The sequence below is a fragment of the Crassostrea angulata genome, chromosome 10, assembly GCF_025612915.1.
Source record: "Crassostrea angulata isolate pt1a10 chromosome 10, ASM2561291v2, whole genome shotgun sequence".
NCBI lineage: Eukaryota > Metazoa > Mollusca > Bivalvia > Ostreida > Ostreidae > Magallana > Magallana angulata.
The window spans coordinates 5180345-5239692 of record NC_069120.1 but is presented as its reverse complement, the minus strand read 5'-3'; the positions used below and the strand labels follow the sequence as shown (position 1 = coordinate 5239692).

The 59348-nt window shown below is 34.8% G+C and overlaps 6 protein-coding genes across 11 annotated transcripts in view; 4 read left to right on the top strand and 2 right to left on the bottom strand.

Annotated features, from left to right (window-relative positions):
• The first annotated feature begins 360 nt into the window (after nt 1–360).
• LOC128168286 (nuclear factor NF-kappa-B p105 subunit-like) lies at nt 361–17011 on the top strand. 2 transcript variants are annotated; one of them, XR_008241320.1, is made up of 22 exons: nt 361–501; nt 2067–2157; nt 2500–2633; nt 4031–4179; nt 4291–4424; nt 4557–4715; nt 4967–5071; nt 5328–5422; nt 5519–5657; nt 6031–6156; nt 10425–10478; nt 10647–11363; nt 11495–11636; nt 12401–12518; nt 12850–13072; nt 13246–13415; nt 13546–13776; nt 14342–14543; nt 14870–15045; nt 15126–15225; nt 15438–15624; nt 15674–17011. XR_008241320.1 is itself a non-coding variant. In XM_052834487.1 (21 exons), the coding sequence occupies exons 2-21, from the start codon at nt 2070–2072 to the stop codon at nt 15512–15514; spliced, it is 3339 nt and encodes a 1112-aa protein (XP_052690447.1). In that variant the 5' UTR covers nt 361–501; nt 2067–2069; the 3' UTR covers nt 15515–17011. The 2 variants fall into 2 exon arrangements, 1 of the variants encoding a protein (XP_052690447.1); XM_052834487.1 differs by having other exon boundaries at nt 15438–17011.
• A 690-nt stretch (nt 17012–17701) lies between these two features.
• LOC128168290 (uncharacterized) lies at nt 17702–19306 on the bottom strand. The gene is made up of 2 exons (XM_052834496.1): nt 18733–19306; nt 17702–18589 (listed from the first exon to the last, which is right to left on the bottom strand). Exons 1-2 carry the CDS (start codon nt 19166–19168, stop codon nt 18201–18203), a joined length of 825 nt encoding a protein of 274 aa, XP_052690456.1. The 5' UTR covers nt 19169–19306; the 3' UTR covers nt 17702–18200.
• Nucleotides 19307–19366: 60 nt separating this feature from the next.
• On the top strand, nt 19367–31365 carry LOC128168289 (dynactin subunit 4-like). Its single transcript, XM_052834495.1, has 14 exons — nt 19367–19537; nt 27331–27401; nt 27500–27678; nt 27890–27933; nt 28370–28471; nt 28768–28838; nt 28941–29053; nt 29146–29255; nt 29502–29575; nt 29966–30020; nt 30259–30360; nt 30449–30549; nt 30672–30750; nt 30951–31365. Exons 1-14 carry the CDS (start codon nt 19409–19411, stop codon nt 31077–31079), a joined length of 1359 nt encoding a protein of 452 aa, XP_052690455.1. The 5' UTR covers nt 19367–19408; the 3' UTR covers nt 31080–31365.
• A 577-nt stretch (nt 31366–31942) lies between these two features.
• On the top strand, nt 31943–43117 carry LOC128168287 (girdin-like). 5 transcript variants are annotated; one of them, XM_052834490.1, is made up of 18 exons: nt 31943–32095; nt 35826–36007; nt 36754–36884; nt 37088–37570; nt 37719–37886; nt 38064–38104; nt 38238–38370; nt 38541–38588; nt 38675–38860; nt 38952–39098; nt 39183–39272; nt 39361–39507; nt 39611–39694; nt 39791–39950; nt 40096–40248; nt 40436–40479; nt 40621–40726; nt 41569–43117. In XM_052834490.1, exons 2-17 carry the CDS (start codon nt 35887–35889, stop codon nt 40723–40725), a joined length of 2241 nt encoding a protein of 746 aa, XP_052690450.1. In that variant the 5' UTR covers nt 31943–32095; nt 35826–35886; the 3' UTR covers nt 40726; nt 41569–43117. The 5 variants fall into 5 exon arrangements, with proteins under 5 accessions (XP_052690450.1, XP_052690453.1, XP_052690451.1 ...); XM_052834493.1 differs by lacking the exon at nt 31943–32095 and adding an exon at nt 32927–33005; XM_052834491.1 differs by lacking the exon at nt 31943–32095 and adding an exon at nt 34841–34915.
• An 11349-nt stretch (nt 43118–54466) lies between these two features.
• LOC128167574 (uncharacterized) lies at nt 54467–57173 on the bottom strand. The gene has a single exon (XM_052833370.1). It carries the CDS (start codon nt 56137–56139, stop codon nt 55243–55245), a length of 897 nt encoding a protein of 298 aa, XP_052689330.1. The 5' UTR covers nt 56140–57173; the 3' UTR covers nt 54467–55242.
• Nucleotides 57174–58170: 997 nt separating this feature from the next.
• The window catches only part of LOC128167576 (uncharacterized), a 2333-nt gene continuing 1155 nt past the window's right edge, over nt 58171–59348 (top strand). Inside the window, exons 1-2 of the mRNA XM_052833372.1 lie at nt 58171–58608; nt 59059–59109. Coding sequence (XP_052689332.1) covers nt 58462–58608; nt 59059–59109 — 198 coding nt within the window. The 5' untranslated portion in view covers nt 58171–58461. The remainder of the gene's footprint in view (nt 58609–59058; nt 59110–59348) is intronic.

Below are 59348 nucleotides of genomic sequence, written 5' to 3'. Positions count from 1 at the left end.
CTAACAAAACCAGTAGTGTACCCTGTAGGACTAGTTAACATTATGGAGGATATTTAAGAGTCAGACCAAGTACCAAGACCAAGTGTAATTGCACGTCAATTTCACTTAATCTCCTGTTTTAATATTAGGCCTAACCAAAAACCATAGAATAACTTTGAGCCTATCAAGTATCTGCCTTAAAAATGGAGTGTGCAACTTTCCAGAGTTAATTTTTGTACCCTGCATTATAAAACTATAATCCTCTGCATATGATGGTTCACATCGTAGATAAATAACATTCACGTAAACGCACATTCGGATCACGCTCTTGCATTTAAAAACAAGCGCGCAGGTGATCTTGTCATTTACCACGTGACCAAAACATCCAATAGAAAAGAAAGGGAAATTCCCTAATGTTGGGTTTTCCATATGCTTTTAAAAGATAACTGCTACGAAGGGAAACAAGGAAAACCCAAGGCTGATAAATGACATGTCCTGAAGTTTGTAAATCTTAAGTTTAAGGTGAGTTCCTGTTGAAATATCGTACCTTGGCGCTGACCACGTCGAAAATATACAACATTCACTCCATGCAGCAGATTTCTATTTTTAGAACAGTTTATGAAAGATCTTAAAGATCGTGAATATAGAACGTAAATATGTAAAAACATGGTTGTCGCCATGTTTCCCAAGCTTTGTTTTTTGTCAGCTAGTTAAAATCAAGGTAGACAATTCGTTATGGTTTGACATTTTCCGAAAATGGATGTGACTGCATGCATTTTTTAGTCATGGCTGCATGGTCACCTTACATTAGCGAGAACTCTGTAATGTATATTTGTTATCAATTCTATTTATTCTTCCAATACCGTTCTGAACTAAATAGAACTAAGTAATGTTTGATAATATTTATTGTCTATTATGTTTACCATAGCTCTATGAGAAATATGATTATCTGTAACCAGAATAAGTTCGAGATTTAACTTTTAAGGGACTGTACTTGGATCATTAATTATATTTGTCAACACTGTCATTGTTCATACAACTGTATGCGTTCCTAAGAGTAAGAGGTATAATCATACCGGATGTAAGTAAAGAGTTTAAAAGAATGTACGTAGTACACAACAGACAGCACGTGTTCTTATTTTGTTAGTATCGTATATTTAAAGTACTTGGCTTAATTGGTATAACGTTACCATACATAAAAATAATTGACCCCCACCACCCACCATAAAATAAGGGCCCTAAATGTTGAAGGTTTTTAATAGCTTAAAAAAAATAAAAAACGGATTTGGTGAAAGGTAACTTCTAACAAATTCATATTGTGACATGCTTCAATCTTCACTTATATTTGTATTTATTGACAGCATTAAACCATTATTAAGGTGTCCCAAAGCTAAAATATTACCTGGAAATGGCATTGACAGAATGGTATTAATTCTTTGACAGAGAGAATTTTTAAATTCCTTACATAAATTAAGAGCGATTACATAAATTAAAAGCGATATCCAACACTATATTTGATGCAACGATGTCAAAATGGATTTTTATGCATTACATGTACTACAGATTTAATGTGTTAAAACTTTTTGGTTCAAAAGGCTACATAAACTGAATTTATAATTATAGATACGAAAGTGGTTGAAATGTGTGATAAAATGATTCTCACATGATTAGTGATTGCATGTTTATGATTTTAATCCAGCTGTTACATTTTCTATTCATGAGCTACAAAGTTTGGCAATATAAAAAAAACCTCATTGGATGAAAATTATATATACCATCGCAAATCTTAAGAGATCCAATACATGCTAGTATTGCTTTTTAGATTTGTTCTCTATCAATGAAAGTATTAGTTAAAGTTAACCCCCTATTAAGATAAAAAATAATCTTTCTGAATTTCATAGTGATTTCTTGTTGATAAAGCACCCAATTTAATTGCAAATTATGTCAAAGTTGGTACATTAATAATGGGTTTTGATTATGAATGGATTTCTTGCCTTCCAAAAACTTTTAGGGGTCCTATGAATAAGAAACAGTGTTGACTCTAACAATGATTGTAAAGTAAAACTGATATGATGACATTTTTACAGACAATGGAGCATGACGATTCTTCGGATTCTGTTGATATTTCAATGATGAAGAATGGGATAGCGCCCGACTACCCTCCTCCACACTCTGATGGTATTACTATTGTCTGTTTGTCTATTGGTGTCTCTGGTACTGGTGGTACTTTGTACAAAGTGTACATAAAATGGTTGCATCACAAGAAGTGAAAGCTTATCTATTATCCCTAGTTATAGTGACAGACTATGGTATATCAGCTGTATAAAACAGTCAGTCTTAAAAAGAAATAGCAGTCTGCTTTTATTATGGAAAAAAGACTTTACAATTCTGCTGATGATATTGAGTTATAGATGATTTGCTTTTAGAAAGTTTCATTTCAAAATAATGTCTTTTGAGTTATAGATGAATTGATTAAAAAAGGTTTCATTTGAAAATAATGTCTATGCATCTGTTGTTTAGGTCCCTATATAGACATAGTTGAGCAGCCTCAGGCGCGGGGATTCCGTTTTCGATACGAGTGTGAGGGGCCCTCCCATGGGGGCCTCCAGGGAGAGAAGAGCGAGAAGTATAGGAAAACTTTTCCTTCCATCAAAGTGAGTCCTCAGCTTTTTCCAGTAAAGGACCTAATCCTACTGCTTTATTTAACATGCAAATGTGACCAATTGGTTTTTCAATGCATATTTTGTGACATCATAAAATTGAATGTAGTACTGTTAAAAATTGTATGTGAAGAATCATTTGGTATCATATACACAGACAACTGTATTAGTATTTGATGGCATTTTTTGCTACCATGTCCTTCGATACATGTGCATTTCTGAGATGTTGGTCTTTTCCTCAAAGAGGGTATGTTTCAATGTCAGTCATAATATGAGGGTTGTCCCAAAATAGCATAGACATGACATATAACTTAAAATCTGTTCACTGCAATTTCATTAGACTTCTTCATTTTCTTCAATGACCCATTGGCAAACAATACTGAAAAAATCAAATCTGTACTTTATCTAATTCTTAAGAAAATGAATAATTAGTAACAGCAGGATTTGTCAGGCGGCGCAAAGTACGACGTCAGAAATTTCCAGTGTTTACATTGTTGCCAAGACCCTCCACATCCTTAATGTTTACGATAACATTAACGTTTTATTTCGGAAAATGTCTTGGAAGAGATATTTTCTTTGAACATGTACCATGAGTGCACATTCAACATTCAACATACATTTCGATTTTTTAAAAATATAAGTCTTAACGATCTGACGACTCCAAAATTGCCCTGTATGACTTGTTGTCTAACGTCCGACTTACCGTAATGTGTCGTTCAACATTTTGACGTCCATTGATATAGGTCGGTGTTTCTTTTTTCCACCTATTCTCATCATACTCGTCTCAGTATTTTTAATGTTGTTAAACTACTTATACAAAAAACGCATTTCAAATCAATTTTGTTAATTTCATTTACTAGAAAACCGGTTTAGGATTTGTTTCAAGGTCTTTGCAAAATTTTATTAGATACTGCTGCGCCGCCTTAAACGCTGACATCATGATTTTATTACAAAATAACTCTTCAACTTGTCTCAAAACGCGCTATACAATATTTAAAAGTTTTGTTTTAGCCAAAGCATATTTTGAGCAAATAAAATGATTATTATTAAATATAAATGCATGTTTTATTTTATATTTTTCATTCAAAAAGTACTTTTCCTAGCAATTTTCATTTCATTATGTTCAATTTAACTTTTTGTTTTTGACATTGCGCCGCATATCGAATTTCTGATCTAACATGCTTTTATTTCACTAACCTAATATCAAACAATATATGACTTTAAAACATTATTTGAATACAAATTACTTGAACCCTTTATGGCACAAATTTCATCTTTCTGTGTCTTTGATTAATTGAATAACGCCACTTGTCTACGCTATTTTGGGACAACCCTCGTACATGTAATTATCTTTCATGTATATTAGTTTCTTTTTTTTTGATGTTGAACAGATTAGGAATTACAATGGAGCTGCTCGTATTGTGGTTACTCTGGTAACCAATGAAGCTATTCCAAAACCTCATGCCCACAAGTTGGTGGGGAAAAATTGTAATGATGGCTCCTGTGTGGTTGAACTGAAGCCAAACCAAAACGTAATAACGTAAGTCCCACCCACAGAGCACCACACACCAGTGTCTCAGTCATCTGTACATAATAATAGGGTTAGAATTTATAGGGTATAAGAATTTATCACTCATCTAAATAATTGCAGGTTTCCAAACCTGTGTATTCAGCATGTGACCCGAAGGAAAGCCAGTGAGGTCATTGAGTACCGGATTCTGGATTCCATGAAACTGGATAAACAGGTCAAACTCGGGAATCTCAATGTTCAGACTGACCTATCGGGTATGAAACTAGGCCAAAGGATAATTTAAAATCTGAAACACCATATACAAATAGGGCTCTGTTGGGCTGAAGATCCTCATTTTCTTCTGGTATTCTCATATTAATTCAAGTATTGTTATTTGTTGTTGCTAGATGATGAAAAATCCCAAGCCAGCAAGCAGTCTAAGCAGTTAGCCAAGGACATGCAGCTGAATGTGGTCAGGCTATGTTTCCAGGCCTACCTCAGGGACGACAGTGGAAAGATCTTCCACCTCCTGCCTCCTATTCTGTCTACAGCAATCTATGACAGCAGTAAGTCAAACTATTAATGAAACTTATCGTATTAAACTGGTTCTGCTAATGAAGTTTATGGTTAATCATCTACATGAAGTTCTTGGTGTTAGGATGTTTCTGGGAAAAATGTACCTCGCACTTACTAAAGCAGAAATTATCTTTGATTTAAACATGATGAAATGTAATTCTAAGAAATGATTACAATTTATGCATAAAGATACATGTTTATTTGTGTGGATTAATATGTCTTCAATCTCTGATTTTGTTAGAGGCACCAGGAGCCAATGCTTTAAAGATCTGTCGCATGGACAAATATGGGGGCTGTTGCACAGGGAACGAAGAGGTCTTCTTGTTATGTGAAAAAGTGCAAAAAGGTGAGACTTATAAAGAAACATTGCTGATAGATGATCAGGTACCAATAAGCAATAATTAATGGATAGAATATTTGAATATCATACTGCTTTATTGTACAGATATTGCTTACATCATATATAGCCTATCTGAATTCAAAACTAGTGAAGTATAATGTTTGTCAATTTCAATCACTTTAAACAAAATAATATTGTTAAAATATAATCCTTTGTTGTGTCAAATTGTGGTTTCTGAAGAGGCATATTGATACTTTTGCAGACGACATACAAGTTCGATTTGTGGAGCAGGATGATGATGGTAAAACAATATGGGAAGCCTTTGGAAACTTTGGTCCATTTGATGTACATAGACAAGTAAGTAACCTACAGAGTCTGTGGCATTGGGGATTTGTAGTTGATTTGTATTCACCCGTGACTGTGTTTGATTGTGTATCCCCCTTAATTTTTCAGTATGCCATTGTGTTTAAGACTCCAGCGTACAGGAACCCAAACATTGACCGGCCCGTGTCTGTCATTATAATGTTGCAGAGAAAGTCAGATACGGAGACAAGTGAACCAAAGTCCTTCACTTACTTCCCACAATCCTTTGGTGAGTGCAATTGGAACTCAAAATCTGCAAAATATTTAACACAATCTTTCGACAGTCAGACATGTCCTTGTTTGCTTAATTCCTACAAGTCCTGATCTCAATATTTTTATGATAAATAGGAGAATATTTATTTAAAGTCAGGGTTATATGACAGTCCTTGTACATTTTGAATTAACTTCCACAATCCTTTCGCATTTTATAAGTTCTTTTTTCATCAGATATCCTAAAAAAATTGGTAAGGATCCATTTTTTACCCAAAATCCTTTGAGAAATCCTTGTTCCTTTGCAACTCATTGTCCTTTTGTGATTCCATTTTCTTTTATTTCACAAAAGCTAACCCGTGTCTGATATTTCTATGTGTTGTATTTTATAGACAAGGATGAAATTGCCAAAAAGAGGAAGAAGACACTTCCGAGCTACCCTGGCAGCAATGGATTTGGGGGCGGGGGCGGTGGGGGAGAGGACGGGCGACCCTCTATAAACAACTTCCACAATGGAGGTAAGTGGTGCATGAAAACCTGCAGGAAAAACTCAACATGGATTCCTTATGGTCAAAGTGTTCTTCAACTACTTAAGATTGTGATGATTCTGGAGTATATTTATGGTTATTTAGTTGTGTTTGTCAGGGAAAAACTTCAAACAAAGATACATGTATTTAAATTACGTCAACTGACAAAAATGCTAAAATGTCAGGGAAAAACTTCAAACAAAGATATTTAAATTAAGTCAACTGACAAAAAATGCTAAAAAACAATCAAAGCCTTCTCTGTAATTTAAAGAAGTATAAAAAGTTCTTCAAATGCCAGTATAATGCGATGGGACACATTGTAAAATATGAATACCCGGTACATGGTGTGTGATTATAAGCATGGGTTGGAAGACATGCATTTGCATGCTTACCTGGTAAGTAGAAGGGTAAATATTTATATGGCAGAGTAGTTTGTTTTGTTTTTAATGTGTCACAGGTACATGTCATTTTATTTCGCCCCTCCTTTTTCCTGTTTTGATATAACATGTTTGAGGTTTAGTTTTTACTTGAATTTTGCATTACCAATAATAACTTTTATCATATTTATGCTTGCATGGTTGGAATTCTGCATTTCCGTGGTTATGACTTTTGTATTTTGAATTCTTATAGTGCAGATTAAACTGTTCATAAGATTGTGTAGAGTTATGGGCCCTTAGGCTGGAATATTTTCAGATTGCTTTTGTACCCTCTTGAATATTATTTAAAATGATAAAATCATAAGTTATAAACATACTTTTGGTTAAAAGTAAATCATATTATGGATGTTTAATTATTTTTGGTTGTTTTGACATGATTTATCATTACACCACTGGTTCCTACTTCCTAACAGCTTTGGCTTGAATTAAGGACTATTTTTCAAATCCCATTCTGATGCAGATGTGACACATTTATTTTCCTGCCCAAGAATTTGTTTTTACTTGTTTTGGTTGCACTTTCTTATTTTGATTTTCAACTTTTACGATATTTTTTTTCAACCAACACTTTTCAGTGAAAACCATTTTCAGTTTAACATGCGAGGGTTGTTTTTAGTACATTTATTTGCAAGTTTCCTCATACATTTTTGTTTTAAAAGAAAGGAAGTTAATTTGGGATAAAATCATATGCAACCAATATTTTTTCAACACAACTTTGCTCACAGTTGACAACTTAATACAAAGCCCCTTGTTCATGTTAATGAAAACAAACTAAAATCAAGGAGGCACCATGCAGTAAGTATTCAATCTTAGGTTGTGACGGATAGGCAGGGTTGTCTCTAAAAATTGATGTAGAAGGGAGAAATAAAAAAGTAGAAGGGGGTCTGGAGGTCTAGCTTATAGCTAGATTGTGTTTGAAATGAGAAAATAGACAGGTAATTACGTCACTTTAGGCGGGGGAATTCCCTGCCTCCTGGGTCTTAGAGACAACTCTGGATAGGTGAAAATTCTTTCAAAAAAAAGTAAACTTCAGTGAATAGTTTATGATGATTACAATATTATGCACAGTTTTGTTGGATAGAACAATATGATTTATTTATTTATTAAATGCTTTACTTATTGATAAATTAGAAAATGACGGTCTGTACTGTAAATTGGGTACTAATAATTATAATACCTTGATTCTTTACTTGTCAAATGTGGTCTGACATGGATTTCACTCATACCTGGATTATAAGATGAGTCAGTCCATCCTGAAAAAAAATATTTGTTTGGAATTGCTGCCTGAGGGCTTCCAGACCCAGGAGGAAGGGAGGGAATTTTTTCAAACTTGAAGTTCAACTAATTAAAAATTGGTAAAAAATAAAAATCTCCATATAAAAAAGTTCTTTATTTTTTTTTTTATAATAAAATTTTATCAATGAGGGGTATTTCAATGAGGCAGGAGGCAATTCCAAACCAACCAAATTTTTATTTTGGCCTCATATTCTATTAATTATCCATTATCTGACCAAGTTGTCACATCAGCAGTTTTCTAAATTTACTACACTACAGGTACATGTTGTACCAGCAGTTGCTAAGTATAATATTTGTAATTGAAGTAAATTTCCTGGTTATAACAATTTGTTTTTCATTGCATTTCCCAGTACATTTTCTAAGTTAATGAGTGTTATTAATTGCAGTGATATACATGTGGTATTTCCTTTAATGTCAGACATGTTTTTACAGACATATACATACACATACATACACACACACACACACATATATATATATATATATATATATATATATATATATATATATATATATATATCTATCTATCTATCTATCTATCTATCTATCTATCTATCTATCTATCTATCTATCTATCTATCTATCTATATATATATCCATGTCATTCTCATTCACAGACTGTTCTTTTATCAAAAGCATTAAAAGAATTTAATTTAGTAAAATCTTTGATCTCCTATTTTTTTCTGTTGTCAAATTATTTGCAGCAATTAATTCATTCCTGTCTCTTAGTTAAGGACACTCTGATGATTAATTTTTGTCAAAGTTGGGGGGGGGGTCTGAACAAGGATGTATATTGACTCTTAAGGAATGGTTATTCCAACATAAAAATAGCACTTGCCTTACTCACGCACAAAATAAATCATGTTAAACTTAAAAAAACCCATGATTTTACTATAGGAAGATACATCTCCCTAAGTGAAAGAGGCAGGCATCTCTCACAGACATCTGTAGTCATTTTCCAAGTTATAAATGTATTGATTTATCCCAGACAGACATTTTCCAAAGAGCAATGTCTGTCACATCATTCACATCATCATTCTGAAGTAAAATCCACTGCTATTCTATCTTTGCACAGATGTACATTATAAAAGGAATATACAGGTAGCAATAAGTAGATAAAAAGGTTCAAGTTGACTTGGTCTAAGAGTGTAATTTTAGAGTTTGCACCTAGTCAGTGATAGCATGATATCAATTTGGTAAAACATGTAAATCACTTATAGTGTATAATTCTAAACTATGATCAGCTAATACGTATTTGATTAAACTTTGGTACTAATTAACCAATAAATTTTAAAAGACTCCCTGATATAAATAAGGCAACATTCATGTGAAAGATACCATAGTACAGCAAGACAGTTCCAGGTAGTTTTGTAAATTACATATGTATCTGGAAGTTCTTTGATGAAATTTATGTCCACTGTGTCTTGTGTGAGGAAGGTATTTTTGATAAAGGGTTGACCAAGTTCAAGTTTGTTTACGCACTCAAAGCCATGTCAAATATGGCACCAGAAGACAATAAAACATCTTTAATACATTTCAAAAATTCTGGTCAAGAGTATTGACAGTTCTTAGACCTTATAAACACAGATGAATAGAATAAAAGACGATCTGGTTTAATATCTTTTAGTTTACATGCTGTAGATTCAATGAGGATTTGGGGCATACTTTGCATTAATTTAATTCATTGCTTGTCATGAATATTAAATATTTCGCAATTGACTTAATAAAAAAGAAACAGATTATTTTCCCAAATTAGAATATGGAATTTCTTTTTTTTCATCTTCACACACCTTCCCAGAGTTTGTCGTCCAGAACATTGAATTGACTTCAATTTTTTAAATAAATATATTTGATATGATTTGCATATGTCTGAATTAATATTGATTAAAAATTTTCTTAGAATTATTTGCATAACAGCTGATTACCTTTATCTACTCTTCACAAGATACCCCCCCCCCCACCTTCTTTCAATAAAAAAATATCTTTAAGATCCACCACACCCCACCCACCCCCACACTTAAAAAAAAAAATTTAGATTGATTAAAAATTATTGAAAATTTATTCATCAGTTCAGAATATGAAATGAATTAGCGGTAATTACCAGGTAGAATGTAAATCAACAATGCTCTGCTTCTGTTTGTCATAAACCGTCACATTGTGGCAATTGTTTTCTAACTAACCCTCTGATAAATCATTCTTAAGATCTCCGTCATTCAAACAAGGAAGTCACATTTACAAACAGAAGAATAAATCGCTTATAAATTATTCAAGCAAATCAAAGATATTTTTTGTCACGATGAAGAATGAGGTTTTAGACATTGCTGGGGTTTTGAATGGGTTTTCACCTAGGGTTGATCAGTTGAACCTATTTATTGTTTACTTAAACTTTTTTTGAGGTGTGTTTCGTTATGAACATGCGAGGAATGAAAAAAATATGATTTCAATTTTATAGATAATCTGTACCTTTGTGAAAACACAAATTGATTTTAACTTCCTGAAATCTGATAGTGGTCTTGCATTTCTTTCTAGGCTTATCATTTGGACCACCCCAAGGAAACATACCTGTAATGGTTAATGATTCAGGTAAGTTAGGGGACATTTAAAACCTTTTACCTGTACAGTGTACAAACTAACCGGGTATATATTATCAGTACCCTCATTTAATCAAGGAAGTAATTTCTTCATTATAAGAATATATGCTACATACATGTATGTTAGGTTGACGACTTCATCTAACCTTTTCCATTGCAGAGCAATCTTTGTCAAATGACAGTCTCCACAATCCTTCACCGCCACCAAAGATTTCCAACGCTACAAAGAGACGGATAAACAAAGCAAAGCGCCAGGGTATAAAACCCTCGGAAGTAGAAGTCGACGGGAACAGAGTCCAGGGCTTGCCTACCTTCATCAGTGAGCCCTCGTCACTCCAAGTCGCCGGACCTCCAGAGATTCATGTGACCTCTGCAGCAAACTTCCAGCCCAACCACAACATCAACCTGCACCAGTTTAATCACGTCAACCCTCAGAATTTTGCATCACATATATACGTCCCTCGGGGCGGGGGAGGCCTGACCACTGCCAGAGATGCCATGAACGACTCGACATCATCTTCCTCAGGAATGGATGAAGTGGATGCCACTGTCTGTGACAAGAACTTTCGAACACAGAGAGACAATGGGTCATTTGTTCTTCGCAAGGATCTCATGATGCCCCAGGACACCAGTCCTGACTCAGGAAGGGAGACACCCAATGACATTGAGAGTGATGGACAGCCTCTAGTGACCGTACAGAGTATTATGGAGGCCTGTGTGACGGAAACTGCAGATGTTACTGAAAAAACAGCAGAATTAAAGCTGGAAGCCATCTGCAGCAGTGAGGAACAGGTTCTTGCCCAAAGTGTGGACACTGCATCTGTTGACTCTGGAGAAAGCATTGAGTCAGCGGTGTCGGAGAGATGTGACCAAAGTGGTTAGTATTTCTGCTCGGATATTTCATTGTCCAATACACCCTATAACTTGATGTACACGTGTGACAATATAGTTTAAAACATTGACTAAGATTCTCTAACTTCATGCTGTTTTTCAAATTTTTCTTCACAGTCCAGACAGACAAGGATGAGGTGGTGCGGACAACCGAGAGGACGGTGCAGGCCTTGCAGACATACGCCACGACGGGAGACATCCGACAGCTCCTCCTTGTACAACGCTACCTTACCTCAGTGCCAGACCAGAATGGCGACATGTAAGTCATCTTGCATCTCAGAATTACTACCTCTTCCCTTAGCAAGACCCCATGGTCATCTTACCTGTACAAAGCATGACCCAATAGTCATTTTACCTGTGCAAAGTATAGACAAATATCTCTGTTCTTGACCAGATGATTACATGTAGTCATTTACCTCAGACAGTTACCCCTCAATACCCAACAAGAATGGCATTATGTGAGGAGCCTTTCACATCAAAACTATGTCTTGCTTAGGTAGTAGATCAGTTGGCAACATTCCAGTCTTTCAACATTTTCTAACAGTCAAAATCATAAACTTTTTCTTTACTACCCCACCGGAATGATAACATATGGGTCATTTTTGTTCAATATTTCTTAATCCTGACCATATAGATGTAGGCTGAGTGTTATGAATAGTACTGAGTTTAATTACCTGTATCATTGTCCAATATTTAACACTTATGGTGTGTAATAGAAAGTTATAAATTGATGGCTTACTTTTGGTATGTAATTGTAACTGAGTGACCCAACATTTGACACTAAATGTTGGGTCATAACCCAGTATTAAATAGTTGGTGAGATGTTCCTCTCTTTGATTGTCAATCGGTACTAGTAAATAGACACTCTTTTGTTTGCAAATATTTGTGTAGTCATCTGTTCATTTTAACTTTTTTCATTGCTTGGCTCAAATACATAATGTCAGAAAGTCTGTCAATCAAAAAACTGTTGTACCATACAAAACTGAAAGTAATGAAGCCTACAATTTTATATTGATTTTTTAGACCTCTGCATACAGCTATCATTAATGGTAATACGGAGGTTGTAAACAATTTGCTGGATGTGATGCAAACCATGCCAAACCTCTGGCTCAAAATCAATGCCTACAACAACTTATTACAGGTAAAGTCAAATTTACAGCATCTATTTCATTCACAACATTCAAAATATTAACCAAATTAATATACATTAGGACATCAGGTAAAATTACAAAAACTTTACATGTTAATTTGTATCATCTTGTGACATTAAATACCAGTACATCATACAGCATTAAGAATAGTAGTGTTATCATTTATAGCTGATTAAAGTAGTGATATCATTTTCAGAAAGTTATAATTAAAGAAGTGATATCATTTTCAGAAAGCTATAATTAAATTATCATAATGATTTTCAGATCATTCAAGTAGTGATGTTTTGAGTACGGTATTTAAAGAAGTGATGTTATTTTCAGACTCCGCTACATCTAGCGGTACTCACAGGTCAGGAGGAAGTCATTGATCGCTTGCTGTGTGCGGGGGCCAACACTAAACTCCCAGACAGAAATGGTAACAACCCTGCTCACTTAGCTGTACTGATGGGGAACACCAGCTGTCTGGCCAGACTGCTGAAGTACCAGCGGCCATTCTCCACCCCCAAAAATCCATTCCCAGAGCTGAACATGAAAAACTTTGATGGTAAATTTTGAAAGTTTGTAATTTTTTAACAGTTCAATATGGTAGTGTTGTTTTTCTTCATATCTTACCGCTATTCCTTAATAATTTGTACTTTTATGCTTGTATACATGTACATGGTAAGTTGGAATTTTCTAGAATAAATTACACAGTACTGACTGTTTTGTTTATTTTAGGCTTTGCACCAGCCCATATTGCTGCACAGAAGGGAAACCTCCAAGCAATCAAGCTACTGGTGCGGTGTAAGGCTGACATCAACATGGCAGATGGTAAAAGTGGTAAAACCCCTCTCCATTACGCAGCAGAAGAAAATGACTTGTCTGTCAGTAGTTATCTCATTCTGGAGGTGAGTTTGAGCAAAATGTTCCTAGTAATTTATGTTTGAGTTTTAGCAAAATGTTCCTAGTAATATGTGTTCCATGCTGTAATATCTTTCAATAGGAAGGTAAGAGTTCTTTTTTTTCTCTCTCTGACAGGCAGGAGCTTTTGTGGATGCCATATGCTTTAATGGAAACACAGCTTTACACATTGCCTGTGGTCGACAGAACAGTGGAATGGTAGCTCTATTAATGGCTGCTGGAGCGAACCCAGAGATCGAGAACTCAGAGGCTCTGAAGAATGAGCTGTCCAGTGAAGACGAGGAAGAGGAGGTAGAAAAGGTCCTCCCAGGACACAAGCCTCGTCACTATGCAGCAGGGAACTCAAGGGTAAACCAACACATCACGTCATGTATATTATATAAATAGTGCCTGTTTGGGAGGGTAACAGTTGAAATTGACACCCTGAGAAAACCATTGTCAACTGACGAGATGCGGAAGTTGACAATGGTTTCCAAGGGGTGTCAATTTCAACTGTTATCCTCCCAAACAGGCACTATTTATTTTATTATACTGAATGTCTTAATTTTAGAGAATTTTTTAATTGCTTTTATATAGAAATGACGTGAATTCTACGGCGAACCGTACACGCATAATTTACGCGCATGTAACAATTTGTTGTGTTACCCGTTGCCAAGTGTGTTGCTAACACCAAGGGTAATAGAATGGATTGTCAACTGTGCTATACCAATCAGATTTTAGTATTTAACATGAAAATATAATAAATTAAAATTAGTATGTGCCAAGTGATCATAAGAAGAATTTTAGTGAATAGTGGTAACGGTAATATGATAACAGGTATTTTTTTCTGCATGGTCTGAGCAGCGTTGTTTTGTCAAGAATAGAAAACAGGAATGTTAAAAACTTGCAGTAAGACCCTGATGATTGTTTACAGATATTAAAGATTCTGAATGGGGAGCCCTATGGAGGCGATTCTATCGGGGGAATGAAGAGTCTGACAGGAAGGAGCGATTTTTACCTGGAGGCCAACAGTCTGCTGGCCTCTGAGGATTTCCAGGGTCCCCCAACATTGAGGTCCTCACTGTCCTCCGTCACATGTCCCCCCACGATCAGTGCTGTCCTGTCCAGCAGTGATGGTACACCTATGTTTACTCTCAGGATGACATAAATACAGTCAAACTTTGTTATCTCGAACTAGATGGGACTGTTAAAAAACTTTGAGATATCCAAGTACATGTATTTGAAATATCGAGGGTAAAATATTTAAAAAATACGTGGCTGGGACTTACAAATTACTTCACAATATCCATTGTATTCGAGATATCAAAGTTCGAGATATCAAAGTTCGACTGTATGTTCAGTTTTACTGAATAGCACAGCAATTCTTATTCAAGTTTATTAACTTTTTCGAAATGCATGCTCATGTTATAGTAAAGCTAAAAAAATTTTTTACTAACCTTAGATGGAGACATTGAGAAGATCAGTTACCCTGTGCGTGTGCAGTTGTCGAAGCTTTTGGACCCCCTTCAGGCGGGCTCTGACTGGGTAGCCCTAGCGGAGAGATTGGGACTGAGACAGTCCGTGGAAGGTCACCAGGGGGGCTTCAGTCCCACCAGGCTCCTTCTCACCTTCTACGAGGTAAACTATACACCATCCTGCAAAGATTAATGCTTATACAGCTATGGGATATCTATTTACCTTCATAGTTTCTATTTTAGTCATGTGGAGGCACCGTATCTAAGTTGTTGGAAGCACTGGTTGCCATGGAGAGATATGATGCTGTTGAGTTAATCAACTCAGCCCTCAGCATACGAACAGGTCAGAGACTACAATGGCAATAGTTCAACCAAATCTTTCATTCTAAAGTTATGAACTAAATGCCAGTCAAAGGATACTCAAACTTTTTATAAAAGCTTAAATAGGTGGCTTTAATAAATTGGGCAGGGGGAGTAGTATTGACCTATATATTATATTTTGCATAAAAAAAATATTGCATGTTCATAGTTTTATTGATTTTGTTCCATTTATAGATGACTGTAAAAGAGAAGCCATTGGGAGAGACATTGCTGGAGGTAGACCTGAGGGTCACTTGCAGGTCACTCATTAGGGTCATCATCTGATGGTCACTTGTAGGTCAACTAATGACACTTCATTCATCAGGATCGTCAGATAAAGGTCTTTAGTTCCTAAATCACTCATTTGACTCATCAAGTAAAGGTCATTAAAAGGTCATTCATTAGGATCATCAACTGAAGTGCACCTTCAGGTCACTCATTATCATCAACAACTCTGGAACAGAATTTTCGTCCCCAGTGCTATGAACAGAATTTGTCTTTGCTATTTTTTTTATTTGTTGCTGGGATTATACCTCTGATTGTCAATATTTTATGTGGTGGATCTTGTATTAGGCTTTATTATATCATTGTATATTGAATAAAATCTTTGGTATACTGTAAAATGTTTTAAGCATTGATTGTGTTTGTTGACTAGACTTACTTTTACAAAACATACTGTACATTTTATATTGTTGAAAATATTGTGGGAAATAATGTGATTGTTGTTAATTAGCTCATTAACACAAACATTGTAGTTAGCATCCATTCCAACAGTGGTTGGAGTGGTTTATGTAATTAGATATATAGATATATATATGTATATATACCTGTATACTTTGTTTTCTGTCAACTACAAATGTCTTGAACCAGTAATGGTGTTTGTTGTGGTCTGGGCCACAGCATTTATAGCACTAGAATGCTCTTCCGTGAATTGATCTATGATAGATTATGTTTCCATTTAAAATTAGATTGACACTTGTTAAATGCAAATCTCTTGTATGTAATAAAGTTTTAAAATTTTAAGAGATTGCTACATGTATATTCTGAACACTGAATGTTTTTTGTTAAATACAGTTTTATGTAATTCCATAGAAAAGAAGGCATTTACTTGAAAGTTCAAAATTATCACATGTAAGCAATACCATTAAATCGATTGAAAATATAGGATGAAATAAAGTTTAGGCTTAAACTCTAGATAATTAAAGAATCTGTATTCCTTGTGTCACTCTTGTAAAGATTGCCATTGGTCAGGATATTCTGATTCTGTGGTTGCCATTGGTCTGGATATTCTGATTCTGTGGTTGCCATTGGTCTGGATATTCTGATATTGTGGTTGCCATTGGTCTGGATATTCTGATTCTGTGGTTGCCATTGGTCTAGATATTCTGATTCTGTGTGGTAAATGATCCGTGTGATCACCGGCATCAATACAATCTAATGCAATACCTCGCTTTAGGTGTGATTCTATCAGATTGCATGTTGGTACAAGTACATGTAGTACATATATGTCCTTAGTGTAGTCCTAGTGTAGATCAGCAGTAAAAGCAATGCATTTAATCATATTACGTGGCTAAGCACACACGTACCAAAAAGCTACATACATGTATTAAATGTAGTTACACCGTATTATCACTGATTTGATGGTGAGAGACTCAGAGATAAGCGATGTATGTTATTGATGATCAGGGCATATTAAGTTTGGATATGTTTTATAATGTCAATGAATCACCTCAAGGCAGATGATTCCAATAAAGCTTGGCTTAATTACACTCAGTTTTTGACTTTTATATATCTCTTCATTAGAAGCTTCACTTTTGCCCCATACATCTTTGCTAAACAAAGATTTTCAATCCATATGGAATATGGATCTGCATATGTAATTTACTGACCACTTAGAAACCATATTAAGTCAACTGCAAACCATGTTAACTATAGTCTGTCCCAAAATATTCATGCAGCGCATTTGGCCACTTTTAATGAAATTACACATACCTGTTTAGAAAGTGCAATTGAAATAAATGAAAGGGAAAATTTCCAAAAAATCTTCATTGACACATTTTCATTTTTCACTTGGAAAAGTTTACAGGAACAAAAACAGATTTCTTATGGAGAATTATAATGGAGAATGTTTACATCTTTTCTTCATTCAGAAGTCACTTGGATTACCTCGTGCAATTTTTCAACGTTATCTGGGTCTGCTGAAATATAAAATCCCCATAGACATAACATTTTTTAGCTGTGTATTTAAACGTGATAAGCTAAATGTAGCGTTTCAATGGAAAAATATTGAAAAATGTTCATACCTTTGAATAAACATCATTTGAACTCTGAGGTATATATGAATATCGAGTTATAAAGCAAAATGTGAGTCAAGGATATCTTGGGACAGAGTATAATACATGAATCCCATCAGTATAAGTGGCAGTATACCATAATCAAAACTGATGCATCTCACAAAAAGAGAATGACCAAATTCCTTGATATTCTAGGATTTTAATGTCATAATCAGCTCAAGCAAAAAAAAAAAAACAACATTTGTAATTAAAAAATAAAGATGCTTTAACAGATGTACATTGACTAAAAATGATGCAAAAGTGTTAGTACATATTCATGTAATTTTTTGTGTTTTGTATAAGAACAACTTGCATCGGAGGAAAATAAGATGTTCCATATATAACAGAAATTATTTCAAAATAAGCAGTTCTGTATTCTAATGCTGATCAAACAATATGATAAAATGCACGTTCAGAGATGCTTCTGTATTCTACATGTTTCTACATGTACATAGAAAAGAAAATATTGTTAAAAATTTCCAAATTTGGAAAGCTTTAGATGACTGAATAGGGGAATACATTTCAATCAACTAAAAAAACTCCTTGCTAGGCAAAACTTACTTAGAGACAATGGACTAATATGATGTTTATGATTTGATATGGCAGTAAGTATTCATGGTGATTCTCAGAACATGTAATGTTCATTGAGTAAGGATCTGACAAATTCTGAGTAGATAAGTTTCCCTGGACCATACTCAGCTGCTGCACAAGTCATGGCGAGAGGAAGGAAGTGGTCCATGGTAGGATGTGCCTTTGTAAAGTCTGGGAGAGACTTGAAGTCCAGCAACCTTGCCTTCCTTTCTGCAGGGGAATAACTTTTGTTGGTTAAAACATCATTTAGCCACACTTTGAAATCCTTTGCCCACTGTGCTGGTATGCTACTTTGTCCAATGGAGTGTGTAGCAAAACCACTTCCTATGATTAGAACATTGTTTTGTCTTAAAGGTGAAAGTGCCTCTGCTATCTTTAAATGGTCTTCCATTCTCATACTTTTTAACAAAGAAACCTGCACAACTGAAAAGATATAAACAATAGATCATATATGTCTTAATTATCAGTCATCAAATGTTTCCAGAAAAAGCTATAGTTACTAAAATCCCACATTTATATAGTATGTTTCTTAGTTAACATAATTTTGCAAGCAAAATACCCTGTACCTGGAATGTCTGCTTCAGGATACACCAATTTCAGTGGAACAAAAACTCCATGATCGAGTCCCCTTTTAGATTCCTCGGAACACGAAATTCCAGCATCTTCCAGGTATTTTTTTACTCTCCGTGCAATGTCTGGAGCTCCACGTACCGGCCACTTTATCTTGTAGGTTTCTGGAGGGAATCCCCCATAGTCATATAGGAGAGTATGATGACTGCCAGAGTTGACGGTACAAACACTCTCTTCCCAGTGAGCACTTAGTACTAATAAACAATCCGGGCGTTGGATTTGCTGGCTTTTTGTCAAATTTCTTAAGAATTGTGCTGCTTTCGAATCTTTGTCCAGACCTTTCAAAGCAGAAAATCTCGAAGTCGTGTCTTCCACTGAAATATAATAAGATGGTCCTCCTCCGTGTGAGAGAAATATTGATGGCTGTGACATTATTGGCGACAAGTTGTTTAGACTTTAGTTCACCAGTCTATAGAAGTCGTTTTCTCTTTTCTTATGTTCTAAATACTGATGACCCATGACAATATATTGACAGTATTTCAGCATGTTCTTCTGAATTTTGTTCTAGATTTTGACATAAATCAGGAAAATGTAAAACGAAACTGAAAGTAAAAAAAAAACAAGAAATGAAAAATCATTGTCAATTCGGCGCTTGAAGTCGACTGAAAAAAAATGTCTACATTTGTAGACGTGAATATTGTTAAATATCTCTGTTCTTGTGGGAAAAGACATCCGATATGTCGTCTCTACCTTTGTCGGCATTGTTTAAAACTTAGATGCGGAGACTGTGTGCAGCATGAGGTAATTTTAAACTATGGTTGTAAATTTATTCCAGACGTCTGGACAAGATCACTGGGATGACTAATTGATTTCCACATATCACATATGTTTCTACATCAGCAGGTAGATTACATTGTTGACGGTGCAACCCTAAGGATAATTAAAGCATACTCATGTCAGGTCTAGATACAGAATTTTCTGATTCTTAAGGTTAATCTTAAGGTTTCTCCAATATTTAATGTTTTTTATTCAATGTTAATTTTTGTTTCTAAATTTGCTAGTCTGCATATATGGCAAGAAATTGGTCCTGACTTTTACCCCTTTCTATTTGTAACTAGTAACATTGGTTACATTGGTAACAATGCTTTATTATGAATAATTTTCAAACTTTGATGTATTTGTGACAGGTTACAGTGGTTATTGGTAACATTGGTTACAAAATAGGGTTAGGTTTGGGTTTGGGTTAGGGTTAGTTTAGGGTTAGGGTAACCATTGTAACCAATGTAACCAAATAAAAAAAAACCCCTTGTAAATCATGAAAATGACTGTTACCCTATGTCACCAAGAGAATATAGCTGTAACCATTGTAACCAAATAAAATAAGACCCTCTGCTAAACAGAGAAAGGCTTTCACCTATGTTACCTCTTGTCACCAATAGATTATAGCTGTTACCATTGTAACCAAATAAAATAAGAACCCCAGCTAAACAGAAAAAGGCTTGTCACCTCTGTTACCTTTTGTCACCAATAGAATATAGCTGTAACCATTGTTACTGGATGAAATTAAACCATCCAGCGGAAAGAAAATAATCAGTTTTGTCATAGGTTATGTTACTTTTGTCACCAGAAACATGCAGTGCCTTGTTACTGGTTACAAATGAAAAGGAGTAAAAGTCAGGACTAATTTCTGGCCAATGAAATTTGCATATCTTATAATCAATATGTTTACAATTGAATTAAACTAAAATATTATTATGTTTCAAATACCGGTATTTTTTTCATGCTGTAGGAGCTTACACACGTACACTTTCAGAACAATTATAGCGTCAACTGCTCCTTAATCAAACATCCCTAATCAAACATCATATTCTTTACTGATTTCCATATAAAGTCTGTCAAAAGATTTTATGAAGCACATTTGACCAATTTTACAGTGCATTCTAATACAAGTTTTTAACCATGAAAAAAAAATACAGTTTAGCAATAGGAAATGTCTACAACTTTTTTAACTGAAAATTTGTACATTAATTTGGAATTCATGATACATTCAATTGAAATCTGAAAAAAAATAATTACTTTGCCAAGTAAAAAACTCTTGAATTATAAAGTCTGTACCTGGTATATGTTTCTATGTATGGCTTTATCAGTTTTTCATTGAATTCAGCGATTCCAACTTGAACAACTCTCTAAATTTTGCATTGTAAAGGACACAAAAAACCTAGATGATAATGTTGAAAAATAGGCGAGGTGTTCCAAGAACTTCCAAATGGAAAAAAGTTAGGGTTTTTTACCATTTTAAGTTTTCATTTGAAATCTGTTTTTATTGGTTGTAAATTTCTCCCATTTGAAAGAGATGGCATTCAAGGAAGAAAACTTTTAGCAATTTCATTTGTTCTTCTTTGACAGGTATGTGATAAGGTTGCATTCAAAGCAAACTGCAGGATTCATTAATAATTGGGAACAAAGATTCACAATTGTCTACTTTTTATATATATTTTCTCATTATGTCTCCCCTTTCAAAGGGGAGACATATTGTTTTTGTCGACTTTCTTATTAAGGTCTTCCGTTTCCAACGGAAGACCTTATTGTTATTCTTCGGATTCTTTTTCTTCTTCTTCTTCTTTTTTTTTCTTACGGTTTTTTGTGCACGCGATATCTCAGAAACGGCTCAACCGATTTGCACGAAATTTTTAGATCTTACTAACTATGTTGTGAAACTTATCGGAAAATTTTTTGGTTGATGACGTCATTTCCGTTTTTGAGATATTGGCCTTTTAATGATTTTTAGGGGGTTGGTTTGTCCAAGAGTGTTCTCATAAACTACAAAAGATATCGATTTCAAAATTTCAGTGATGATAGACAAAAGATTGCTTCTCTGAACAAACGCATTCATATTTTTCTAGCACAAGAAACACCGGCGCTCGGTAGGGCTCGAAAATTGAGATAACAAAAGCGTTCTAATTTTGCTTGGTTTTCTTAGTTTATCTCTTTTCTCGTAAATATTTTGTAAAGACATGTAGAAGAAAAAAGATTTATATTTACGAGATCTTTTGTTTGACATCAAGAAAAAGGGACTGGCCCCTAAAATTAGGGACCTAGAACCCTTTAAAGTTTTCACTTTATAACTCAAAAGCATAGCTGTCGCTGCAAAAGTTGTTCATTATGATCTAGTTAATGTCATAACAATAATATTTTGTTCGGGTATTGCGTAATATAAGTGTTAAAATCTAGACTTGTTACCATGTATTTGTGTTTTATTTGGCAAATAAACGGGGTATTAGTGCGTATAACTGACATAAAGGGTACCAGTTTATATTACGGGAATTGTTAGAACATTTTATTTAGTTTCTGGTGAAACACATTATGGATAAAAGAACCTCTTCTATGCAATGCATTTGAGTCGCATTTAAAATCTAGCTGGAATCCGTGCTGTGTATGTGAACAATTTCGTATCCATCCCTTACCCGCGGCCGAGGAAATAGGTCACGGCTGGACTAGCGAGCGGTCTACCGTTATCCGATACACAAAATTTGCGCCTTGCTGTTATGCAACCATGGGTTTATATATTAGCTGCAAACAGAAAAATTCCAATTTTAAAGATTTTACCTACTTCCATAGACAGTAAACCAGCTTACATGCGGAAAGTGTTTAAACAGTTTAATGCTTTTCTAGTAAAACACATTATGAATAGAAGAACTGTTTCTATGCAATGAATTAGAGTCGCATTTAAAAATCTAGCTGGATTCTGAGCTGTGTATGTAAACAATTTTAAGCAGCCGATCCCTTGCCTGCGGCCGAGGAAATAGGTCGCGGTTGGACTAGCGAGCGACCTAGCTATACCGTTATCCAATACACAAGATTTGCGCCTTGCTGTAATGCACACATGAGTTTATTTCTTTGCAAAAGATTATACCTTTACCCACGAATGAATTCTGTTTTGGTCTCGTAATTTCAAAAAAAAGATAGTATGACTGTCAATGAAAAAAGGTGTTACATAATTGTTCTTTGTGGTCTTGTCTATGTCATTAAATAGTTCTTTCGTTTAACAGCGCATCGATTGTGAACATTTCAGCGTGGTTTAAAACAAGAGGGTTAAACGACCACGAATTTTGACAGATTTGGCTACAAAGAGTGTAAAAAAGATGGATACAAAACACAAGTGCGATTATATCTTGTAGGAGATAAAAAATATATATAATTAATCTACGTTTGCCATAAATACAAAATTTTGATCATAAGAATATTTGAACATTTAGATCCGCCGAATATTTCTATTTCCCTTCATTGTTAGATGCTGATTTGAAATAACGTTTCGAGGTATAGTAAGTGGAGAAATTTTTTTTAAGCTGCATGTTCCGATTGGCCATTACATCTTTGTAAGATCATTCATTTGGTTTGCATGGAAAATTATTTGATACTCGTATTTACACGGAATTGATAGCCTTTTAACGTTAGAAATATTCAAAGTAAATAAATATAATTGGGCATACAAAACCCCCATAAATACATCATGGGATAGTTTAGAACGGTTAACTGTTTGGTCTCATCCTTCGAATGACCGGGTTTATTCATCCTGCATGTTTTGCATCAATATTAAACAACGTAAACTTCAAAACTATTAATGAACAAATATACACTTTTTTATCAAATAGTCATGCTGTATATTTTATTTACTATTGTCAAAATAGTAATACAATCATACTAGCTTCGGCGTAAGGGGCCAGTTTAAACACGAGGCGAAATAACGCGAAACCCTTTTATGTCGTTTATTTTGTAAATAAATTTGTTCATTGTACGGTAAAACTTGTCTAATTTGGTGGATAAAAAACTTGGCCGGAATTGCCAACTTCCTTTTAAAGATATTTGTTGCAAAATAATTATAGTATTTAATGCAGTAGGTCTTGATCGTGTATTCTTGCAAAATTTTCAATTCTTTTGAAATATATTAGATTACATCGATCTTATTTACGGTACCTATTTTCATTTTTTTTGGGGGGGGGGGGGGGGGCAATAAATCCATAACGGAATACATACCATGGAAATGCTTTTTCAATCAAATCATCGTAATTGATAATTTTTCAAACATCCGATTAACCTGAAAATTCTTAACCGGAAATTGTTAAAAACATTAACAAGTCAACAGTAGGCTGAACTAACTAATGACGAGAACTGTTTTTATGCAGGAAACAATAGATTAATATTTATATATAAATGAGAATTTTATACATAAAAAATTGAGAATTTTGACAGAATAATATGCAACTTTGTACGTGTACCCATACAACGGGGATAACAAACGATATCGGCAGTCTTACTCCTACGGTATCCTGAATCACGACCTTAAAAAAATGGGGTGAACTAAAATCTACCTATCTAATTTTGGCAAAAAATGCGTATTTATTTATAACAAGACTTAACGGTATAAACTGATATGAGCTGCTAGTTTGGATCTTTATTCACAGTTGTTTAAATCAATAGCTACGACAGAAAAAATTGTCGATAATTGAGCATTAATTATCTCGCAGAAGGCCGATCGATCGATAAGTGACCGGACTACGGGAGATAACCCTCACTAATTATAAGCATCGCGGCCGGAATAGACAAGATCCGGATTGCACAATATTTTTTAATAATACACAACATCCGGATTCAACAAGTTTCAACATGTATATTATTTTTTCATTGAAATAAGGCTTAACTGACCAGGAAAACTACTGCAACGTATATTATTACACACATACTTAGCATAACCCTCGTTTAAAAGCGTACAAATATTTTATTAAAAATCGGACCAAGCAGCTTTAACATTAAGATTTACATGTGTAAGACACTTTATTTGTCATGTGCATGATCCTGGGCATGAATTATTTTCAATACTTGTTTATTTCTCCAAAGTGATCTCTAATTCTATTCACAACTGTTGTCATTAAAAATTACGTGAGGTAAAAAAAATAAAAATTTGAGTCGATCTCAACTGTTAACTGTTATGTATCGAAGAAATCTATTGATTTATCATGTGTTACGTAATGAGGTAATTAGAATTTTAGGGGTCAAACGTTGAAAATTTGGATCACCAATATATCATTTGATATTTGACATTTCGTTTGATATCAAGAAAAGGGGACTTGCCTCTCAAATTAAGGGACCAGAGGGCTCTTAAGTCTGTTATCTATAGCTGTTTACTGAGAGATATTTTGTGAAAGGTCATAAAAGCAGAAATGTTATCTTACAGTTATATATCCAAGCAATGTAATGATTTTATCATGCGTACGTAATTAGAGGTTTTCAGAGGTCAAATGTTCAACATTTAAACACCAATATATCAGAAATGAAATATCTTTTGAAATGCAGTATAGATGAAAAGATGCTCAAAATGATGTACTAAAACTTTCTTTCCCGTATATCTCAGGAACGGTAACAAATATCTAAACACGTGTTGAACAAAATATGTTTCAAATTAAAAGACCTTTCATTTGATATCAAGTAAAAGGGACTGACCCCTCAAATTAGGGATAAAGATGGGCCTAACGTCTTTTTATCTATATAGTCATTTACTGAGAGATGTTTTTAATAGGTTCCAAAAGCAAAATAAGGTATGCAACGTACTTTGAAAAAATTACGCAGTTTGATTTTTTTTTATTTAACCTAACAATTTAATGATCTTCTCATGCGTTACCTAATTAGGGATTTTAGGGGCCAGAGGTAAAACGTTCAATCTTTTCTATCTCAATTGAAAGAATTGCAAGCATTTAAAAAAGCAACGTAAGAGAACTTATAAAGCATTACAGGAAAGCATTAGTACTCAACTACTATTTCCAGATCATGTTTTGTTGTCAGAATTTAAGTCCATGACGTCAAATCCGTTCTAAAATTCGGACGGAAGACCTCCTCGTTGCTCGCAACGAGATCGTGTCTAGTTCTTCTTCTTCTTCTTCTTATTCTTCTTCATCCAAATTTGTCCAAGCCGTAACTTAAATACCCTTTGACATTAAGACTTCAAACTTGGAACATAGGTAGATGGTATTGAGAAGGAGTGCACGCCACCAAAATTTTTGACCTTGACCTATTTTCTTTTTCAAGGTCAAGCGTTTTATAAAAAATAGAGTTTGGACTATAACACAAGATTCCTTAAACATACAAACTTTTAACTTGTATCATAGATAGATGGTATATAGTCCAGTTCAACCTTACCAAAATTTTTGACCTTGACCTTAAAATTTTATTTCAAGGTCAAATCAGAAAAAACTTCATTGTTCACCTCCTAAATATTCTTTGACAGAAGGACTTCAAACTTTACACAAAGAACAATTATAATACACTGAGGTGTACTATTGATAAATATTTGACCTTGACCTTGTTTTACTCAAGGTCAACTTGAGAAAAATAATTAAGTTTTGTCTGGGTGGTAACTTAGATACCTTTTGACATTAAGACTTCAATTTTGGAACATAGGTAGATGGTATTGAGAAGAAGTGCACGCCATCAAAATATTTGACCTTGACCTATTATCTTTTTCAAGGTCAAGCGATTTATAAAAAATATAGTCCGGACCATAACACAAGACTCCTTAATCATACAAACTTTTAACTTGTATCTTACATAGATGGTATATAGTCCAGTTCAACCTTACCAGAATTGTTGACCTTGACCTAAAATTTTTATTTCAAGGTCAAATTAGAAAAAACTTCATTTTTCACCTCCTTAATATTCTTTGACAGAAGGACTTCAAACTGTACACAAAGAACAATTATAATACACTGAGGTGTACTATTGATAAATATTTGACCTTGACCTTGTTTTACTCAAGGTCAACTTGAGAAAAAATAATTAAGTTTTGTCTGGGTGGTAACTTGGATACCTTTTGACATTAAGACTTGAAACTTAGAACGTAGGTAGATGGTATTGAGAAGAAGTGCACGCCATCAAAATTTTTGACCTTGACCTATTATCTTCTTCAAGGTCAAGCGTTTTATAAAAAATATAGTCCGGACCATAACACAAGACATCTTAATCATACAATCTTTTAACTTGTATCATACATAGATGGTATATAGTCCAGTTCAACCTTACCAAAATTTTTGACCTTGACCTAAAAATTTTATTTCAAGGTCAAATTAGAAAAAACTTCATTGTTCACCTCCTAAATATTCTTTGACAGAAGGACTTCAAACTTTACACAAAGAACAATTATAATACACTGAGGTGTACTATTGATTAATATTTGACCTTGACCTTGTTTTACTCAAGGTCAAATTAAGAAAAAATAATTAAATTTTGTCTGGGTGGTAACTTGGATACCTTTTGACATTAAGGCTTCAAACTTGGAACAAAGGTAGATGGTATTGAGAAGGAGTGCACGCCTCCATAATTTTTGACCTTGTCCAATCTTGTGTCTCAAGTTAATTCATTTTCTAAATTGTATCATATATGGATGATATCTAACATATAGCTGACTTCCTTCTTTTTCACTTATTAAATTTGCCCCATATTACAATCCTTGGGGAGAAGGGGAGACATGTGTTTTTTTGTATAAAAAAACAATACCCACTAGTTAGGTTTTGGATTCTTGATTAATTCATGTGATTTTGTTGCAGGTTGACACCCCTTACTGTCCAAACTGCTTGGAAAATATGCCATCTGCTGAGGCTAAGCTGAAGAAAAACAGGTACTTTTTACTCACAAAAAGGGTATCCCATCTATATTCTTTAAAAGGTGCATTTTATTTTGGTGAATTCTTATTGATTTGTTTGATTTCTACATTAGATGCAGCAATTGCTTTGACTGTCCCAGTTGTGGCCACACCCTGACAACTCGTGCCACTAGCACCAGTGTTCCTGACCCAGAGGACCCCAACAAGACCACGCCCAAGAAGATGTACTACATGGTGTGTGGGTTCTGTCGGTGGACAACCAGAGACGTCGGAATCCAGGACAAACCAGTAGGTTAGTGAATCAGGCTTCCCACATCTACAACAACAAAAAATAAATCAACAATGCACGTATTGCATATTGAATATCTTTGATGGAGGAAAGTAATGTTAATGTCAGTGAATATGGTATATGGCTGGATGTCTACAAATAACAACCTCATCAAAGAACAGATGTATCACTTAAACTGAAAAAAGTAACCGTAAGATCTGGTACTCTTTTACAGCCAGTGGAGGATGGGAAGACTTGGAGAACAAGGACACAAAGCAGGTGAGTGTAACAGTGTTTACCTGTCTAATACCTGTAAAATGTAACAGTGTTAACCTGTCTAATACCTGTAAAGTGTAACTGTGTTTACCTGTGTATCACCTGTAAAATGTAACAGTGTTAACCTGTCTAATACCTGTAAAGTGTAACTGTGTTTACCTGTCTATCAACTGTAAAATGTAACAGTGGTTACCTGTCTTATACCCATAAACTGTAACAATGTTTACCTGTTTATCACCTGTAAAGTGTAACAGTGTTTACCTGTCTATCAACTGTAAAGTGTAACAGTGGTTACCTAACTATCACCTGTAAAGTGTAACAGAGTTGTCTATCACCTTAAAGTGTAACAGTGTTTACCTATCACCTATAAAAGCTCACAGATCTTGTCAGAAAATTTTATGCCATTTCAAATAAGTCATTAAGAGCATTTTCATTTTAGATTTTTTCCTTGCTTGAAACCTATGAAAAAATTGCACAAAAGGAAAAGGCAGAGAAAGAGAGGAAAAAATATGTCAGAAGAAGGAGCTACCTAAGTTATGCTGTACGTAGATATTGCATTGTACAATTATAATATACATGTAGATTACTTAAATTATTAATCCCACCCAGTCTAAAAGCTTACTGAAAGTCTATTCATCCAAGTAGACATGCAAGTTATTTATTCTTTTATTTTGTATGGTTATTAAGTGCAATTTGTGACAGAAATTAAAGAAATTGAAGTCATAAAATAAATGGATACAATACAATTATAGAGGCATTTAAAAACAAATAATGCCCCTATGATAGAGCAGAAATGTACAGTATTTTATCCTAATATGTAATAATGTATATATGCAGGCTGGTATGGATAAATATGGAATGGTCTCTGTCGCTGCCAAGAGAAAGCAAGGCAATCTAGCAAATCTCAGGTTTGTACCTCTATCTAAAAAATCAAATAACAGAGCTTCTATGATTATTAGTGTAAAATTGACTATTTCTTAATTTACAACAATGTTAAATTGTTTTTTTAGCATTAAGGAAAATGAGGAAGTAAGCTTTTCTATGGTTAAGCCATCAGAAACTGTCAAAACATTTGATCCCCTCCCAGAAAGCATATTTACCGAGCCAATCCAGCTAGATAAGAGTAAGTAAGAACTAATTGCTCTTTGTACTTTATGCTTTGATCCAAGTGATTAAGTGTTTGTGAAGGATATAGAGGTAATGGTTTTTTTTCAGTGAGCACCATTAGCCAGAGACACGCCTCTGCCGACTTTCAGCCCGGTGAGAGCAGTGCCCTCTATCCTTTACACAAGCACCTGCTTATCAGAAGATCCCTAAGGTGCAAGGTAAGCTGTGTACACAAGTTTCTCAGCTAAAACATTTCTGTTGAAGTCTGGAGGTCTTTGCCTTATTCTCCAACTCAACCTTCAAGAAACAGAGAATTTGCGCAACCAGATTGTTTCACTGTTTCCTGATAAAAAGCTAGTGAGATATGTTATGCTTTATTATTTCCTGTTAACAGAATATGTAAAGGGCATCATTGTAGCAATCTTTATTGATACATGTAATATTATCTTCATTTTATTTCATAGGAATGTGAGCACAATCTGAGCAAACCAGAGTTCAACCCAATCTCTATCAAGTTCAAGATTCAACTTATTGCCTTGTAAGTTTTTGTATTTAATGCCACCATAGTGTATTTAGAGGTTTTGTATTTAATGCCACCACAGTGTATTTAGAGGTTTTGTATTTAATGCCACCACAGTGTATTTAGAGGTTTTGTATTTAATGCCACCCCAGTGTATTTAGAGGTTTTGTATTTAATGCCACCACAGTGTATTTAGAGGTTTTGTATTTAATGCCACCACAGTGTATTTAGAGGTTTTGTATTTAATGCCACCACAGTGTATTTAGAGGTTTTGTATTTAATGCCACCACAGTGTATTTAGAAGTTTCGGTATTTAATGCCAAAACAGTGTATATAGAATTGTCCACTGTCACTAATCACTAATGTTTCAAAAGAACCAAAATAATACAGAATGATTTCCTTTATCAGGCACCACATTCCTGAAATAAAGATTTTCTCACTACCAGAGCTGATTTTAAAGAAGGTAATAAAATAAATACTGGTGAAGTTCCTTTTTAGTTGACTTGAGTTTTTTTTCTTTCCATTGTGGAATGTTTTATATTCTGCTGTATGGGTGTTCCAATAGCCCAAAAACATCCTCAATAAAAAATATTATTTGAAAAGAGTATTTATTCAAGGTTCAAAATGTAAATGTACGGTACATGTGATTTTCTAATATTATTAATGATAACAAGGTCATGAAAGTTTCAATGTTTGTTCAGGAGTGTAAGGTAGTCCTGACACTGACCAACCCCAGTGCTTACAACTGTAGTATCTCCTTCCTACAGCCGGACCCCAAGGAAGACAACTTCAGCAATGCTAAGGTAAGATAATAGGGGGAATCTTTGGAGTAAATCTATCAGCCATTTCCTTACAAAGATTTCATGCCAAACCCATATTTTTCTACAATAGGTGGAGTTACCAAAGCATCCCATTGTTGTCGCCCAGAGAGATGACGCTGCTTTGTATGATGATGGAAGTCAAGGTCACGAAGCCTTTAAGGATGACCCAAGGTCAGAAAGGAGCCAGTGTTTAGTCCTGTGGTCATAGTATTATCTGTATGGATCATTGTAATGTACCGTAATAAATACCAGTAACTACAGAGTTTTAAGTGACTTATTTGTTTCTGTTCCAGTGTCATAGCTTACAGAAAGTCCAACAAAGTGGGATTTTTTATGAAGGTTAAGCCTCAAAATCCAGATGAAGATGTCAAGGTAACACTTAAAATTGATTCAGTGCAATGAAGCATAAGAAAATACTTGTGAGTTTTGTATGTACATTTGGCACCTGTTGAATGACTTCTGACTCCTAGTTTGCTAAGTGTTTTAAATTTTACCACATGTCAAAACCTATAATACTTGCATGCACAGGTAGTGATGTTGATGAACAGATATTTATGTGGTTCTATTTGTAGTTGTCCTTCTTGTTGAAGCATGAGTACAGGAACACAGCCATAGCTCTCCCCAGTGAAAACCAAGAGCCACAGATCGCCTCACTCCAGCACCAGGTCTTCATCAACCTCGGGCCACCCAAAAAGAAGTGAACAATCCCCCCTCCCCCCCCCCCCCCCCAATACTGTGGATGTTGTACCACATACCAAAAATATAGATAACATTGTGCAATATGTTGTGAATGTACATTTTATAAATATAGTAGATGATTCCAGAGGCTTATAACATTAACTCTTGGTTGCCATGCTTAGGCTTCGGTTTTCTTCCAGGTAGAATGATAATGGAGGCATGATTCCGTTTCATTGTCTGATGTCAGAATGTGTATTTATAATTGTAATGGTTTTGGTTCCACTGCTAATAAACAAAGAGATTAGTTAAGCTGTTGTTATCTTGCAGGGATATTAATATGTACTCCTGGAATAGATTTCTTTCATTCTGATAAAATCTCATTTTGTCATTATGGCAGTACCAGTAACAAAAAAGTAATGAAATGCAAAAGGCCAAAATTGTGTGTTGTCAGTGGGGTGTCCAATGTCCATTTCTAGTTTACGCATTTGATGTTAAAACCTAATTCAAACAAACATGAATGATGATTTTCACAAAGTTTGAGCGCACTTGTTCTGAAGAAGAAGAAACACAATAAGATAAAAAAGTGAACGAACATGCAGACGGACGCCGGACAAATTCAGCTCAGGTGAGCTTTAACGGGTGTAGCCCGATAAGAATGGCAGTGTGTACAATGTAATATCAAAATGCTGTAAAAATATGACATGTAAATGGATAGAGTCTGTATTATATCATAGAGCAGTTTAAGGAACAGTCATAAAAATTGTAACTTGCAATTGTCCCTTGCAGAAAGCGCTTATGTTTTGCTCCAATCAAATTAAACTGCGACTTCTTTTATTAATTTAATACTTAGACATAAGTGCGCTTTGGCCCGTGTCCTTAAATGTAAACAATTCGATCAACGAGGAAGTTTGATAGTAATTTGTATCGCATTGAGGAGAGGACTCAACCCGGAAGTTATAGAAGTGTTTTATTTAAGCACGACCAGTCTAAACTTCACACGGAATTCATTTAAGTTCGGAGGAATAATTCCAAAAACGTAGTAAGTCACTAGGCGCATGCTGATAAAGTAATTATCCATGTGTGGGTTTGCTATAAAGTTTTACGTATGAAGGTGCCCCTTCCTCTTTTTCATACAGTTGGTATTTGTCAATCCATTTTGCTTTGGAGTCTCTATAAAAGTGTTAATTCACTATGTTTTGTAGTATCTCAAAAATCCTTAATTTACTATGCTTTCGGGTATCTAAAAAACCGTACAAACCTCGCGAAATATTTTTTCGATCGCGAATATGATATTTTCATGATGTAGATATTTTTAGATCATTTTGTTCGAGTGTAATCTCTGCATGTGAGTCCTATGCCAGAAGAGAATATGAAATAAACAAGAAAATATATTTCTCAAATATTTAAACTACCGGCAGTCATATGGTTCTGTTTACAAAAGGACATTTTATTTTTGGTAAGGGTTGTTTTCATTTGCATTCTTTGTCTTCTTTTAATCAATTTACTGTTGTGAAGATGTCATTTTAAAAAGTTGATGACCATTTATGTTACCATTATACATCATATGGCATAGGCACTCCACTCTTTACTTCATTGCCTTGTTACTCCAAATCAGACCATTGATCCTTATAGGAAAAACACTTTAGTGCAAGACCTGGTGACCTAAGTATAAATTCTGTGGAAAATTGTTACAAAAAAACCCCGAACTATACTTCTTAAAAAATTATACTTTAGAGTCGTTTTAATTCATCTTAATTGGTAGTGTTAGATGTTCACGGATCGCCAAACTGACACTGCTGTGGGGTTATTTTTGTAGGTAATACACAACAATTGCCAAATATACCCAATAGCAAGCTGCTTATTTTTCATATAGTTAGCCATTCAGAAACTTGAGGCGTCCCACAATCACAACAGTTCCCAACAGGAAAGACTCAATTCTTATTATATATGTATAAATCTGAATGTGTTTATGTGGCTTCTTAAATTTCGTTCACCAGAGAGGCTAATTGAGTTTTTCTGTTCATCCTTTATTTGCAAATCAAAGATGACAACACAATCTATAGCCATCTCACTTGTTTCCGTATCGCCTTCGGTATCTCACATCTTCCAGCGTCCGTACGTCCGCCTGTTAACTGTTAACACGACTTCATCTCTGGATTTCCTGAGCCCGATTCTACCTATCTTGTCACAAAGAACATTGGGTGAAGGTGATGCTAATTGATAAAATAACGGAACACGCCTTTCTAAAAAATAAATGATAAAAAAAAATACGTAAATAGGGTTGGTTTTTCTCAAGAATCTCTGCAACAACTAGAAATGCTAATATATTCAGCATATAGTGAATATTTGTATGTTCCAAGTCGTTTAAATGGCGCCTCCACCCCTCCCAAACAATAGGAGCTTGAAGAAGTGCAAATTTTGTAGGAATATTATTATATATAAAATATAGTTTAAATTCTCTTCTAAAGATCTACAATGCTACCATTTATTTTATCAAAGTACTAGCATACTGATATAGTGTAGATTCTTAACCGTTACCTTCGACCAATATATCTAATCGGGCTCTATGAGAGCTGCAAAGTTCTACTAGAATAAGATTTCGTTCCTTTTTTTAATTTACTTCTCAAGAACTACAATGATATAATTTTTGCAATTTATGATACTGTTATAAACGCATATATATATATATATATATTTTTTTTTCATTAGGTTTATTGCATATCCTTGATTGATCAAAAAAACCCATTTTCCGAAAATGGAAAAACATGCAGATCTCTTCTCTTCTTATCGACTGCATGCCTGGGAACCCTAATGATGATTACATGGCCCCCCATGGGGGGGGGGGGGGGGGCTGGTTTTAATCTGACTGAATCTAAATTTGTTTTATCTTGGTAAAATCATCCTCATATGCATTTATTTATCGATTCTCTTCTTTAAAGAATGCAGTCTCATGCTTCTGTGCTTAGAGTCATGGCCGGATTAAAATAAAAGCACCCCCCCCCCCAAAAAAAAGACAACACCCAGAGATCTTTGAATCATGTGAGCTTTGTTGCCCGTGAGCCCCCTGTTATAACCTATGAAATACAAATCTGCAGTCCATCATGAACTTCAAATACTGGGTAGAAATATATGGGCCTAAATCTGTCGATTTATTTCTTCGTTAATCTTTTCTTTGTCATGATTTTAATTTCAAAAAACCCAGCTATTTGTAATAGTTATTTTTTTTTCTTCATTTGAAATCAAAAACATTCAAGGTTGTTTTATACAGCTGTAATCAATTCAAATCAATTAATTGATAAAAACCACATGTGGCGCAAGTCAAATGTACAGTATACAAATAAAGTAAGAACATAATTTTTTTATGTGAAATGATTTATAGGGACATCCAATTATAGGATGCTGACTCCGGATAAAGCTCCATAGATCTATAGGAATTTCATGATATAAAGGTGGAACATTAGCTAGCTAGGTTTGTTTGAAATGAAATGTATTTCTGTATTATGGAGGGTTGACACAAAAAAAGTCTAAACGTGTCCTTTGTTATCTTTTCGTGATAAACACTGATAAAGCCATGGAAAAAATGTTTAATTTGAGTGAAATATTAATTTAAATATACTCAGATACTATACTTTCACGTTTGCGTATTAACTGAAGCTATAAACAGTATCCTTCAATTAGGTAATTAAGATTATTATTTTTCCACGTCATGAAACTACGAAACCATCCGTCAAGTCAAGAGATGTCGATATACCTAATTTGCATCAATCTATTTTTGGAAACATAGGGGAATTCCCTTCAGTTCCGCAATATCAAAGGTTGTACCAAGTAACGGTTCTTGCGCCATGTGTGGATATCATAAGTAAGTAAACATGATAAGGAATACATTTAAGGTATATTATATCGCATTTTAATCGTCTATTCTATCTTCACTTTCTGTGAAGAATTTTAAAACTATTTTCGTTTTCGTACATTTTGATTACGTCGCTCAAGGAAATGAATCGCTTGTCCAATAAAATTTTGAAAGGAAAACCGTAAAATTACGACCTGTTAATTCTGTTTACATTCCTAGCTTGAAAAAAATACCCCAAAGTAAGTAACATATTTGACTTGTTTTTGTTTTCTGTAAAGTAAACATAATATCAACATGGATACCGTCTCATTGTGTTCTCTACATTGTCGAGTCTATTTTCATTTTCAGTGAAACGCTACTCTTGAATTTCAAACATATGTTTCATTGTTGTTACAGAGTTTTGCATGTAATTTGGAATCCTGTAACACAATGATACTCTACTTTTCAGAAATGGATCTATTATTTTTGGTGATTCATTAGGTGATAGGTAACAATCGCACTATACCAAATTGAACTCGATGATTCATATAAAAACACATGATGAAGTAGTGTTGGCTTTAATCAAAGTGGGAATTTTGTCCCACCCCCGGAAATACCAATCTCCGCAAAGTATTTTTATACCTTATTTTGCGAAAGTTGTGAATATAAAAGTATATAATGTAATTTTGTCTATAAAAAAACATCTTATAACTGCCAGTAATTTTTGGGATCAGTGTATTTTATTTTGTAACTCTAAAGCAAGTCTGTCAGATGTTAATTTGACATATATTTGAATTTTCATTCATAATTGTATTCATATGTGTCAGTATGCCTAGCGGTGTTTTATGTATGACCTGTTAATGACGATGATTATGTAAATAGCATTAAATTATTCAAGACAATTCTTGTGGTTAAACGTTCACACACTCTTTATTTACAGAATGATATTAGAAATTCTGTAACAAACAGTATGCTTTCGACGGGGAATTTTACCACTGAAAATGTACCACCATGCCACCCAAACTTCTTTGCCAATCTGCACTAGTGATGCCCACAAACTTCAGGAACTACAAGAAGAGAACGAACTTCTACGAGGAAAAATTCGAGGATACTTAACTTTAGGTTGTCATTTTAATTTCATCTTTTAATGTTTAAATCTGTAAATGGCGGATTTCTGATGCATGATAGGCAGGTACATATTTTTTCTAATACAAATGTGACAACATGGTCTGAGTCCCCTTGTTTAAAATTTCTTCCAATCTAAATCAAGGACATTACTTCAGGTTGTTATTTCAATTTCATCTTTAATGTTCTAAATATTTTGATTATTGAATGCACTTTAGGCAAATATATCTATTGTTACAAATGTTACTGGTTACTCCCTGTGTTTAAGAGTTCTGCCCATCTAGATCTCAGAGATTTTTGTAACCAATAAATGGTTAAAAAAAGGGAGGTTAAAATGAGAGCAGCAGTCAGACACTGGTCCCTTATTGTTTTAAACAATGTACATGTAGTCTTTTCCATGGCTATTGTGTATTCCACATGTATTGTTTAGACTATTAATTATTGAAAGTAATCAGTGTGGAAAAAGAAAACTCATGTATATTTACACATGCAGTTCATTGGGGAATAATTTGAGAACACAAACTCCAAAAGAGTTTTGGTAATGTATTTACAGTTAAGGGAAAAAAGTTAAAACCCAATTTTAAGCATTGTTCTTTAAATGGTTTATGTAAAAAGTAAGAAGTATTAAATGAGGGATTTTAATAAAAATAATTTTCTGTTGATATAAGATGATTTATTTTAAACTAATATTGATTGATGCTAAAACTAAAGCATTGAGTGATATATTTTGGTTGTTGTTTCAGGAAATTTGTTTTTAGAGAAAAAAGACGAGTGTAAAGCACTTCAAGAGGAAAATTTAGCTCTCAAGAAAACATTAGAAAAATTGCAAACCACCAGCCAGTCCCAGAATAACAGAATGAACCAAGAACAAGAGGTGAACAGATTAAGCTTATGAACATGTCAAGTACAAGAACCTAGTGTCAAGTTATATAATCAGTTACATCTACTGTCAGTAATAGCTGTGTTATGAGTAAAATAATTATCTTAACCTTTTAAAAAGACACTTAAAATTCATCTTTGAAAAAACAAGATAACTGTTCCTGAAAGTTATATTTGAAAGATGTTTTGTGTTTACAGAAGAAGCAGACTCTGCCTGTCAAGGATAAAACCTCTGATCCTCTCACTAGCATTAACAAACCTCCGAACCAACAACCCACAGAGCAGTTTCCGAGTTACATCCACAACTCTGCACCTGCCTCTAACTCCTCTCCCGGTAAATGTGATGGTGAATGGACGCAACTCTCGGAGAACGACAAAATGCCAACCCAAGAATCACTAAGTTATGAGAACCCAACAAGAAAGAGTAGGAGCACTGTAAACTCAGAATCCAGCTCAACTAGTTTTGAGAGAATAGACCCTTCTCCTTCTGTTTCATTCTTAGAGCACATGAATGGCCAACCCAACTCCTCTTCCAACCTAAACCGACAGCTTTCAACCAAGGTGAATTATAGTTCTGGCAACAGCCTAAACCTAATGGAGTTTCCGTCAATGTCAGAGTCGAATCATGTCATAAGTAGCCCTCAAGAAGAACTGTTTGATCCACTGATAGCTGAGGCTGTTGTAAGTTATCTGTAGAATTGATGAAGAACCAGTGCAAATTTTAAATTTTATGTGGAAAAAGTTTTTATTTTCTACTATTAAGGAAAATATGTTTGTCCTATTTCAAGATTGCAGAATTATGAATTTTAAATGGTGCATTTAATTGCAGTCAAACGAAGATCACAAAGATGACGAAATTATTTTGAGCATTAAAGTAAGCCAAGTAGCAGTTGCCATGGACTTGACAACAGACGGCCCTGCAGAGAGAATGAGGAAATTTCTGGAAGAGCTCGTTCCAGAAATAGAAAAACAGGAAGAGGAAACCCAAAAGTACAAGGTCTGAGAGCATCATACAGTCAATTTTTATCAATAATCCAACAAAACAGATATAAAATGCAGCAAAGAATACCACTGGTTAAATGCCGTGTATGAATCCTCTATTGAATGAAGAGAATATGTTTCGTTAGACATGTACATTTGTCCATTCATCTGATGTTTTCTCTCTAATTTTCAGACTTGCAATTTAGCTTTGAAAGAAGAGGTTGATAATCTAAAGTAAGATTGAGATCAAATGTACAAATTAAACAAAGATAATATCACTGCTTATTTTGAATCTTTGACAAACTTTAGATATACCAGCAATGTGTTTGTCCTTAAGCATCATTTGAATGCTCTCTCTTTTGTACAGGTCTGACAGACAGAGTTTACTACATAAGATTCAGGTGTTGGAACACCAGGTGAACAACGTCAGTATGGGGTCCTCCATGTCATCCCAGACCCAGGTGTTGGACTGGGAACAGCACAGACAGACAGGCAGACAGGTACAGTACAAACAGCTGCTAGATTAACACATTGGAAGTAATCATTACTGAAGCAAAAGTTAATATAACTATGTTATCTAATATTTTACTGGACTTTTGATAATGGCTTTGATGCATGTGTTTGTACATATTGAACTTGCATAGTTTATTTTATATTACAAATTGAATAGAAAATGGAAAATGGACTCATGGTTGGAAAGGAGCAAGAACTTGAAAAAGTAAGTAAATGTCTATTTATCTCTTTAAAGAATTCATCTGATTGTATTTAGAGAGTATGAAAAACTTAATTTGTATGGTTTTATAGTTACAGAGGGAAACACAGAAATGGCGGGACTATTTCAGTCAGTGGACAAGAGATAAGGAGAAGCTAAAAGCAGAAAATGACAAACTAAGGTCAGAAATCTCTAACTTCAAGACTCAGGACCTGAAGAGGCAAGAAGAGTTTGACAAGATACTGCTAAACGCCAAAGAAAGAACAACAGAGGCAGAGGTAAAATTTATACTTCTAATAAATTTTTTTGTCGTTGAAAATTTTGTATTAAAAAAGCGAATAGTTTTGAAACCTTGAATTATCTTTGAAGGCACAAAGGGAAGAAGTTCAACAAAAGCTAGACAGGCTGATCTTGAAAATGGCAGCTCTGGAGGCTGAGGTTCATGAGAAGACAGACATTATAAGCCTACTGAATCGAGACAAAAACACATTGGAAGCAGAAGTCACAGCACTAAGGGTAAGTCCTATTCCCTGATCATACAGTTTGGTCACCCTTCTCAGTGGAAAGATATTAATATGGATATTTTTTTGTGTTATTTAGAGGACAGGAAATGGAATTGGTATGATGGACCTGACAGGAAATCACAGTAATGAGGATCTACAGCAAGAAAATGCAGTCCTAAGAGAACAAGTAGGAGCAGTACTCATAAAGTTCCTAAATGAATGAGTTGTGTACCTTTACAGATGGTTCAATTACCTCATGTTTTCTCTTCTGATAGTTAACAGTTTTTAAAGAAGACTTTGATCGAGAGAGAAGTGACCGTGCTTCTGCTCAATCAGCTAAAGACGATCTCCGTAAAGAATTGGAGACTGAGCAGAGAAAAGTTCGCACTCTCCAGGATCAGTTTAAACAGGCTGAGAGACATGTGAGGCTTCATTTCATTGCCATGGTTACTGCTTAACATTCACACCGACCTTGAGACAGAACATTGTCTAGCTGAGGACTAAACTTTGTGATTTATCTTGCAGATTCACAGTGCAGAAAAGAAATTGAAGCACTACATGACTGAAAATACACAGTTGACAAAAGAGAACCAAAGACTGAAGAAAGAGGTAGATTAGTTTTACTGCTATTGATCAGATTAACATGTAGATGTTTTGATAAAATAAAATAAAAGCCAAGATTTTTTTATATGGTATCATTCTTAGCTTCAGCATGAAAAGGATCGCAACGCTCAGCAGCAATATTACCAGATGATGAATAGACCACCAGTCCCAGAATATGGGACACCCTACAGAGCCCAGCCCGAGACAGACCCAATGGCAAAGCCAGTACCCCCATACATGTTCAAGACTGGATACGCTCACAGTAAGAACATTAACAGAATACAAATAATACAATTCTTCAAAGCTTTAAAGATGTAGAGAACTAACTTTTTAGGGCAAAACAAAAAATCACAGTTGAAAATCTTTGTACTTAGTGCATGGCTAATTTGTTATTGTTTGCTGATTAGATGGATTGGGTGAATTCTCTCGACCCCAAATGAGCAATAAAGCCCAGCTTTCCCCGGAACAGCTTCCAGGAGCGTGGGGGTGCCCCCATTGTACATACACAAACCACCCTTCCCGAACAGTCTGTGAAATCTGTGGAAACATCTTCACAAAGGGTATGGATCTGTTGCTTGAAGAGTTGGCTCCCAAACTTAATGCTTTCTCTTTTTGTAAAATCCATGGTTATAGAAATGTGTAATTTGCATAATGTTAGTTTTTAAAATATTTTAGAATTAAAAAAAATCAGTAATGTTGACTACAAAACTGAATTTCTTTCAACATCTTGTAATCCTTCTGTTTCAGAAGAACTTCAAAACTATTACCATCCAAACTCCAATCATTCCCAGGTATATACAATTATTATCTTAATGGATTTATTCGTATTTTTTAGTATGTTATATTTACCATGTCAGAATTACAAGAATGACGATCCTTGCATTGATATGGCTGCTTATTTTATTCTGAATGTTGACATTTTCTGTTGACAGCCATTAATGGCGCGCGGAGACACAATGACACCTAGTGGTGAGGATCCACCTGACTTGTGTACAGACTCTGGACTGAAGGCAGCAGCAGCAGTCAACTGTCACTAATGTATGTGTACACGAAATTGTATTTGTCACTAATGTTTGTGTACACAAAATTGTAATTGTCACTAATGTATGGGTACACAAAAATACAATAGTTACTATAAATGTACATGTATGAGTACAAGGAATTATTACCATCACTGTGTTTGTGTACATAATCTAGCTTATACTTCATCCAAATAGTGACTGTAGGAAAATGATATGCAGTGATTTTGTGCTTAGTTTCTAGGTCAGAGGTCAAGGTCATTGCAGATATCTGTGTTAAATCCTTTTTTAGCACTTACATGTATTTTATTTTCTCCCCTTGACAACTTCCAGTTCATACCTTACCCAAAGAGTGCTTGTAGATAAAAGTGTTTGTCAAAGGGCAAATTCAGTACAGTTTTCAATATAAATTCTTTGTATGTGTACATTTTCTTTTGTCTAATCCAGTTTATGCTTCAACTTAAGGGTAATTGTGTTAAGGATGCAGCGACCTTAACAAAAGTGTTTAAAAGTCCCATTCATCTAAATGTGCTGTACTTTTATTGAGGCCCATTGAGATTGTCACCATCTCTATGTATCATCTAGTTTGTATAGTAGAAATTACATATTCATGTAATCTGCAAGTTAAACATCCCTTACCTTTAATCCAAAATATTGTGTACAATCTATTATTAATTGGAAATGCAATGAGTTGGTATGAACCTACATTGTTTTTAGTTACTGTCATCCCTATATGTTCATTTATATCATAGGGAGCCCACAAATTCCAATCTCATTTTGTTGCTGCTGTGCTAAAATGTATATGTGTTGTAGAATTGATCCAATCAGTCATTAACATCTCAGATGTTTGTTTCTTTACAGATTCTTCAACCTAAGACAGACATTGGATGTGAACAATATTAATGACAGTTGCTGTTGACTCTATGTCTATCACTGTCTCTCTGTATGTGATACCATCTAACAGACTCCAAAAAGTCAAACTTTAGTTTTAATCTCAGTGTATTTTGGGAGTACCAAATATTTCAATGACAAGCTCAAAAAGCTTGTCATTGAACTATTTTGTACTTGCAAAATCGCTAAGATTAAAATGAAAATCAAATATTACCCCAAATATTTGATCCCTGCATTTCGACCCCATTCTCAGGTCAGAGCAGGGAGAGTGAGTAAACAAATGCCTTCATTCCAAGCAATTTTGTGTGCTGTGAAGATTCAACCTGACATTTGCAGCTGAATAAATAGTAAGAACTGTTTACAGATTCAAGAATCGGCCAGATTAAGGAGCCAGTCATCTGTGTGGTTTATTGTGTTGATTTAATCAAGGAGCTGATATGATTGAGGGATCGGTCAGATTAAGAATTTGGTCAAATTTAGGAGTTAACAGAATTAAAGAGTTTACTGGATTGAGGAGCGGTCAAGATTGAGGGGTCATATCCTTCTTTGAGATATTGTAAGAACCAACAAAGAGAAGACCTTGTGAATTTATAAACCTAGCTGTGAGCCAGAGCAGACATAACACCAGCAACAATTTCTCCCCCAAAGATATAATGTGATGATAAATACCAAGATGTTAGAATAGAACTAACTACTTTCTGTGGATATGAAACTTTAAATACCAGGAACAAATCATTAAGGGTCAATTTCCAGTAGTGAAGAATTTGAAGGTCCATCAAAAAACAATGATCCAACAACAGTCAATTGACGGAGAAGTCCAAAGTGTAGAGGAGCATTGTAAAACTCTGTGCAAAAAATTCAATAGCTTGTTTTGGAGATTTCTGATTTCTTGTTGTGCTTTGTTTAGTATATCATAGAATTTTTTCTGTAGTTTAATTAATCTTTCAATGGTTGTTCGTATTGTACGTTTTGTAGATAAACATTTATTGTTTTACTCACTTTGATTTATTAGTGATTTATCATGTTCTTTAAGCCACTATTCTTTTTCCTGTTTTATACATCAATATTTATGTTATTAAAATTTAGTGTTTTATGCTTCTTCTGTATATGTGATGGAAAATCAATATATTTTGTTTTAATAGAAATTTGAATTTTGAATGTGAGAATTGAGAATTGTCTGTAAACATTTCGTGATTTGAAAATTATTCAAAAAAATTGTCACAGTTGTAATAGTCAAGGCTAAGCATCTATTCCAGAATATGTAGATAAAATTTAACATGTGGGAGACCATTGTAGTAAACTCGGTTTAGTTGTTAATCAAACCTTAAATTTTTACTATTCTAAATCAACAAGTTTCTTCAGAATCTATGCGTAACTTTGATATGTTTAATGATAGTAATTTTTTAATGTATAGTTTAATGGTTAAAGTGTACTGAAATGAAATATACATGAATTTTGTTTTTTCCTATTTAGTGTATTATGTATGATGATTTGTTGAATAAAAAATGATGTATACAAAGTTGTCCTTTAAAATCAGTTATAATTTAGTACTGACAAACAGTACTAACTAAACACCATATCTAAACAATCCATGTGGTTTTACAGTTATCTTTAAGTACTGGCAAACAATACTTCCTAAACAGTACCTGTAGACATTAGTTCTTGTGGTTTGTCAGTTACATATACTTACTGACAACATTATTACCTGCACAGTACCTATAGACATTAGTTCTTGTAGTTTCTCAGTTACAAATACTTACTGACAACAGTTCTACCTGAACAGCACATGTAGATATTAGTTCTTGTGATCTGTCAGTTCTTGTGGTTTGTCAGTTTTCTGTACCTTCTGACAAACAGAACTACCTGAACAATACCTGTAGACTTTAGTTCTTGTAATTTGTCAGTTATATGAACGTACTGACAAACATTACTACCTGCACAGTGCAAACTGTAATACCTGAACAATACTTGAAGACTTTAGTTCTTGTGATTTGTCAGTTATCTGTATGTACTGACAAGCAGTAAAACCTGAACTGTACCTGTAGACAGTAGTTCTTGTGGTTTGTCAGTTATATGTACGTACTGACAAACCTGACTACCTGAACAAAACCTGTTGACTTTAGTTCTTGTGATTTGTCAATTATACTGCCAAACACTATTACCTGCACAGTACCTATAGACATAAGTTCTTGTGGTTTGTCAGTTATCTGTACGTACTGAAAAACAGTAAAACCTGAACAGTATTTGTAGACACAAGTTCTTGTGGTTTGTCAGTTATCTGTACGTACTGAAAAACAGTAAAACCTGAACAGTATTTGTAGACATAAGTTCTTGTGGTTTGTCAATTATATGTACCTACTGACAAACAGTACTACCTGAACTGTACCTGTAGACTTTAGTTCTTGTGATTTGTCAGTTATCTGTATGTACTGACAAACAGTAAAATCTGCACTGTACATGTAGCCTTTATAGTTCTTGTGATTTGTCAGTTATCTGTATGTACTGACAAACAGTAAAACCTGAACAGTACCTGTAGACTTTAGCTCTTGTGGTTTGTTAGTTATCTGTACGTACTGACAAACAGTTCTACCTGAACAGTATCTGTATTTATAGTTCTTGTGGTTTGTCAGTTATCTGTACGTACTGACAAACAGTACTACCTAAACAGTATATGTAGACAACAGTCAATGTGGTTTGTCAGTTATATGTACATACTGCATGTATGTACTGAAAAACAGTGCTACCTGAACAGTATCTGTAGACATTAGTTCTTGTGGTTTGTCAGTTATATGTACGTACTGACAAACAGTAATACCTGAACAATACCTGTATAAATTAGGTCTTGTTATTTGTCAGTTACATGTACGTACTGGAAAACAGTAGTACCTGAACAGTATCTGTAGACATTAGTTCTTGTGATTTGTCAGTTATATGAACGTACTGACAAACAGTTAAACCTGAACAGTATTTGCAGACATTAGTTCTTGTGGTTTGTCAGTTCTATGTATGTACTGAAAAACAGTAATACCTGAACAATACTTGCAGACTTTAGTTCTTGTGGTTTGTCAGTTATCTGTACGTAATGACAAACAGTTCTTCCTGAACAGTATCTGTAGTTATAGTTCTTGTGGTTTATCAGTTCTTGTGGTTTGTCAGTTATCTGTACCTTCTGACAAACAAAACTACCTAAACAATACTTGTAGACTTTATTTCTTGTGGTTTGTCAGTTAAATGAACGTACTGACAAACATTAATACCTGCACAGTACCTATAGACATAAGTTTTTGTGGTTTGTCAGTTATCTGTACGTACTGACAAACAGTACTACCTGAACAGTATTTGCGGACATAAGCTCTTGTGGTTTGTCAGTTATCTGTACGTACTGACAAACAGTACTACCTGAACAGTATTTGCAGACATAAGCTCTTGTGGTTTTTCAGTTATCTGTACGTACTGACAAACAGTACTACCTGAACAGTATTTGCAGACATTAGTTCTTGTGGTTTGTCAGTTATATGTACGTATTGACAAAAAGTTCTACCTGAACTGTACCTATAGACATTAGTTCTTGTAGTTTGTCAGTTATCTGTACGTACTGACAAACAGTACTACCTGAACAATACCTGTAGACATTAGTTCTTGTAGTTTGTCAGTTATATGTATGGAGTGACAAACAGTACTACCAAAACAGTATCTATAAACAACAGTCAATGTGGTTTGTCAATAATATATGAACGTACTGCTGTATGTACTGACAAACAGTGCTACCTGAACAGTATCTGTAGACAACGGTCAATGTGGTTTGTCAGTTATATGTATATACTCTACCTGAGCAATACCTATTGACATTTGTTCTTGTGGTTTGTCATTTATCTGTACGTACTGACAAACAGTTTTACCTGAACAGTATCTGTAGTTATGGTTCTTGTGGTTTGTCAGTTATCTGTACGTACTGACAAACAGTAGTACCTAAACAGTATCTTTAGACAACAGTCAATGTGGTTTGTCAGTTATATGTACGTACTGCATGTATGTACTGGCAAACAGGTCTAGCTGAACAGTACCTATACACATTAGTTCTTGTGGTTTGTCAGTTACATGTACTTACTGACAAAAAGTTCTACCCGAATAGTACATGTAGACATTAGTTGTTGTGGTTTGTAAGTTATATGTATGTACTGACAAACAGTACTACCTGAACAGTATCTGTAGACATTAGCTCCCGTGGTTTGTCAGTTATATGAACGTACTTAAAAACAGTTCTACCTGAACAGTATCTGTAGACAATAGTTCTTGTGGTTTGTCAGTTATCTGTTATATATGCCTACTGACTAGATGAACAGTATGTGTAGACAGCAGTTAATGTGGTTTGTCAAAAAAGCAATATCCTGTTTGGTTTGTCTGATGTGGTGACATATTGCTTACTATTGCTGTTTTGTTTTCAGAAATAGTAATTCATTGCTTTTGTGTAGTATATACTCTATGTTGTGTTCAGTTTTATGTTTGGTATGCAGATCCTGACCAATATTGTTGTTCTGAATAATTCTTGGTTTGCTGGTATATTTATTTACCCGGTATATTGCTGTATTTTATTAAGGTGATATAGTTTACTAAATTGCTATTATTTTCTTGTATTCTGAATTATTACATTTTATTGTGTTTTATTCTAGTTTCGTGGTGTATTACAGTTTATTGTTGTATTCATGCACGTTGATTTACTAGGGTATGTTGTTATATTGTGGTATTCTGTTTCATTGCAGTGTTACCGTGTTGTATTCTAGAATGATGATATATTGTAATATGGTATTGTATTCTGGTATTTAAATCCATTACACTGTATTGTTTTTGTTTTCTGATATCCTGAATCATTGTACCGTCTTGTTGTAATTCATTCTGGTATGTTGATATATCGTACTATTTTGTTATATCCCGGTATTCTAAGTTTCTGCACCATTTTGTTGTTATATTGTAGATGGTGATATATTGTACTATACTGTTATGTATTCTGGTATGTTGATATATCGTACTATTTTGTTATATTCTGATATTCTAAATTTCTGCATCATGTTGTTGTGTTATTTTGTGGATTCTGATAAATTGCACTACATGCAATTCTGTTAAATGTTTTTATATCGTACTATGTGTTATATCTTGATTTTTTCCACCCTGTTGTTATGTTATATTGTGGATGGTGATTAATTGTACTATACTGTTGTATTCTGGTTTGTTTTTATATCGTACTATTTTGTTATATCCCAGTTTTCTGCACCATGTGTTGTATTCTAGTGTGGATGACGATAAATTGTATTATCGGTATATTGTTGTATTCTAGTTTTCTGATTCCTCGCATTGTGTTGTGTGTTTGCCTGGTACTGTGGTATATAGCATTATATTGTTCTATCCTGGTATTTATTTCGATATGTTGTTGTTACCGGTACTCTGATTCAGTTCACTGTGTTGTATTGTTGTATTCTAGTTCATTAATATCCTGGACTGGGTCCATGTAGTATTGTTACCGGTACTCTGATTCAGTTCACTGTGTTGTATTGTTGTATTCTAGTTCATTAATATACTGGACTGGGTCCATGTAGTATAGTTACCGGTACTCTGATTCAGTTCACTGTGTTGTATTGTTGTATTCTAGTTCATTAATATCCTGGACTGGGTTCATGTACATGTAGTATTGTTACCGGTACTCTGATTCAGTTCACCGTGTTGTATTGTTGTATTCTAGTTCATTAATATACTGGACTGGGTCCATGTAGTATAGTTACTGGTACTCTGATTCAGTTCACTGTGTTGTATTGTTGTATTCTAGTTCATTAATATCCTGGACTGGGTCCATGTATTATGCCTACATTCTGGTTAATCATTGAACAGTGTTGATCTGGTGTGTTCTGATGTAAACACCCCTGCGAATGTTATTGTCATTCAAATTTTAGACCACGTGGTTTTATTTGACCCTTTCAGTTTCGCAGTAAAAATCGTACCTCGTGTATAAAGTCTATTTCACAGTACATGTATCTAGGTTCTTAATATAGTAGTCAAATATAAAATCTAGAGGTTTATTGATTTTAAACTTTATCTTCATTAATTGGTGAATAAAATGTGTTCTAGAAATAAATGTGACTATACAAAAATATTAGTTTTTGTCTGCTGTTGCAACAACTAACATGCTTAAAAGAGATCCCTCCTGAGGATTAATTTTCGATCCGCGCCTGACCTAGTAATAACATCAATAGTGAAACAGACTATATACCATTTTATGCAGAATGTTCCTTGAAAATGGCTCGATATACTAAGTTTTAATGCAAAACAGACACCAATTATTTTTTTTTAAAACATGGTATTGCACACCACAAGCATCAAACATGGCTATGATTTTATTAAGCAACCCAATGGTTATATTTTCAACCACTCTACACGTGTTTGAACACGAACGGTAACTCTGTTCTGAATATTATCGTTTAATATAAATAACTGCTAGATGGTAAAATAAGACATACATCTTGAAAGGTTTTCCCGTTTTAACATAAATCACAGTAGGATATGATATGAAAAATGACCAGTACTTACGTATTTTGAGAATATTATCCGAACACTTATACTTCCGCTCGAAATTTCACAGGAAGTGAACAAATATCGGTGAAGTCTCGTGAACTTTCATTCGAGGACCTCTGGATTTATTACTTACTTAGCAACGATAAAGAAAACATTCCGAACACATTCGCAGGGGTGGTAAAGATATTACTTTATGTTGTTGTTTTCGGAAACAGTGATTTTTTTAATTTTTTGCACACGACCTTTTTCTGGTCTGGTGATATAATCATATAGTGTAGTGATATATTGTGTTTTTAGTGATTCAAGATTGCAATTCTAGTATGTTGTTTTGAATTTAGTTACAGTAATTTATCGCTTTATGCTATGCTACGTTGTATAGTTTAGAATTTTAGAAACATAATTTATTACGATTTATTGCAATTTGTTAGCGAATTCTGTTGTGTTGATTCGTTTTACTCATGTTATAGTTGTATCCTGGTAGGGTGATTTTTTGCATCATCTGTTGCACCGTTTATTTACCTAGATGGTTTATTATGCGATCTTTGACACGGCTTATATCATATGCAGTAAAGATACGACTTTGTTATACCTACAAAACCAACACCTGAATTTTAAATAAGTTTTTAAACTTTAATTCATGATTGATCTACGACTTCCTATTAAAATGACGTTTTTAAGTGAACATGTAAGCAACTGACAACCTCTTTTAGTGGAAACAGCCGCCTTGTAAATTTTATATATGCCAGCAGTTTGAAATACCAATATCATCATTGGACCTTGTGTTTGCAGGTTTTTTTTTAATTGGGAACCCTTCTACCCTAAAATGTTCTGTAGACTTTACTTATTCATTCTTCATATTATATCTTAAAATCACAAGGCCCTGATATATTTATTTTTGGATAATGCACTAATTTCGGGCAATAACTAAAGCGGTAGAGACCCCAGAATATCTTAATTTTCACCACTGCAAGCAACTAATGAGCAGAATTTTTAGTCCTTGGACTGCCCACATATCTATCTGACTCTATCTGACTCAAATAAACATTTTCTTTGATTTCCTTTTATAATTCATTCATAAAACCCAGAACCTTCGCCCTCAGGGTTCTTAACAGGGCTTTGCCTTGGACCCACTCTGTCTCAAACGGCCATAGCTTCCCTTTTATTCTAGAGCACCTACTTTTCTGTATGCATTGCAAAATCAACTGATCAAATTTTAACAACGATGCAGTGAGAATAATTTATGCTAGAATTAAATACTAATCAAACATTCATTATTTTAATTTGACATTTCAACAGAAAGCTAGACAAAAGTTACAGACGTTTACTTTCGTCACATTGTCATCACTACAACGTGATGTCATTTTGAAAAACTATTGAATAATTTTTCAGGATCGATGGATTTTCTCTGGTTTTGTTTTTCCTTGAAAAAAAGGAATCGCTGTTCTTCCATGAAATTATCAAGGTTTTCACATTAAATTCAAACCTTCAAGTCACTAGAAGCCCATATTCCTTGAGATAGTGTTTGATCCGCGCCTCTCGCTCTAAGCGACTTGGGTGAATCTGTTTCGGTGGAACATGCAAAGCTTCAATTTTCTCTACTACACTTGACACATCTTTGTATTTGTTTGAAACGTAAACGGGACAGAGAAGTTTTTCGAGGCGGTTGTATCTTGGGTCAGAGGTTAATGGTGGCAGACGATTCCCAGGGTAAATAGAGGTGGATTTCATTTTGGACCAAGGAATCAAAGAAGGCATCGGTAAACTTTTTGACTTGGATCTCTCGCGATGAATACTCGGAAGCCGATCCAGTGTTGGAGTCCTACTAATCTTTCGAGTGGTTTCACGGGTCTGTTCTCGACTGATATTCAGCTCTGTCTGGAAAACACTGGTGAACTGAACCATTTTTCCCCGCGAAGAAGGTTGACCAGAATTCTCTTTTGGCAACTTTTCGTCTTCAGTTTCATCGCCAAATTTCGATACTAGAGTTTCTATTCGGTCTCGATCTTCCTTGGTTTCTGCTTTGGATGTTTGACCAAACGCAGTGAATTCATTCCTGGAAGAGTCTTCCCGCGTGAGAAGTGCGCGGTCAGTCACTGTCCAACCACGTGACACTGAGTTTCTGTCTGCCAGTCTCCGGCGTATTGCGCTGGACTTTCGTTTCTGGTTTTCAATAAATACGGCCCGTTCGTTATCATACCTTGATATGTAAGTCATTCTCTTCCTACCCAAGTCATACAGCGAATCTTCCAATTTCCTTTCTTCTACGAAGTATCTTGGTGGAAGCCCCGGAAGTCGCGTGTTGCTGACGTTGTAGAGGTTTCCGCCATGCATCCATTCTTGGATTTTGATAGCCTTCTTCTTCCTTCGGACAACGGCATTATTTATCCGCTCCCTGCGCCTTCGCTCTTCTCCTTTCATTAATGATGACTTGGTTAATTCTTCGAGTTTCAGGCTACATGTTGCTACTTTGGTGTTGGGAACAACTTAGCATAAAGTGTTGACGTTATAAAATTCAATGCATACAGAAGGGCAATTTAATTGTTTTGAGCTCTATGCAGAAGCTACATCAGATATGTCCTATTCAATGAGGACATATCAAGCGTGTTAAAGACACGTCGATCATCACTTCACGACATAGAAACGACTGCAACAATTGGACACCAGATCAAGTGATTGCATTTATAGGCGAAGACAGGACCGGGATATTTGTGTATTGAAACCTTATCGGAATACTGCCTCAGTCTGATAGTGTTGCTCAATGTCCGATGTGTTTCTGAATCATTGTATGCATGCACCTTTACACGGATGATTTTTATGGTTATTGTAAATACCAAAACCCAAGTAAACGTTTTTCAGAATCGGATTTTCGGACAATCCCTTGAAACCATCATTTTGTTGAGAAAAGGTTCAATAATGTCAGTCGATCTTGTTTATAAAGGAAACAGCTAGCAATATGTGAGATAGAATGCAGTACCAGTAAAACGAATTCAAAGTCTGGAAATGTGTATCAACATTTCCCAAAACGGTAAAATCTTGTAAAAATAGGGGGGGGGGTAAATATTTTTAAGAAGCCTCGCTAGACTCGAAAGCTAATCTGTACCAGATTATCAAATGCCAATGTAAATTTTATGTGTTTGTACAATGTAATTGGTTTAATGATATATGCTTTGCAAAAGTAAATGGTGTACATTCAAGTAAAAAACCGGAAAGGTAACAATCACATGACAGTTTTGAGGAGTTCTGATTGGCTTGCGTGTCAATAACAAGTCTTTTTAAAACTGTCTCGTCAGCTAAAATGATTATATTTAGAGTATATTATCGGATTTTAAATAACTCATTTCTATATTATCACAGATGTGCAGACAGAGAGTATTAAGTTATCTATCTGATCTTTTAAATGGTGATTTCAAATCGCACTGTTTAGGATACTGCTGGTTCTAAGCGAGATACGAGGCAGATATAACCTGTTCAAAACTTCACGCACAAGACATGATACAAATCGAACACGACCGAAGAACTCTGGAAGATTTAACACGATCCAAACAAAGAAAAATGTATCTATATGTCTATACTCATAAACAAGGCGCTCTCTCTCTCTCTCTCTCTCTCTCTCTCTCTCTCTCTCTCTCTCTCTCTCTCTCTCTCTCTCTCTGACCATCCTTATTGGATGTGTATACTGAGTAAAACGCTGTATTTTTACAGACAGGCGTTGGATAAATACTCAAATACTCGAAATTGTTTATTTCGTGAGTAATGAATTATAAGAATAGAAAAATAGGTTCGTCATGGGGGGGGGGGGATGTTTCAAATATTAATGTAAATTAACCGCCCTCTATTTACATAACATAACATAACAATTAAATTTCTTTGATTAAGTTTGTATGTGTCCAATAAACATACATTATTTATTGATAAAATGACAAAGAATGCAGATAATAGTAAATGTATTTAAGCGTAGTACATTTTATGTATGACAGCCTTAATTATGAAACGTGTTCAGGTCATAAAAAACAACCAGTAGTTTTGACGTGGTCATTTAATATTTTACACACAATAAGGTAATTTATCTGAAATCTACATACATTGTACAGGTAGCGTAACACTTCATGTCAGCACAAAGCTGATCACCAAATGCTACCAGTTCAACCCGTTCAATTTATATAAGAATTGCCCGTTTTCAAAGCGTCAAAGAAGCCTGTTGCTTTGATTCAGATATGGTATCCCCAAATAAAAGATGATATTAAATCAACATCATAGCATAACACAAATGTGCAGATGTAAGATTTCCATTCATAATGTGTGGGATTAATATATAAAATAAAAACCTCTTTTTGTTTGATAGTCGCTTCAAGATTGTTCTTATCGAAGTCGTTTCGAGTTTAAAAAATAAGAAAAACATCAGCGAAGCTCACTCTATAAAAAAAATTACCTTTAAATTTAAAACGACAGAAATTTTAAGGTTTTGGTACGTATACCCGAGTGTCTATATATCTTCAAAGTAAAGCCCAAAAAACCGATATTTCACTATTCTGTTGAGGATTTTGTTTTTAAAAATAAATGTTGGTATTTTTGTATTTAATCAGTATTTTAGCCCTCCTTGTTCGTTCCCCTTCAAATGAGTTCAATATTATAAACAGCCTGGAATAGAACACAGAAACATGAGGCCACGTGGAACATTTTGAAATCAAACTTTCAGAATATAATTTGAAAAAATGTCGGCATACTTTCAAACAATCAATATAATATTTCCGTAGAAATGTTTTAAAACATGATTTACATAATACAATAAAAGTTGCGTATGGTCTGGTTACCACCGTATACATTTCATTTAGTTATGATTTTCCCTCAGGAAAGAATTTCGTAAGATTTTAAGCAGAACCTAACTAGAAGTCTTTGGATGATGTTTTTTATCGTGGTCAGCTTCCAAAGTGTAATTTCAGCGAGAGATTAATAATGCAACGCTGCTTTATATGTGGCACTAGCTACATTAATGCTGTAATGCTCGTGTATTATACATAAGCATGCCCTCAAATTGCCCGTGGTAACCGATTGCTTAACGTTTGATGAGAATAGGTAATGTTGTTTGAACTGTTCGCGGTTGGTCAGTCTTAAAACTTTAAATGTTACCAAAATAGCGGATAATTCATTAAACTGTCAATCAAACGTTTTCCCGTAAATATGTTATTTATTGGTTTTGGCGACCTTTTTGGTTGATGATTTGACAGATCCTGGCTCTGTGAGACAACACAAGGAACCGGACACCGTCGCAATTCATTGGCACCAATAGACACGCAGTATCCGGCGCCCTGTATTTAAACAATTAGACCAGACAGCAGGGATCGATCAGAGGATAATTCATTCTGAGGACGGCAATGGGAATTCAAATGAAGCGGAAAAAACAACATTCATGTTTGTATTTCTAGATTTAAGAAGAATAAAAAAAACCTTCCATCGTGCGTACCTTTGTTAACCAACATTTGAGGTCCAAGAATGAGAGTCCAGCTGCATAGTATGACTGACGTACATGTATACGTATATAATTCTTTCAGGCTGTAGAGAATTTCTGATTTGTTTTACTTTCTTTTACTTAATGAATTTGCTTTACTCACTGTTTTCCACGACATACAAATTTAATAATATTTACAACCATTACTCCCTACAATATTAAGGAGTAATGATAATGGAACCAGCTATATGTAACTGCTTGACTTGATATTTTTCGTATATTTACAAAAAATGGTTGAAAGGAAAAGTACACAAACAAAGCATTGTAACGCCTAATTCTAAACATCAATAAAAACATTATGTTTACACCTTTTGAGTATGTTATCCCCCATCAAAGAAATTCGATTGCATTCATACAGCTAACTGACACAACCGATATTCACTGAATATAAAGACACTCCGTGTACCTTTCAGAACTGCCCCCAAACACATTATATTAATCAACGTTCAGTTTTTTAAAATGATAACACTTATTATTCTATTACCTGTACTTAGTAATTAATAGTGTATCATCTTATACTTTTGTGGTTGACTAAAGATGCTGGATTATTCTAAGATGTATCAACACAGCTACATTGAGGACAAGTAATGGCGTCGAACTCCGAATATGGAGGAGTTTAATTTTTTTAAGTGCAACTTACTGATTGACAGTTACTTTGATTTAATATATAAATACAACACAGAGAGAGAGAGAGAGAGAGAGAGAGAGAGAGAGAGAGAGAGAGAGAGAGAGAGAGAGAGGACCTTTGGTGGTACAATTCAATGTTTGCTTTATTCTGTTTCTCTTTTGTAAATCCAGCATTTCTTATTCTTTTGTATATAATTCTTCTGCACCTCATGTAACATTATATGAGTGAAAAAAAATGAACTTGAACTTGGTGGTCGTTTCATAGGACCATTGCAGAAATTGAATTGTCTGTTATTTTTCATAAATGCTCGCAAATTGCATACCACAGGAACCATTAAAATCAATACAGAGAGCATCCACCAAATAATGATTATTTAAAACAACTAATTAGAAGATAACAACAGAATGTAATCAATAATTTGAACAAATGCAACTTCAAATCAAATGTAACATTTACACTGTATATGATTCAAATAAATTGTCATTTTTTAAATGCAACAGTTTTGTGGATTCTCATCTCTTTTGTGGAAACTCATTGGTGGTATTGTGATATTTAATGATATTGATGAATAATTTTAATGTACAAAGTTAGTTGTGACGCGCACCAACTCATTAATTCATTTTAATCATCAAATCAAGTATTGAACAAAAAATGAGTTAAAATATCAGTGATTTCAAATTTAAAATATTTCTTGGAAATCCATAGGCAATAACTAAATTACTTATTTCTCCACATTTATGATAGATCTACCATCAATAATTCAGGTTCATAATAATTTGGTCCTTAATAAATTTGAAAATCAAACTAAAGGAAAGGATAAGTAATTGGCAATAAAAATCAATAACATCCTTAGATTAACGCATGAATTTACCAAGAAAATCCGTCAGTTCGAGGACAACTCCTTGAAATGCAACACGCGTGAACGAGATAATTCCTGGGGTATCTATGTTCAGTCCTTCGCCCAGCTGATTCCAACTTCTTTCATAAAGGCGTAGATTTTCTCTTCCCACTTGGGTTTGGCTTCCTTGGCACTTTTGGAGGGTTTGTGGAGGGACTCTATTGTGTCCACTATATTTGTCACGCTTGTTTTGATTCTTTTGTCGTACGTGGAGGACAAAGCTTTCTCTAGCAGAGCGTAACGAGGGTCGCCAGCCACACTGGGACATTTCCCGCCAAATTTACTGAGTCTATTCCGGCGCGCCCTCTGGGCTTCCTCGTCCCGCTTGAAGGAGGAGACTGAGCTGTACACACTGGAGGCGGTGGTGTTCTCACGGCTCAGCCCGGGCCGAGCGGGCTCACTGACCACGGTCCGACTGTCCCTGGGGCGGAGCTTGTTGTGAAGGGGCTGAGGGGTGAACTGGACTGTCTTTGCTCGCTGAGGCTGGGGTGCCCGATGATGGGGCTGGTTGGACTGTACGAACTCCTTGGGACTTTTAAATTCGGTTTTCCGGGACACCACGCTCGCGGCGTCACTGCGTTCGTTTCCCGAATGGCGGGAAGAGGTTGTACTGGGTCTCCCGTAGCTCATGATGGGCTCGCTCATCGTGGAGTAAGATCGCACGTTTTTAGCGCTCACTTCTTTGCGCTTTCTGTTCTCCAGAAACTTCTGTTTCTCGTGACTAAATTGTGAGAGGAACTTGTAGCGTTCGACGCCAAGATCGATCAGCCTGGCCTTCAGCATCCGGACCTCTGTCACTGTGTCGTCATTTTTTCCTGACATCCGGGTATTTCCCTGGTTGAGGTCTAACGTTAAGTCCTTTGTCATCCATTCCTCGATGTCTTTCATGGTGTGTTTTTTCTTCGCCTTCAATCTCGAAGATGAACTAGCAGGTTTCGGTGGATGCATTTTATACTTGAATTTCAATCAGCTAATTAGAATTTGATGTCCATAAAGTAGGTATCCCGTAAATTAATCCCATTAAGTCAGTATCCTGGTAGGAATTTGACGTCCTTTAATTTGTTTCATTTTAAATATTTGCATAAATTACCACCAGCCGTTCGTAAATTAGAGCACATCATTTTAAGTTCAAAGCAGATCTGAAGAAGAATCAACAATATATATACTAACGCTTTTCCAAATATATTTCTCCAACTCTGAGGAAGAAAATATCCAACCAGTTTGGCAGTATTTTCCCATCACAACTGACAGACTTAATCTGTCTTATCAAAATAAATTTACTGCAATATTTAAACTTTAATTGTGGAATTAATTATTGACCTGATATCATCGAAAGAATCAAATATAACATTTATCTGTACCAGCAGATCGCAATACATTTGATAGTTCATTTAATACCGATCACCATAGACAATGGGGGTGCGCGGATTTGAGTCTCTGTATTGTTATAGTGATTCCAGTGGTACAGGGCTACCCTGCCAGTCACAGCACACGGCTCCTGTATAAACCGAGTGTACCAGAGGACACTTGCTAGATCGGAATCTTCTGATGGCTATCAATCCCAGAACAAATTCAACATTGGAATCGAACAAGGGGCAGATGTCGCTAAAACAGGTGTGTGATGGCTATTTAAGGGACTGGAATCTAAGGACAACTATCAGATAACTTGAACTCTCTGCTCCCGACGTTCTCTTTCTGTGAGTTAGTGTGATTCTGACGGTTATCAACCAACAGACCTAACTGTATTTACACAAACTTTGTGATATGCTTTTTATAATTTTTATTGCACCAAAAACTTTCAATTTTGACGGACATGTACACATTATTTGTTTCGATCCATTTTACATTAAATCCAGCCGTCTAAAATTTCTCGGTAAAAAAAATCTTTGTTTTAAAAGAGGTGTTCAATATACTCTCACTTTGACTGGTTAGCAAATTATAAAAAAGAACTCATTCGAAATTTTTTTTCCAGAAACAATTTTTTGCAGAGTAGCAGGCTATAAATGACCTGTCATATCGACCTTTTCTCGCTATTTGTTTATAAGCTATTGATTGATTTGCTTCTGTAGATACAGAAAGATGTATTGTCCTTTACAAATATTAAAATTCTTTTAAATCAAAATTTGTACATGAAAAAAAAAAAGATTTTGTTAAATCAAATTTTTAGATGAATTTTCATATAAAAGAATCTCAATTTCTTTATTGGACAATCTTACTAGATAGATTTGCCAAAATTAAAGCCACTTACATGACATGGCCAAATCAAAAGAATGCTAATTGGCCCCGGCTATTAAATGTATGTTACAAACTGATCAATGATGCAATGTTGTATGGACTTTTCCCACTTTACTTGATTAAATTTAGATTAAAAAATGCATTGATATGATTTTAAATTGATGAAAAAAAATCTTTGTTGTGTCCTTTAGGGGGTTTAACGGTTGTAATTCACTGGCGATATACTTGGTAGATATATGTAGTTTTGCAATGCTGCGACCGTTATATATCCTAAATGAAACAACAAAAAAACCTATTTATTGTTTAAAGATCCATCGGCACTTTCATTTAGTTTCTCCTAGTTGGATTAAAGATTTGTATATCCATAAATGTATAAAACAGGTGTAAATACATTTCGATTTCAGCAAGAGGATTACAGGTAAAAGAGCAGCAATATCAAAAGAAAAAAAAACCCCTACACCTCCGGAGTGATATGCACTGTATGGGGTATATATAACAGCGGGGTACCTGCATATCACTGACGCGAGCGAACGAGCAGTCAATTTATATTATTTATTGTGTTTTAAATGGATGATTAGATAATGTATGAAGTCTTTGATAAACTGTGTGTGGAACTCTGCAAGATATCGAAAGTAGGAGGCCATTCCAAAGACTTGTTGCTAGGTTCTCCGGGTTCGGGCCCAATGCACATGCATAATTTAAAACTCCTGTCAATAAGTATTTATTAGACCTGAACCGTAATTCATAATCCGATAACCCCGGCTTATCGTGGAGTAGGTAGCCTCCTAACAACTTAATGCATATACCCATTAAACGACTTGTGTTTTAAGTTAAAATGAAAACCGATTAGTGCCGAGAGATCTTCGTTGCATTGGTGTATTGTCATTGCGAGGGCGAGAAGGGTAGAGGCTGTGTGTCTATCTGTCTGTCTGTCTGTGAAGCGATCGCACGGCACGCGAGCAAAGACCGATCAGACTAACCGAGGTCTGCTGGATCAAAACCAAGACAACCCGATCTGTTCAGGAATCGTGAAACATGGCGAACAGAGACAACTCGGATAATTCGGACAGTGCCAGCAGCGTAGACCTACCGGCAATCAGTGGACTCAACAAGAACTCGGCCCACCCTGAGGAATGGACGCTCCCCCACGAGTGGAGCATGGAGAAACGAGAGTTGTTCGAGGTCAGTTAAGGACACTTGCTTGTTATAAACGGAGTGTTGTTAAGATTTCCACTGCCATACAAGTAATACACCGTACCAAGTTTTGAATTATGCTCTCTTTTATTTGATTTGATATCGACTTTAAATATGAATACCAATACTTTCTTATTTTATTCTTAATGTATATATTCAAATACTAACGTCTCTTGCAATGTTGAATCATTTGGTATGTTTAGAGTACAAAGTATTGATTTGATGGATACATGTATTTCGGTGTTCGTATTTGGTCTAGTTTACAGTTAAAATAGCTTGCGTTTTCATTCTGGACATAAATAATGCATAGAAAGAGAAGGCATTCTGCCTGAATTGGTTATTAAGCAATACAAATGCATGCAAGGGTTTCATACTGCTGACTTTAAAGAGAGAATGTTATTAAAAATCGATTTATAAAGGTAAGGTTTATCATTTCAGAACTGGAAAATGGACGTACAGAATCAGATAGCTAACCTGGCATCATCATTGGTACGTACCCTGAATTAAAACTGCTGTCATCTTAATCGTTAATGACGTAAACGAAACCATGCTATATGAAATTTTAAAATATGGAATGCAATACCCGGGTTTTTACCAGACGATAATAGAAACAGGCACGTAACTTCGTTTTTTAAAAGTGGGTGGGGGGGGGGGGGGGGGGGGCAGACTCATCCAAAAAACAAGCAATAAAAAAAGTTTACTTTTTAAAATCATGAAAGTCCTAATCC

Bases quoted from the DNA above. Each gene is read 5' to 3' on its own strand.
- LOC128168286 (XM_052834487.1), top strand. From the start codon at position 2,070: ATGGAGCATGACGATTCTTCGGATTCTGTTGATATTTCAATGATGAAG. The intron at 4,716-4,966 runs GTAAGTCAAACT...TGATTTTGTTAG, and splicing joins TACAGCAATCTATGACAGCA to AGGCACCAGGAGCCAATGCT. The intron at 13,416-13,545 runs GTGAGTTTGAGC...TCTCTCTGACAG, and splicing joins GTAGTTATCTCATTCTGGAG to GCAGGAGCTTTTGTGGATGC.
- LOC128168290 (XM_052834496.1), bottom strand. From the start codon at position 19,168: ATGTCACAGCCATCAATATTTCTCTCACACGGAGGAGGACCATCTTAT. The intron at 18,590-18,732 runs GTACAGGGTATT...ATATCTTTTCAG, and splicing joins TCCTGAAGCAGACATTCCAG to TTGTGCAGGTTTCTTTGTTA.
- LOC128168289 (XM_052834495.1), top strand. From the start codon at position 19,409: ATGTCTACATTTGTAGACGTGAATATTGTTAAATATCTCTGTTCTTGT. The intron at 19,538-27,330 runs GTAATTTTAAAC...ATTTTGTTGCAG, and splicing joins GAGACTGTGTGCAGCATGAG to GTTGACACCCCTTACTGTCC. The intron at 28,472-28,767 runs GTACGTAGATAT...GTATATATGCAG, and splicing joins GGAGCTACCTAAGTTATGCT to GCTGGTATGGATAAATATGG.
- LOC128168287 (XM_052834490.1), top strand. From the start codon at position 35,887: ATGTACCACCATGCCACCCAAACTTCTTTGCCAATCTGCACTAGTGAT. The intron at 36,885-37,087 runs GTGAACAGATTA...TTGTGTTTACAG, and splicing joins GAATGAACCAAGAACAAGAG to AAGAAGCAGACTCTGCCTGT. The intron at 37,887-38,063 runs GTCTGAGAGCAT...TCTAATTTTCAG, and splicing joins AGGAAACCCAAAAGTACAAG to ACTTGCAATTTAGCTTTGAA.
- LOC128167574 (XM_052833370.1), bottom strand. From the start codon at position 56,139: ATGCATCCACCGAAACCTGCTAGTTCATCTTCGAGATTGAAGGCGAAG.